A 60,948-nucleotide genomic window follows, 5' to 3' on the forward strand; every position below is an offset into this window, starting at 1 on the left:
CGTCTTCAGTGACGCCTCAGAGGTCGCATACGGATCAGTAGCCTACTTGCGGGCCCAAGAGAAGGGGGGAAAGATCTACACAGCATTTGTCCTCGCCCGCTCGAGAATAGCCCCACGCAAGCAACAATCTATCCCACGTCTAGAGCTCTGCGCAGCCCTAGCCGGAGCGCACCTAGCCACGCTCATCCAACGTGAGCTCACCATACCGGTGTCTAGAACAATCCTGTGGTCAGATTCCACGACGGTACTCGCCTGGATCAAATCGGACTCATGCAAGTACAAAGTCTTCGTGGGAGTCAGAGTCACCGAGATTCAAGACTTAACCGAAGAGTTAACCGGAGAAACAGAGTGGCGCTACGTTGATACAAAACAGAACCCAGCTGACGTCATCACCCGGGGGATGCCCCTGGATGACCTCACCCGTCGCAATGTCTACAGTGACGGCCCCGCATTCCTAAGACTCCCGGAAGGACAGTGGCCCATGCCTATCCCGAGGGAAGCAAGTCCAGAGGAGGTGGAAAATAAGAAGTCTGTGTTCTGTGGATTGAGCACCGTAGCCTCCACCGACCCTAACATAGACGATTGCACGTCCATAGAGAGTGCACAACAAAGAACATTCCTGCGGTACCACCCGGAGTGCAAGTCCCCCGCTGATATGTCAGCAGCTAACTACGAGGAAGCAGAATTGCTTCTACTGCAGCGAGCCCAGAGAGACAATTTGACAGAAGGAACAGTCGTCATGATTATTGATCAATCACTGCCCAGAGCTATGTGGCCGGCCGGCCGCGTAAGCAAAGTGATCACCGGTGCCGACGGCAAGGTCCGAGCAGCTGAAGTGCTCGTCCAGGGTCGCACTTACACCCGTCCCGTGGCGAGGCTCATAGAACTGCCTCGACTCCCAGACACAATCGATGATGACCATGACCCTATAACCCTATGACTTTGTGAAGTTGACTGACCCCTACAGCAAACCCTTATGTGTAAATAGACAACGCGATTAATCTGTCTCTGTTTAACTGATTAGGTCTGGGACCAATCAGGGGGTGGCTGTTGTGAAGGGCCAGATTAAACCGAATATATATATATTTATTTATATATATATATTTAATTGTATTTGTATATTCTCTAATATTCCCTGATATCCCTTGTATATTCCTTGTACAATATGCATTGAATATCCATTCTAGCCTACTGAACATCCCATAATAGTCTCCATTCTACTATTGGTCGAGACCTTGGTGCCAGGCTGCCATACCCCTTAGACCCAGTTCAAACGTACCGCTCCACATGTACGAACAAGTCCTAGTTCCGCGTAGGAATCTGACTACCGCACCCCTAATGGGACTATTTGTTCATAGTGCGTATATATACTGCGCTACTAAAGTAGGACTTTCTTTTCAGTCCAGTTTCTTACCCTCCAATAGAGTCACAGACGTAAAGCCTCCCCGCGACGCCACGTGTGGGAGTAAGGCCAAGTTCGCCTACCATCGGTATTGAGACATCGTGTATATTAATATTTGAATAGTCATATTTGGCACTATATCGTCGAGTTGGACGTAGTCTATTAAGCTAATAATAGTCTGTTAATATATAGTGCTTCGTGCGGTGAGAATACTACCGTAGTCAGTACCCCATCGTTTCGGGCAGAGAACTGGCTGCTTATCCAGGGTGGTTGACCCCACGTGAAGCTGCACCCGATGAGCCCCAGAGCCGACGAGCGAGTGGACCTGTATACCGGATTATTCTACCGACGACAGCCCGCCTTCCCAGGCACGGATTATGCTTTGTATACTTTGATTATTCCATGGATAAAGACCCCCGACACTGCCGTGTGTTGGAACCCCCCCCCTGGAGAGGACGCAAGGTGAGGAGACGCTCTGCAAGACGAGGTCGCTTCACGTCTCTCCCCCGTGGACCGGAGAGAGCCGGCCCACAAAGAGTCCACCTGCTTTCATCTGTGGTCCAAGGATCGCCGGCGCATTGAACGGCACTACAGTGGGTTCACCTGGGATACCCTTGGCCGGATGAGGCAGCCGGATTCTACCCCCCCCCCCTCCTACTCCTGTCGGCTTACAAGCGACTGGATTAACCCCCCCTAGTGTGTCCAGTATATAATCATTAAAGTATCATTGCTGTTATTCCTTAAACTATTCCAGGTCGTATATGTACCACCTGCGCCTTCAGAGATTGGACATTCTCTATTGATATACCGACGAATACTCTTGCCATAAAAGTGCATACTAATTCCATTCATAAATGTGATTGATTTGATTAAGTGCTTGCTCTACACACCATCGCTGTGTAGAAATAAAGACCTATTTCTAATTCGTACATTTGTGTTGGATCCGTTTCATCTACGTGACAGTGTTCATCATAATATATTTATGCCGTGTACTGGGTGGCCGAATATTAAGTACAAAGGTAGTGGTAGTAAGTATCATATCTAGTAATACAGTCAGGGAATTGTACCCCTCAGTTACAATCACGCAAGTGAGACTTGACCTTCGCGTGTGTTGCCGTCTGTTGAATGGAAGCACGATACATTAGCAGAGCCAAGTTATTCGTGCTGCCCCACGCTTTTAAGGTATGAGCAGGCTAAACACCTTTTTTGTTGGTAAATCTATTCCATCATTTCCGACCTACAACTCTTATATGTTGTGTAGACGTACTTGATGTGGTGGGCGCTAATGTTACATTTGAATCATGTGTTTGTTCCTAATGTGTGCTCAGTATATGTGATGAAGACACAAGGGTAATAATTATTTGTATTTTCAGGCTGTATAGGCGCCGATATTATGAATGTCTTAACAAATCATTTGTTGAACATGAACAAATAAATGGAGGTAGAGTATAGTCGTTTTTTCATATCCATTTTTCAAAGCATCTATACAAATGTGTTACTACACATTAAACAACATTATTTAATGATGAACAAATCAAGTACAAACAATGTTGATAATGAGTTAGAACTAATTTGTAAATGTTATACAAATATAGTTATACATGATTTACTAATAATTTACGAATGTATATAAATGATTTGTTCATGATTAGTTCATTATCTACAAATACCTTATAAAGGTCTTATAACTGAGTGTTATTATAAAGTGTTACCTTATCTTTTTATTTAGATTGAAATGTCATTCTTAAAATAGTGTACAAAGTAACTTATGTATTCCATCGTTACTATTTTAATTTGGACTGTGTTTCTATTCTCCCTCCTGGTACTGTGTTGTGCTTCCCACGTTCCTGTACTATCCTACCACTCTCTCCATCCGTCAGTGTGGATGCTTTGCCTGTCCGTGCGTGCATACTTTGTGAGGACCGCCATGTCACTATTGCGACTCACAGGATCGCTTATCTTCCAGCCATAAGTACCCTTGTCTCGCGATGTACGAGGGAGGAATATGGTTGAGGCTGGCGTAAGAGACATGCCCCTTGTCTGGCTGACTGCTGGCTTATTAAGGCACATTTTGGCCTTAAGATGAACTTACTCCAGATCCAAACCCAAGCCAGTGTTTACTCTTTCAATTAAAGCTGTCTGTCTCTTTCTATGACTGGGTCAGATTGTCCATACTATCACCTGTGTCCTCAAATTCCTCTCTTATCCAAATGGTCAACTTTAACTGTGTTAAAGACTTGGTTGATTTTCCATCTGACTCCCGGGCATTTTATTTATTTGACATTTTGGAACTTGGGATTCTTCATGGTATCACCGATTTCTACACAAGTCACCCAGCAAACACCATGATGTCCATTGGCCGCAACATCCAAAACAACGCTTCAAAAAGGTGTAAAAATCAAAGTAACTAACTTGCCATCAGCGTCACAGCAATTTGCCGTTCTGCCTGCTCCACAGAATGTGTTGTTTTGACCGAGGAAGAGGGGAGAACAGAGGGGAAGATAGCCCTGGAATGGCTGATATTCCATACATTGCATGTATTCCATATACAGCCGTAGATCAAGTCAATGCAAATCCTTGGGGGGATTCACCCCCACGTCATTCTAACTGGTGGCGCTCTGTGTGAACTCACAATAATTCACTGCTGCTCTTGTCATATAGAATCAAATTATTTTGAACGTTCTGGCAGGAAAACTTATATTTAGTAAGAATATTTTCCCGCAAGATTCACACCATATTCTGTGAACATAACAGGAACAGCAAACGAGGCAGCATGAAACACGTGAAAACATCTGTTAACTCATTGGACGCCAGTCACAAGTATAGTCGGGTTAACTCGCAGACGCTTGAGCGGCAATCACAAGTATAGTCTGGTTTTAATCGTTATTTCTTTTATTATCGATATTCATTTTCATCCATCCAACCTGATGTTATCGTTGGGAATGGGTCTGAGCTCGCAAAAGGGCAAATACCGCCGCCTATCGTCTCCCGGATGGTATTGCACATCATTGGATTGGCTGGGACTCAAAAATAAAGTCCGGTCCAGGTTTTCCTTATCGGGCATGCAGTATATTATACCACATTGACTGGGGACACTCTGAGCAGCGTGGATTATGTGTTTTGGATATATAACGTTTAAATAGTGTTTAAAATAGTACACTCATTTGAGTAGTGGAAAAGGGGTAGGATTAAATAAGTATACTTCCTACTCCTTTTCGAACATGCAGATTGAGTTGTTTTGCTTTTTGTTATTGTTTGTTTGTATTCATTGCATGTTCGAAATAAAGATTCAAATCAAATCAATAAACACGATCAATATTTGGAATGGCAATCAGGAATTGGATTAATCTTTTTGCAGGACATCAGATGTGAGGAAAGGACTCTATGTTACCAATCTTCAGTTAATCAGATGTTTCTTTCACAGCGATCACGTGTGTGTGCCGTTGGCGCCGACCAATGCACGGATAAGCGATTTTTCAGCCCGCTTCTGTACCGTGCATGAGGACACATACTATTGATAATCTAGCGTTTATTTGAAAACGATTAATAAATCAGCTGAAAAATGACAACGTGTTTTGTGTATTCCACTAAAGGGCTATTATTGCGTCTTTCTCTGGAATTACTAGAAATCACCAAAACTATATTCTTATTCAAAACGGTATAAAACGGAAATGTACCGATGAAAAAACAATCCGTTTTGTACATGTTGACTGCAAGCAACTCATTGATAAGCGACGGGTGTATTAGACCCATAGCCATAATTTAAGATATATTTTAAGCACTCACAAATCTCCCACTCCTCCCATTGATTAAAGTGATGGCGTTCTACCGCCCTCTGGCGCACTAAGCGGTGGCGTCCAATGAGTTAATCACAAATCTGTGAATCCTTTGGAAAAGTGGAGATATTTGACTAAATAGCCTATCGTTTTCTGTCAGAACTTTCATGGGAATTTTATTCTATATTGATTCTATATACACAGAGCGTGACAAATTAGAATGCCACAGGGGTGATTCCCCCCCCCCCCCCCCAAGGAATTGCATTGAGTGATCTATAGCTGTATATGGAATACATGCAATGTATGGACTATCAGCCAATCTAGGGCTATGAGTGGAAGAGTGACAGTGCATCTCAAATAGAAGTATTGAACAGTCACTCAGTAATCCACTGAACTGAAACAAGCTATAGTGCAGCCACGAATTACACCCAGATGGTGAAGTTACAATAATTACAGTATATTCTTTTTGTGGAGTATATGTCACTTTGAAAACAATTTACTGGCCTTTTTCAACGGAACATCGTGACCTCTGTGGATTTGAAATTCATTAAATGATTTTTCATGCGAGTCAATACACCATGAAACAATCTATATCAACATTAATTCTCTCTATTTCAATGTAATTAATGATGATGAACGAGTTTGGATGTGCCGCAATGCAGGCTGTGGAGCAGCGTTAATTGCTTTGAAAGGAAGCGTTCTCCTGATGGCTATAGTGGAGCTGGGCAGTAAGAATACAGTAAACACTGCTAACGGCGTCAAAGGTTTGAGGGAAAGCCTTCACAATTTATATTCGGGGTGAACCCGTGTTTGTTGGGCAGTGTCAGCTGTTAATTACAGTAAAATATATGTCTATATACATTTTTTAAATGCTAATTTAAGAGTTTGGAATTTGCAGATTTTGCAGGACACTGATGATATGCCCAGGTCAACGTGCAATAGATGGACAGGACAGATTATCATATTGTCATTATATTATTCAGTTTTATTGATGGGCGACATGTTATCATTATTGGATTATTATTTTATTGACTTATTTGTTCATCTTATTCTATGATATATTTCTTGATACGAGGTATAAAAAAAAATTATAATAATAAAATTAGTGATTTGTTTTTCCTTTATCGGCTTTAGCAGGATTTTCTCTGTTGTGTGATCATTTCTGAATAAAGCTGTAGTCTTGGTGAACACTTGTCCCTGTTGTGTCATTCTGGAGATTACATGAGAATCACCATAACCACCACCAAGTACAATTTTATGAGCCAGAGATGCATACACTTACTCTAAGAATATTTACATAGAGGAATTGCTAGATGATACATACATAACTTACATCTATAAAGTATTGTGTGTGTGTGTGTGTGTGTGTGTATATATATATATATATATATATATATATATATATTAGTGTGTGTGGTTAAGTGGACATTATATCTAAACAAATATATATATAAACATGAAACACATGTCTTAGCTTAACCATAAACCTCTTTCATTCTATTGCAGGAATGTCACTTTTCTTTACTCTCTCTACAGTCTCTTACAAGTCCAACCTAGTTGGTTTCACCACACATCTCCCAGACCTGGTTCTGGGAGTAGCTGGTGGTTCCAGGACCTCCTGCTCCGTAGGTTCTGCTGCACTCTGCTCCGGTGAGGGCTCCATGGGGACGAGATGGTGACGGTTTCGCCTTAATGTTCCATGGGGTCCATCTATGATGTACGAACGTGGAGTAGGGTGACTGCTGACCACAACTCCAGTTGCACTTTGATCTGTGACCCACACTTCCTTTCCTGGAGTGAGCCTGTATCGAGACTTCGTGCACGATGACGCCGGTTGTAGCTTTGTGCATCTCTCATTCTCTTCTCCTCTTCCTTCAGAACAACCGCCTTACTGTCGGGAAGAGTAGGGACCAGTAGAGCAGGAAGCGTTGGTACCGTTGTGCGGAGTCTCCTCCCCATAAGAAGCTGGGCTGGACCGTATCCGTTATGCAACGGGGTGGCTCTGTATGCCAGCAGAGCACGGTATGGGTCGGCTGCCTTCTTCAGGAGGCCTTTTACCGTCTTGACAGCACGTTCTGCCTCCCCATTATATCTCGGGCTGCTTGTGACATGGCGAAACCCATATGATGTCGCAAACACTGCAAAGGCCATTCCGGAGAATTGCGGCCCATTATCCGTCACCAGTTCCTCCGGGATACCGTGCCGTGCAAAGATTGACTTCAGGTGGTGGATGACGTCTGTTGATTTTGTGGGAGTCAGCAGAGCGATCTCCACGTACCTTGATGCATAATCCACGACCAGCAGGTAAGTCTTGCTCACCAGCATGAACAGGTCTGCTCCCAACTTCTGCCACGGTCGCCCCGGGTATTGAGATGGCATCAGGGGCATCTCTTAAGGACTAAAACATAAAAGTTAATAGTTGCCATAGTGTATCGTGAGAGGGTATTGGGACGCAGTGCAGGTAAACAATAGACACATCTTGACTATGCTCATGGACTGAAATGCATTTCATTCTAACATCTTGTGAAAAGATTGCTAGTGGAAATGGTGATTCATTTCGCTGGACTAGTCAATGGTCTAGATTGGCTAAACAGTACTGGCTACGATATTGTACTGAAATGTCGTCACGTCATATGTATAAGTGCTTTGCAAATATGGCTCTGTTCCACCACTTAAAATACACAGAAACCCAAGAGAAACATATGACGATGAAATCAATTTGGACGAAATATTATGTCCTATGACATGAAATGTGGTATGCGAGTAAACAAACGATAAACTAAAACATTGAAAACAACATAAACAGTGTTCCTATCTTTAACTATGGACACAGCGTGTCACATACAGAAGGGAACCAGCGCAGATAACTGATGGGTTGAACCCAGCTCAGCCATTCTGTCCAGGCCCATGTGAGAGCGGAACATTCATCCTTCTTTCCTCCACATTCTCCCAGCTTCTTCCACAGCAAGGTTAAGCTCCTCTCTCGCTGAAGTCATGCACACTGCTAGCAGGTGGCCTCTCTCCTCCCTGTGTTGGGGGACGAGGAGGATGGGGTCCGGGCAGCGGACCCTTCTGGACTGAGCCCCAGCCACTGGTCCTCAGCGTCTCCGTTGAGAACCGGTGGACACAGGTCGAGGTCGTCCAGCGGCGATGTCCCCCCGCCATCTTCACTGCATCTTCCCCTCCGGCGACTTGTTCTTCTCGTCTGCATCGCCGACGGCTACGGACTTCCAGTAGCGGTGGCAGGCCAGCTCCAGCACCTCCAGCCCCCCGACCTGCTTCTGCTGGCCGCACACAAACACCGCCACCATGGCCATGAAGTAGAGCCTGAGTGGCGTCCACAGCCAGAGGCCGACGAAGCACAGCGCGATGAAGCCGCTCCAGTAGAGCAGCGAGGCGGCCTTGATCAGAGCCACTCGCAGCTCCGTCTTGCAGGGCGGCACGCGGGACAGGCCCTCCCGGTCGAAGGCCCGGGGCTGGCTGGAGTAGAAGTCCCGCAGGCGGGTTTCCTTCTCGGCCCAGCGCTCCTGGCACCAGACCTGTAGGGCGGCCGAGGAGCCGGGCAGGGATGCGGCCGGGTAGCGGCGCACGTGGAAGTGGATCTCACGCGGGAACAGGCCCAGGATCAGGTGGCGTTCCGTCTGAGGGATGTTCTGGGGGTAGGCTACTGTGATGTCATGGACTGCGTCCAGGTTGTCTCCTGTTGGGTCAGAGGGGAGAAGTGAGCAAGGACTCGTACAAGCTGATGAAATAATGCAACAGGATGATGTCAGCAAGTAAGACAGAGGGGGAAACAACTTTTGAATTATTAAAACTCCAATATATGAAATGTACTAACTCACAGTACAGTATAGCCTGAGGTACAATGAGAGACGTTGAGACATCAGGTAGTCGTATCACTTTTCCATGACCCAAACGCAGCAATGGGGATTATCTCATGCGCCTGTTCAAAACCTCAACTCTCAACTCCATTACACATTTCATTTAACCAGGGGCTTTAGTGCTGCATGAATCATCCCTTCCCTCCCATCTGTACCACCCGGAGCCCCTACATCATCAACACCATCATCATCATTGTTGGCCCGCCTTACATAATCCTGGCCTCCATGTCCTTACGGAACACAATGGCAGCTGAGTGACATATCAAGCTGGCCGGATGGCTCTCCTGTACAACCCTACTGTGTATACTCAGGTATAAATAGAGAGAGAGAGAGAGAGAGAGAGAGAGAGAGAGAGAGAGAGAGAGAGAGAGAGAGAGAGAGAGAGAGAGAGAGAGAGAGATTTTTAGATTTTTAAACACAACTTTATTTTCTCACTCAGCAATCAACAATACATCAGAATGTATACTGCAAAACAGAGAACATCAAATCAAGAAAAATAAGACAAACTTCACATCAGAACAAAGCCAAAAACCAACTCCAACTCCTCCACAACTGTACACAACACCCACTTGTAACACCATATCATCTCAAACTCTGCTACATTGCTGGTCAACTTGTAAAAATGAAAATCCGTTCGTAACCTTGCCTTTACCATACCTCTAAACAAAATAGTGGTATCTACCAGCACTGAATCCTCAATCTTTTTCCTCCTACTTAGATAAATGGCCATTTTTGCCTGACCCAGCAGGAAGTTGAAGAGCTGACATTTTAACCTCTTCTTCCTGCTGTACCTGTACCCCAAAATAAACATCTCTGGAGTAAGATGTTCATCAAACATCACAAACATGCGGGTCAGGAACTGAAAAAAAACCAAGAGCCTGTCACACTTTAAAAAACAGTGAAAAACTGTTTCCCTCTCTGTGCAGAAAGGACAGGTGTCTTCAACATCAGAATTAATCACAGAGACAAAAGCGTTCACAGCAACTGCACCATGTAAAATTCTCCACTAAATCCTCAACTCTTTTAGTTAACGGTGGTTTGTACAGTGCTCTCCACTCAGGCCTCTGAGCCTCCTGTAGGCCCAGATGAGCTCTCCATGGAGTGTCAACCCTATCCTTCAGCCTGTTTTGGTTCAAAACTTTAACACACAGGTAATACATAGCTTTGCCCACCATGGGCAAATCAGCAATCAATCAGCACTGCTCACCTCTAACAGACAACCATCACATTTAAAAATAGGGATAAGTTTCACCTCAGGAAAATAATCATTTACAGCAGGCAATAACTGACCATTACAATAATCAACACACATTTCCAGTTCATTATCAGTCAGCTGCTGTTTCCAGCCTCCCAATAGGCGGCCCATCACCCTGACAGACCTTGTGTCCAGCTGTGAGGCCAGACCGGCAGCATTATCAAAAAGGGGACCGCACACCTCCAGCACATTGCCCAACGTGAACATCTTCGCCTCACACAGCCTTTGCCTCAGTGCTGGCTCGGCCCCACCCTGAAAACGAGTCCCATGAACCACCGGCTCCCTCAGAAGCCAGTACAAAGAGCCACCGTCCTTCAGTCTCTCTTTCGTAAACAAGCCCCACACTGTTAACAGTCCCTTGTAGAAACGAGGCAGGTTTTTCATTGTACATCCCTTTAAATCCATGAGGAACATTGGCTCAGCCAGACTTAGCCCACCACACCGCTCCAGTATGGCTCGGGCCACAGGTCTCCAGACCAGATCAGCCGGTCCTGTCAGGAGTCTCTGAATGAAACGGAGCCTGAACGCAGCTCCCCTACTTGCCAAGTTGACAAGCCCCTGTCCCCCTTCCTCCTTGGGCAGGAAAGGGACACTGCGGGACCCAGTGCAACCGGTCCCAGAAGAAGTCCACCATCAACCCCTGCACCTTAGACAGTAGGTTCAGCGGCGGGTCCGTACATGCTAGCCGATGCCACAGCATGGAGGACACAAGATTGTTAATAATAAGGACCCGACCTTTCAGCGACAGTTTTGGAAGAATCCATTTCCATCGCTTCAGCCGGCCCTCCACTTGCTCTACCACACCGTCCCAATTCTTAGAAGAAAATACCTCATCCCCAAGATAAATCCCCAAGTACTTTAGGCCTCCCCTCTTCCAAGTCAAGCCTCCAGGTAACACAAGTCCATCAATTGGCCCTTTACCCACTGCTAAGGCCTCACTCTTCTGCCAGTTCACCCTAGCAGAGGAGAGAGTACCAAAAGCCCTCACATTTGATTGTACAATGTTAATGTCGTGCTGGGACTTTACCATAATCATGACATCATCAGCATATGCAGACAGTTTGAATTTTATGTCACAACCCGGAAAAGAAAAACCCGACAAATGAGTCCTTAATCTGTGTAACAGCGGCTCTATGGCCAGACAGTACAACATTCCTGATAAAGAACAGCCCTGTCGGACTCCCCTCTGAACCTCAAAAGGCGCACTTAAACCACCGTTAATCTTAAGTACACTCTCAATGTCTCTGTACAAGACCTGGATCATAGCTATAAGCCCAGAGCTGAAACCAAAAGCCTGCATTGCTTTCCACAGGTACTGATGTTCAACTCGGTCAAAAGCCTTTTCTTGATCTAGAGAAATCAGACCAAGTTTCTCAAGTTTCAAGTTTCAAGTTTCTTTAATAGTTGTCATACAGAAGTACAGAATAAATACTTTCATACAAAATGCTTCTTACTGTTCACAACCCAAAACACCAGAGAGGTCCAAAATATCTCGAATCAACGTAATGTTGTCAGATATCAACCTGCTGGGCACACAGTAGGTTTGGTCCACATGGATGACCCGCTCCATCACCTTCCTCAGTCTCATTGCCAGTACCTTTGAGAGCACTTTATAATTGGAGCAGAGTCAACATCTGCCCAGTGTCTGACCTCAGAGAGTGTAGCAGCCTCTTTTGGCCATTCTTGCTCTCCAAACCAAAGAAAAAGTGAGACGGAACATCCATCTGGACCACGTTTTGAAAACGGGATCTAACCAGAGCGCCCCTAGCAGAGATACCCAGCAGGTCAGACAGAGCTGATTTTTTCCTCTTGAAAACTTCAATATGTTCTCTTTCTCCAGTGGAGCCTGCCAACTCCTGCATCTCCATCACTTCTCTCTCCAGAGCTCTCATAGATCTGGCCATGTCTCTTGTAACATTGAGAGTGTACTGTAGGCAAAGCTGTTTTATATGTATTTTACCTACATCCCACCACTGTTGCAGTGAACTAAAGTCACGTTTAGTTTGCCTATAGTCAGCCCAAAAAGAACCAAAAGCATCCTTAAAACCATTGTCAGACAACAGAGAGACATTAAAGTGCCAATATGCACTTTTACACTTTACATTTTTTATAAAAATGGAACACTGGACAAGGGAGTGGTCAGATAAACCCACCGGACTTATGGAACAGCTTGTGACCACACTCATGTGATGTTCAAAACAATACAAACGATCAAGCCTGGCTAATGATAAATAATTATCCCTGGAATGAGCCCAGGTATACTGCCGCTGATTAAAGTGGAGATATCTCCAAATATCACACAGTTCAATGGTTTCAACCAGTCGTATAAGACAGGCTTTAGAAGCCGCATGCAGCTCCTGATGATTCCTGTCTAACACAGGATCTTCAGTGCAGTTAAAATCACCACCCACAAACAGATACTCCTCACTACTACAAGCACTAAGAGTATTTTTTAATTTATCCAAAAACAATAACCTTTCCAACCCTACCGTTGGAGCGTATACATTTACAAAACACATCTTTACATTTTCAAATACAGCACAGAGTTTAAGCAACCTGCCTGGAATGATCTCATCAACAACACATGAAGCAGGTAGAAAATCCCTAGAAAAAAGAATGCCAACTCCCCCACTGCTACTACTCTTATGACTGAAGAAAGCTCCCCCACCCCACTCCCTCTTCCAGTCAGATTCATTTTCAACCGTGCTGTGAGTTTCCTGAAGAAAAGTAACATTTAGCTTCCTGCCCCTGATCAGGCTGTACAGGGAGCGTGTTGCTTATTGACAGCGGAAGAGTGCAAAAATGCTTCCGCATTCGTCACCGCACGCCAGTACGGTAATGCGCCTTTCCTTTCGCCCCGCTCAGACAAATGCATATGTACATTGCAACACAAATGCAGCATTTCCGCGTACATTGCAACGAATCACTTGGAGTTTGAAAGTGATATCAGAAGAAACTACTCAACCTCGGCTGTCTTTAACTATGAGTGAACACAACGCATTGTAACGTTAACGCAGCTGTCAACTGTACTTTACTATGGAATATACATGTATATTATCGCGACGCGTCGTCACAGACTAAACAGTGTTGTGAACACAACACATTGTAACGTTAACGCAGCTGTCAACTGTACTTTACTATGGAATATACATGTATATTATCGCGACGCGTCGTCACAGACTAAACAGTGTTGTGAACACAACACATTGTAACGTTAACGTCACTTGGAGTTTGAAAGTGATATCAGAAGAAACTACTCAACCTCGGCTGTCTTTAACTATGAATGAACACAACACTCTAACTCACCATGTTTAGATAATAAAGTACTCAACCTCTACTTGTCTACTGTCTGACTGAACACAACACTCTAACTTACCATGTTTAGATAATGAAGTACTCAACCTCTACTGTATTTAACTATGAGTGAACACAACACTCTAACTTACCATCTTTAGATAATGAAGTACTCAACCTCTACTGTATTTAACTATGAGTGAACACAACACTCTAACTTACCATCTTTAGATAATAAAGTACTCAACCTCTACTGTATTTAACTATGAGTGAACACAACACTCTAACTTACCATGTTTAGATAATGAAGTACTCAACCTCTACTGTATTTAACTATGAGTGAACACAACACTCTAACTTACCATGTTTAGATAATAAAGTACTCAACCTCTACTGTATTTAACTATGAGTGAACACAACACTCTAACTTACCATGTTTAGATAATAAAGTACTCAACCTCTACTGTCTTTAACTATGAGTGAACACAACACTAACTTACCATGTTTAGATAATAAAGTACTCAACCTCTACTTGTCTACTGATGTTAGCTCAGTAGTGCTCAATCAATCAATCAATCAATCAATCAATCAATCATGTACCTCGGCGCAGCTGAATAACAGTAGGAGTGATCGCCTGCTGCGTCCATCACGTGTGCGTGATTAATATGAACCAAAGCATATGTGATTAATATGAACCAAAGCGTGATTATGAACCAAAGCGTGTTAATATGTGTCGAACCAAGCGGGGCACGCCGGTGCACCTGGGCGAAGGAAAAGGAAAGGCGCATTACCGTACTGGCGTGCGGTGACGAATGCGGAAGCATTTTTGCACTCTTCCGCTGTCAATAAGCAACACGCCACCAGCCCGGTGTTGTAGGCTGATGTGCACACTTTCAGAGCCTCACGGACGGATTTATCTACCCAGGGCTTTTGATTTGGGTAAATTCTAATTGTGGTAGAGGGGATTGTTTCTTCGACCAGAGTACAGACAAAGTCAAGCACCGTTTCAGTGTATTCGTTAATATTGGCTGTGTTATCACGGAATACACTCCAGTCTGTGCATTCAAGCGCAGCTTGGAGTGTCTCCTCTGACGTGTCTGTTAATGTGCATCTTACCTAACCCTTTCCTTCCGGGTAATGTTTATTACAATTTAACCCTTTCCCCACCCCCTGCCTATAGTTCATTGTGAAAGGTCTCCACTCAACATTCGGGAAGGGTACTGCTTTGGGGAGCGAATATATCATCCATCTTTACTGTCACCGGGTGTGGGAGGGCCCAGGAAGTATTGGGGGAAGTGTGGGTGTGTGGGGAGCTGCTGTTGATCGCCCTGGAGGGCAAGAAGGACCAGCACACCATTCCTAGGTTAGTGAATCCTAGGCCCCATCCACTCCCGCTGCTCGACCTCCACTTCAACATTCCTGGCCTACAGTCGGGGACCCAGCTGGACCCAGCTCTGTTGTGTTCCCACCAGTGGCGGCCGCTGGGTACTTCGCCACTAGGGGCGCTATACCAAATATTTTTTACAGTACAGTACTGTACCACGCAAGACTCATGGCAAGACGTGAGCGATTCGACTCACGCTCACGGCAATGAATCGGCTCTTATGAACGAGTCGCTCAGCTGTTACTACAACAACACACAACCAGTCAAATAAAGTATAGTCTAGACTCTAATTCACAACTTGAAACACAATATAAATAGAAAAGTTAGAAACAAAACTTGCCCGTCTACAAACACAGGCAGATCTCTCCCTCTCTCCTTCTCTCTCTCACACACAGTGCGACGTGGAATCGATTCGTTACACAATCAGACCTATTATATACCAAGAATAACTTCAGTATGAGTACAGGGCTGTACACATATTTTGCATATTGTTAAACGAGCCAAGGCTAGCTATTAAACTATCGATATGAATCGAAAATCTGGGACCCTGATGTAAACAAGACAAACGTCTTTCTCTGGTCTGCATCCCCTTAACACTTTGGGTGCCGGCCAAAAATCCGGAAAATGACTGTGGGTTGCCAGGATTCCTGGACGATTCTAGCATATCTCATGATCTTAGCGGAGCTATTTCTATATTTTATATTATAACTATGGGGAAATGGTTGGGCTCATTTGAAGACGACAAGTTGATGTACACAATGCAAAAAACCGTTTGTTTCTGCATGTCTTCGTTCGTTCACAATTACAAGTTAAAAAACGTCAACAAAAGATAAAAGTGGAGGTAAATTATTTAGAACAGAAGTTACAGGCACTTTTATGAAAGGTGTGCCGGCGGGGTGATAATAGGTACTGAACGTGTTATAAAGCAATTTAGACTGGGATGGATGGATGGATGGTTTGATTGATTGATTGTTTGACAGATTGTTTTATTGGTTTGATTGATAGAATGTTTTATTGTTTTGTTGATAGTTTGATTCATAGATTGATTTGTTTGATTGATTGATTACTTTGTTGGTCATTTGATTGATAGAATGTTTGATTGTTTTGTTGATAGTTTGATTCATAGATTGATTTGTTTGATTGATTGATTACTTTGTTGGTCATTTGATTGATAGAATGTTTGATTGTTTTGTTGATAGTTTGATTCATAGATTGATTTGTTTGATTGATTGATTACTTTGTTGGTCATTTGATTGATAGAATGTTTGATTGTTTTGTTGATAGTTTGCTTGATAGAATGTTTGATTGTTTTGTTGATAGTTTGATTCATAGATTGATTTGTTTGATTGATTGATTACTTTGTTGGTAATTTGCTTGATAGAATGTTTGATTGTTTTGTTGATAGTTTGATTCATAGATTGATTGGTTTGATTGATTGATTACTTTGTTGGTCATTTGATTGATAGAATGTTTGATTGTTTTGTTGATAGTTTGATTCATAGATTGATTTGTTTGATTGATTGATTACTTTGTTGGTCATTTGATTGATAGAATGTTTGATTGTTTTGTTGATAGTTTGCTTGATAGAATGTTTGATTGTTTTGTTGATAGTTTGATTCATAGATTGATTGGTTTGATTGATTGATTACTTTGTTGGTCATTTGATTGATAGAATGTTTGATTGTTTTGTTGATAGTTTGATTCATAGATTGATTGGTTTGATTGATTGATTACTTTGTTGGTCATTTGATTGATAGAATGTTTGATTGTTTTGTTGATAGTTTGATTCATAGATTGATTTGTTTGATTGATTGATTACTTTGTTGGTCATTTGATTGATAGAATGTTTGATTGTTTTGTTGGTAATTTGCTTGATAGAATGTTTTATTGTTTTGTTGATAGTTTGATTCATAGATTGATTGGTTTGATTGATTGATTACTTTGTTGGTCATTTGATTGATAGAATGTTTGATTGTTTTGTTGATAGTTTGATTCATAGATTGATTTGTTTGATTGATTACTTTGTTGGTCATTTGCTTGATAGAATGTTTGATTGTTTTGTTGATAGTTTGATTCATAGATTGATTTGTTTGATTGATTGATTACTTTGTTGGTCATTTGATTGATATGCCTGGCGCTAATGAACAAGTAAGTTTTATAACTACTGGTGTAGGTCCAGACAACATTATTATAAAATACAGAATACTTTACAATGCAAAAAACTTGAAACTTTGATGCCATGAACATTTTTATTGTAAAATATGTTCAATAAACTGGGTGACAAGTCATCAGTACCAACCATTGTTGCTGTGCATTATATGCTGGTAACATTCACAGTATAGGATTATGGTAATTTACCAAGACAATACCTTATAAAAAGTGAACACTGGAGGATAATCAACCATTGTTTCAGTGCATTTAGGAGTTTGTTGGTAACATTCACAGTATAGGATTATGGTAATTTACCAATACAATACCTTATAAAAAGTGAACACTGGAGGATAATCAACCATTGTTTCAGTGCATTTAGGAGTTTGTTGGTAACATTCACAGTATAGGATTATGGTAATTTACCAAGACAATACCTTATAAAAAGTGAACACTGTGATGATAACCAACCATTGTTTCAGTGCATTTAGGAGTTTGTTGGTAACATTCACAGTATAGGATTATGGTAATTTACCAAGACAATACCTTATAAAAAGTGAACACTGGAGGATAATCAACCATTGTTTCAGTGCATTTAGGAGTTTGTTGGTAACATTCACAGTATAGGATTATGGTAATTTACCAAGACAATACCTTATAAAAAGTGAACACTGGAGGATAATCAACCATTGTTTCAGTGCATTTAGGAGTTTGTTGGTAACATTCACAGTATAGGATTATGGTAATTTACCAATACAATACCTTATAAAAAGTGAACACTGGAGGATAATCAACCATTGTTTCAGTGCATTTAGGAGTTTGTTGGTAACATTCACAGTATAGGATTATGGTAATTTACCAAGACAATACCTTATAAAAAGTGAACACTGGCTGATGATAACCAACCATTGTGTCAGTGCATTTAGGAGTTTGTTGGTAACATTCACAGTATAGGATTATGGTAATTTACAAAGACAATACCTTATAAAAAGTGAACACTGGAGGATAACCAACCATTGTTTCAGTGCATTTAGGAGTTTGTTGGTAACATTCACAGTATAGGATTATGGTAATTTACCAAGACAATACCTTATAAAAAGTGAACACTGGAGGATAATCAACCATTGTTTCAGTGCATTTAGGAGTTTGTTGGTAACATTCACAGTATAGGATTATGGTAATTTACCAAGACAATACCTTATAAAAAGTGAACACTGGAGGATAATCAACCATTGTTTCAGTGCATTTAGGAGTTTGTTGGTAACATTCACAGTATAGGATTATGGTAATTTACCAAGACAATACCTTATAAAAAGTGAACACTGTGATGATAACCAACCATTGTTTCAGTGCATTTAGGAGTTTGTTGGTAACATTCACAGTATAGGATTATGGTAATTTACCAAGACAATACCTTATAAAAAGTGAACACTGTGATGATAACCAACCATTGTTTCAGTGCATTTAGGAGTTTGTTGGTAACATTCACAGTATAGGATTATGGTAATTTACCAAGACAATACCTTATAAAAAGTGAACACTGTGATGATAACCAACCATTGTTTCAGTGCATTTAGGAGTTTGTTGGTAACATTCACAGTATAGGATTATGGTAATTTACCAAGACAATACCTTATAAAAAGTGAACACTGGCTGATGATAACCAACCATTGTGTCAGTGCATTTAGGAGTTTGTTGGTAACATTCACAGTATAGGATTATGGTAATTTACAAAGACAATACCTTATAAAAAGTGAACACTGGAGGATAACCAACCATTGTTTCAGTGCATTTAGAAGTTTGCTGGTAACATTCACGTCACATGAACTACAGGGCATATCTTACTTGGTCTCTCGCATCGATGACTGCATTGTCCATTGATAAATGGATGAAGCGCCAGATGATCTGTGGACCAAAAAATATCCAATACATGCTTCCAAAGTATATAAATAATAGGCCAATGGACTGCATTAGAAAAGTGTGGTATGTTACCTACAGTATATACTTTTTTAAACTGGGTGACTGTCAGCAACCATTGGTTCTGTGCAAACGGTAAAAATGAGGGGGGAAAAAGATAAATAAAAAAAAACTATATACACACACAATGCAAATTATGAATGGAGTCGATACAGCTAGATCGCTAACATAACGTCTCATCTGCAAGTGGTCCAAACATGCCTATGCAATATCGACAACCGTGGCCCAAATACATGTGTTCAACGCATTTGTCTTGTACAGAAAACAGTGCAACTACCCATACACTATACTATACTATACTATACTACAATATACTATACTATACTATACTACACTATACTATACTACACTCAGCTAGCTATACTATGTACCGGTACACATGGTTCTGTCTGTATCACACAATGATGGATTATTTAGAAGTAATCTGTACTTCTGTGTGCCGGATTATTTAGAAGTAGTCTGTACTTCTGTATGACAACTAATAAAGAAACTATTTAGAGAAATCCCTCTTTGTGTGGTACAGAGCGAAGCATTTGTCACGATGCAGGGGGACTTTGCACGATGTGCAAAAATATCTGGTCTCACTCCTGATGCCACGCCTACTGCAGACACGACATTTCCTACACGGTAGCTTTCTCTTCGGGGTGGCTTTGTATGCAACCATTACATGCTTCACAAAGCCACCCACTAATCTGCTCTGCGGGTCCCCCAGTGGGGCCCTAGGGTCGACACGCCCCACCTGCTCAGCCCCTGCCTCCTCCTCATCCCCACCCCCTGCCTCCTCCCCTGCCTCCTCCCCTGCCTCCGCCTCCGCCTCCATCTCCGCTGTCACCCCAGGAATCTTCTTCTCCTTACCGTCTGTGTAGGTCCGCGCCACAGCCCTGGTGAACCGGAAGAGGTTGGAGTAATGCCCTTGTGGGTGCTTTTTTTTGTACAAGACAAACGCGTTGAAGATACATATTTGGATCAGATACATCACAAACTTTTTGGTCCACTTTCCAGTCTTACGTGTAACCGGATAGTACGATATATTTTGATCCAGCTGATCGACGCCGTTCATGAATTTATTGTACTCCAGGATTGATGTTGGCTTGAGCATCTCCACCCTCAGCGCTTTGCCCTTCTTCTGCTTCTTCCACACCATCGCCTTTTCCATAGTGTCCTCGTGGAAGCTGCTGATGGTCTTCACGATTCTCTTATCGCGCCATGCCACGATCAGGACCTCCTTGTTGTTGACCGCAATGCGCTCCCCCACACCGATGTCACGTTTGGTAATGTTCTTGATGATGGCTGGCTCGCCCCGGTGCTTCCTGAGGGTACCACAGACGTCGGTCCTCAACTGTCGGAGCCTGGCTGACATACGTACCGAGTTGTAGAAGTTGTCCATGTAGAGCGTATAGCCGGCCCCAGACAGACGTCCAAGCAGACCGACGACCGTGTCCCCCAGGAGCGAGCCTTCCCGACAATATGGCTTAAATGAAAAGCAATATCCTGTGCGTGATTCGCACAGGAAGTAGGACTTGATGCCATAGCGGGTGGGCTTGTTGGGGTTGTAGACCCGGAAGGTCAGGCGGCCTCGCCATGCCATCACCCCCTCGTCAATGGCGAGCTCGCGTTCAGGCTGGTACAGCTCCTTGCACCTCGTGTTTACATGGTCGACTACAGGGCGTACTTTGCACAATTTGTCTCTAACCTCCAGGGAAGTATTGTCCGCAAAGTGGAGGAATCGCCAGATCAATTGGAACCTGTTGCGTGGCATGGTATCAGAGTAGTACGGTGTGTACATCATGTCGTCAGTGGTCCACATCTGGTCCACGCGAGGCTTCCGCAGGACACTGCTAAGGAAATGGAGTCCGAGGAACTTCTTCAGCTCCTTCAATGTGAGGGGCTTCCAAAGCAGTGCCCTGCTACTGGTTAGCGTGGGGTCCAGCCGGGCAATGGACTGCTCAGCGTAGAGGTTGGACTGGGCAACAATAGAGTTCAGAAAAGCATCTGTCAGGAACAGATCCATCCATTTCGCAGGCCGGTAAGATCTGAGTGCCTTGGCGTCCTGGAGCAACCCCGGTTGGGCTGTGAAGGGGATCCTTTGAGGCACCCAGCCCTCACGAGACCAGGCATTCTCCTCTTCCTGACGGATCGCAGCCCTGCTCTTCGCTCCTCCACGACCTGTCAATTATACAAATATACTATAACACCCCTACTGTAGACATTCATATGCCACGTAGTTACAAACTGTGTGAGTGAATGAGTGAGTGTGTGTGGGGTTCAGATGTCAGAGCTGGACGTGGTGTGGGGGTCAGAGGTCAGAGCTGGAAGTGGTGTGCAGAGTGAGGCCAACTTACCGCTCTTAGATGTGCGTTTCCGCCCTGCAACAGGTTCCGGCATGTCCAGACTAGCATCCAGTTCTAGAATCACATGATGTAATACATTACACTAGGGCAACGCATTGTCATTGTATTTACCACCATCACCACCAGACCAGGCCCTGCAGCAGCCAGTCACCACCAGGCCCAGGCCCTGCAGCAGCCAGTCACCACCAGGCCCAGGCCCTGCAGCAGCCAGTCACCACCAGGCCCAGGCTCTAGCAGCAGCCAGTCACCACCAGGCCCAGGCTCTAGCAGCAGCCAGCTACCACCAGGCCCAGGCTCTAGCAGCAGCCAGTCACCACCATGTACAATTACCTGCAGGAGTAGAATGTGATCCTATGTCGTTGCCAGTCTCAGCGTCACTATCTGCAGGGTCTGCGCCAGAATCTGAATTGGATTAAATTCATTCAGTAAGTAAGTCTCACAAAACACAATAGTAATACATTTACACATACATAAATGTAGTTAGTACATACCCAAGCATGTTGGTGTATTGGCCCCGGATTCGGTTTCGGAGTGTTCTGCTGTGTGAACACAAAATAAATCAGCGGCCATCAAAGCATGTACATGTGTGTGTGTTGTAATCAATGGAATTTTACATATGCTACACAACCATGCATTTAAATATAGGCCTCGCCATGTGTCCATGCCATTGTGTATGTGTGTGCTGTAATCAATGGAATTTGCATATAGAGGCCTCACCATGTACTGCGAAGTTCAAAGGTGTTGGAGAGGATGCATGTCTTTTGATCTTGTGTGTGTGTGTGTGTACACACACTGCACACACACACACACACATACACACACACATCAAATGGCATGGGGTGAGGCATCTACACACACACACACACACACATCCATGTAACTAAATGTAGTGGCCTGTACATGCCTACTATATCCTATATCATTCAACTATCGATTTGAACATGCACAAAACAATATTCACATTGCAACATACCAATTACCACGTCGACCACCACCACCACGTCGTATCATGCCCAGCATGCAACTATTATCACTTACATGATAGCTACACACTTCAAAGAGCCACTTCAAAGGGCGTGCACATGCACACACACACACACACACGCACACAAGACAACCTAACTGTAGCACATGGTAGCGTGGCCTGTACTGCATGCCTACTATATCCTATATCATTCAACTATCGATTTGAACATGCACAAAACAATATTCACATTGCAACATACCAATTACCACGTCGACCACCACCACCACGTCGTATCATGCCCAGCATGCAACTATTATCACTTACATGATAGCTACACACTTCAAAGAGCCACTTCAAAGGGCGTGCACATGCACACACACACACACACACGCACACAAGACAACCTAACTGTAGCACATGGTAGCGTGGCCTGTACTGCATGCCTACTATATCCTATATCATTCAACTATTGATTTGAACATGCACAAAACAATATTCACATTGCAACATACCAATTACCACGTCGACCACCACCACCACGTCGTATCATGCCCAGCATGCAACTATTATCACTTACATGATAGCTACACACTTCAAAGAGCCACTTCAAAGGGCGTGCACATGCACACACACACACACACACACGCACACAAGACAACCTAACTGTAGCACATGGTCGCGTGGCCTGTACTCTACATCCCTACTATATCCTATATCATTCAACTATCGATTTGAACATGCACAAAACAATATTCACATTGCATTAGTAAACATGACGTACCGTTGCCCCGTCGACCACCACCGTGTCCGACTCCCACGTCTGAATCGTGCGATGAATCAGACTCATACCTCCGACCCAAGCCGAGATCATCGTCAGATGATTCCGGAGCTAGAATATAATAAATGCATATCAGCGTTAGGTTTGGCAAACTAACGTTACATAGTCACAGAATAAGCGGTAGGTAAATCATCAAATACACGTTTCACACACACACAATCACATGCATATCGCCGGCGTTGGTTTGTCGAACTAACGTTACATAGACAGTCACAGTATGTAAATCATCAAATACACGTTTCACACACACACACAATCACATGCATATCGCCGTTGGTTTGTCGAACTAACGTTACATAGTCACAGTATGTAAATCATCAAATACACGTTTCACACACACACATATATATATATATATATATAAGACCGTGTAATTACCTGGTGGTTCCCAATCGGCGCTCCCATCAGATTCGTGGGCGGTCGAATCGCTGTCCCCTGACTCGCATGAAGAAGCTATGACCACAGCGGCAGCCTTCCTCTTCCTCGAACTGCGTCGGGTAGAGCCGCTCCCGGTCCCGGGGAGAGACGCGTTACTGGGCCCAGCAACGGTCTCACGGCTCTCTCCGATCGGAGCTACCAAAGACGTTGGTGCTGTTGGTGCTGCTGCTGCTTGAACAACCGCGGGTCCAAACGCCAGCTTCGTCTGAACAAAGCGACCCGCCGCCGGATTGTCCCCTCGCTTTCCTACACTACGTCTCTTCATACTGATCTAAATGAAACTACTAACTGATCAAACTACTATTACTACTACTGAAATATACTACCTAGACTACACACTAATCCCTCGAATAGTACTACTACTTAGCACGACTAAGTACTTTCTAAAGCACAGCTGAAACCTTACAATTAGTCTGATACTACCACTATACTGTATAACACTATAAATATAGACTATAGGCTGATCTCAATTCAAATCTCTCTCTCAATCTCTCTCTCTCTCTCTCTATCGCTCTATCTATCTCTCTCTCTCTCTCTCCTCCAAAACCTCGTAGATTCTGGGATCGCGCTAACGTTTTATACCTGTGGTTACATTGGCCAGGTATGCTGGCCAATCAAATGCCAGATTCATTGTGGGGTACAATATTCCCCCTATTGTGATAGTGTTAGAAAATAGGGGGACACTGCCACCTAGTGAAATTTGAGAGGAAATGCAGTTTCCGGTTAAAATTTTCTTCCAAAAGCTCGGCGGTGAAGTTCAGACGGGGAAAATCGAAAAAAGATGTAAACAGATCAAAGACGCTGTACAGCGTCCTCGGCACCTTGAGCATGGCCGGGAAAGACGCTGTAAAGCGTTTCCCGGCACCCAAAGTGTTAACAATTGTGTGTATTGAGCCGTACTGTATTGTACCCATTCTGCAATCTGTTAATAAAGTTCTCATTCATTCATTCATTCAAACATAGACGATATTGTACAAGCCATAATCCACGTATTTTCAATCCGAGAGAGCTGCAGTAGTTAAATCAATGAGCCATCGACATAGTCAGTGTGGTAAGTAACGTTATTATTGCATCCAAGATTGATACACGGCTGGCTAGGCAGTTGGTAGTCATAGTCTTGTGTTATAAAATAAATAAACAATCAGCAATGTCTCGCTTCATGAATGGCCAGCACAGCAGTAGCCTAACAGTACTGCTCCTAAATAAAACTATTTACAAACGTTACCGTTAAGCACAGAGAGAGAGAGAGAGAGAGAGAGAGAGAGAGAGAGAGAGAGAGAGAGAGAGAGAGAGAGAGAGAGAGAGACTCACTGTTTAGTTGAAACGTCCAGGGCAGGAGAGCTTGATAAACGTGTATAATCCGCCATATAGCTTGTTAGCCAAGTGTTAGCTCAGCTGAGCTCGTCGACGTTAGCACAACACTCAACAAGTACATTCCTTTGTCCATTTCCGCTCGAACAGACTGCAAACTACCTGGCGTTCTATCGCCATGCTCTAAGACAAACTCTAACCTTAACCAACTTTGAAAGAGTGCCTAAGCTTAACAGTCTAAAGAACTTGCAGTCACGGCACGGCACGCTCTAAGACAAACAGCTGCATGCATCTCACAACAACACAACTATCTCCACCGACCAACCTAGGACCAACCTAGGAACCAAGCTAGAAGCTAGAATTGGAACATTAGAAATTGGATTCGGCCAATCAGAGATCGTCTCTGTGAAATTCTGCCATGGAAAAAAATACTGGCGTCGGCCAATCAGAGAGCGTCTCCGCGAAATGCGGCTATGGAAATTCTTCACGGAAGTTCACACTGCTGGCTAGACCGCTTCAAATCGCGCTCGGATTCCAACATAATAGTCATATTTCAACGCACAACGCCGTATGCACTGATTGGCTGTGACGGAGACAGCGATCAAACTGTGACGCGCACTCAGAGCGCTATCGCGTATAGCCCCCGAGAAATACAAAAAAAAAAAAAAAAAAAAAAAAAACGTGATGTCACTTCCTGCTCTGGAAAACGATGTTTTTTTAATTTAGATAATAACGTTATATTGTGCATTGGAAATACAAACATACTTAAAATGAGTAAATATTATTAATTTTAAACATGTTTATATTATTTATAGGGCTATAAAACACAAAAACGAAAAAGTTTTATTGTCTTCTTCTCTGATTTAACAGCAGCTGGCCAGCAGGTGGGTCGGCGCCCTAGCGCCCCTAGTGGTAGAGCCGCCACTGGTTCCCACTACCAGGTGGCTGTGTACATCCACTCCCATAAAGCAGGGATCATTCACCCTGCTACACACACTTTATTCATTGTTTTAAATTATTATTTTCTTTTAAATTATTTTGTGCATCACTCTGTTTTAAATTTGATGCAAATTTGCAATGCACGAGGGTCATCCTTTTGTGTTAAATGGCTGCATAAAGCAAGCATTTGTTGACTCTCATGTTGATGAGAGTATTAAAACTTGAAAAAGATCAGTTTAAGGTAGATACAATTTTTTTTTAAACAATGCGATTAATTTGTGATTAATCGCGAGTTAACTATGGACAATCGTGCGATTGATCAGATTAAATATTGTAATTGATTGACAGCACTAGCAACATTATGATTGTATGGCTCACAGGGGAACCAGTCAAGTACACTACGTTCATTACACCTTCCGGGCCGTTCCGCTTGAGCTGTCTTCCGTCTGGCATCGTCCCGGCACACCTGAACACCGTCTAGTTTTTTACCAACCCATTTCCAGTTCCGCGTTCGCGTTCTGCGATCTGATTGGCCACTGACGTTTCTGGTCGTGTGACATGTGCGGCCAATCGTGTGATGCCTGTTTCTTTCACCGGTTAAGCTTAGGCACTCTTTCGAAGTTGGTTAAGGTCAGAGTTTGTCTTAGACTAGAGCAGTGGTCACCAACCTTTTTAAGCCCAAGATCACTTTTTTTTTTTTTTGGTGAAGGCAAGATCTACCTATTGAAGCGTTGAAAGAAAAAGACAGCCAAGATTGTACTTTAAACTAAATTACTTTTATTTGCCTGTATTCTAATTACATGCAATGCTTTGGTCCAACATTAAAACGTCAAAGTAGAACTATTATGTACTTTCTCAGTCAGTGCTAAGTGCAGTTATCTTATGCAGCATCACTTTTCACATCAAAACAAAAGTAGAACTGTAATGTGGACTTTCTCATATTATTAACATTGACAAACATATTTACAATTAGCATTTTATAAAGTAGAACTGTAATGTGTACTTTCTCAGTCAGTGCTAAGTGCAGTCAGTGCTAAGTGCAGCATCAGTTTTCACATCAGAACAAAAGTAGAACTGTAATGTGGACTTTCTCATATTATTAACATTGACAAACATATTTACAATTAGCATTTTATAAAGTAGAACTGTAATGTGTACTTTCTCAGTCAGTGCTAAGTGCAGCATCACTTTTCACATAAAAACAAAAGTAGAACTGTAATGTTTACTTTCTCAGTCAGTGCTAAGTGCAGTCAGTGCTAAGTGCAGTCAGTGCTAAGTGAAGCATCATTTTCACATCAAAACAAAAGTAGAACTGTATGTGTACTTTCTCAGTCAGTGCTAAGTGCAGCATCACTTTTCACATCAACAAAACATTTTTTTTTTTTTTTAATTTTTAATTTTTAATTTTCATGGAAAGATCTACAGGGACAGTCTCAAAGATCGACCAGTCGATCAAGATCGACGGGTTGGTGACCACTGGACTAGAGCATGGCGATAGAACGCCTGCCCTGATTCCAAACTCTAACCAACTTCGAAAGAGTTGCCTAAGCTTAACCAGTGATAAACTAGGTGTTAGGTAGTTTGCAGGCTGTTTGAGGCGGAAATGGGCAAAGACACAGGCGTCACGCGATTGGGCGCACATGTCACATGACCAGAAACGTCAGTGGCCAATCAGATCGCACCAGAAACGTCAGTGGCCAATCAGATCGCAGAACGCGGAACTGGGTTGGTAAAAAACGAGACGCTACCTGAACACCTGCTGTGCCTGTTGGCTGAGGTCACAGACCAAAACAATGTGTGGGTTTTCTTAATCTGTATGTCTGTCCCTCCATTTGTCCCATCTGTCCCTGTCCCGTGCCATATCCCTCCGTGCCGTCGTCCGTCCAAACGCTTTTTCATCCAGAATGTCCCTATAGTCTCCGCAAACAATGTGGGCACAGTTTGGTCTCGGACAGTGGTGCAGTCGTAATATGGGAACTGGTTACACGCCACGTGCACGCGCGCTCCCGCGCACGCGCATACATGTTCCCTCAGTTGCGCACAGAACAGATGATTATTATGCATAACAATGGAGATCAAGCAGCCCCCCACCTTCTCGTAGGTTCCTATTATTATGCAAAGTCTAGGTGAGAAGTGCCGGCCGCCGGCCGGGTAGCTTTCTACAACGGCCGGGTACTTATCATTGCGCGCACTTCTGCCCAGAGTGACTACTAATAACACGTGTAACCGCGTGTGTGCACGACTGCACCCCTGGTCTCGGAAGCAGGGTTTTGCCCACAAGATGACATTGATGAAGGCCAAAAAGAGTCTATAGCCTCTATTTAATTTGGTTTATTCATTGTTGCTAATAAATAGTAGCTTATCTTTATTGTAGCTCATGGAGAAATGACAACTTTCATTTAAAATTATCAATCAAGCTTTATTTATACAGCACATTTCATGGAGTTGCAATGTAATGCACTTTATGAATATCAAAAGATGATATTTAAAATAAATAAGTAAGATCAGTGATAATAATACATAACATGTAGGATATCCATCACATTAAAACAGGGTCATAAAAAGATCAAATAAAGGGGGAAACAGAGAAAGCGAAAAAGGCTTCTTATATAAAAGCAAGGCTTGTTAAAGGTAGAATCTGTAATGTAAGATAAGATAAGATAAGATATTCCTTTATTGATCCCCTTGGGGAAATGCAGGCATCATAGCAGCATGGGGAAGGGGGGGGGGGGGGTGGTACAGGTAGTAAAAACAACACAGGCAGTGTAAACAATTAGGTCAATATAATTTATTATCTAACTAGCTGAAAAAAAATATTCACATTATTCACAGTGTCACATAAGGTGCAGTATGCATAAGGTAGTGTTATAATTTACTATCTACTGAGTATACATTATTCACAGTATCACAGTATCCACTGAAATATACATTATTCACAGTATCACAGTATCCACATATGTTGACAAACAGCCACTTCTAGGTAAAGGTATCTATCTATCTATCTATCTATCTATCTATCTATCTATCTATCTATCTATCTATCTATCTATCTATCTATCTATCTATCTATCTATCTATCTATCTATCTATCTATCTATCTATCTATCCACAGATGCAGGTCAACTTTAACATTAGCCTTGCACTAGCTTAATTGTGATTAGCATAATGTCACATTGCCATGTTATTACTATAATCTTTATTTTGTAACCTTTATTTACCCAGGGTAGGTTCTCTAAACACGGATACTCTTTTTCAGCTACGCCCTGCTTCACATTCACACAGTTCCATTCACACCTGGGAGCTGCCCGTACAACCACAGTCTGACACCGTTGGCCACTGAGCAACTCCACTGGAGCAGTTGGGGGTTAAGTGCCTTGCTCAAGGGCACTTCAGTGGTTGGTGTTAAGGGTATGGGAGAGAGTTGTTCATTTACTATCCCAGCCCAGAATTTTCCTGCCGGGGGATCGAACCGGCGACCTTCCGGTCACAAACCCGCTTCTCTAACCTTTAGGCCACTGCTTTCTCACCTCAGATCAGACTTTCATCTTTATTTTTTATCTTTAATCTTTTTTTTTATTATCTATTATACTTTTTATTCTTATATGTGTATTTCTATTACCCCAACATTTTCGAATAAATAAATAATAATAATAATAATATTTGAAAAAATTAAAATAAAAAGAATAACTGACCAGATCTTAAATAAAAATGTAACTCTTTAGAACCCTTTGGATCAGGCCAAAAATAATGTCATGGGGGGGCTTTACGGGGGAAACTATTTTATTTTCCTTCATTTTGACAGCAGTGTTATCATGCTGTTGAGCTCTCATGAGAAGAGGTACACGGAAAAGAGCAGAGGTATAAAGGAGAGTAGGAGGGAGATGGAGCGAGACAAGAGGTTAGCGGAACCAGCAACGCCGCCTGGCTGCTCGCTGTCCATCTGTGTGGGGTTAGGGGAATCAGCAACGCCGCCTGGCTGCTCGCTGTCCATCTGTGTTTTGAGCCAGCTCTGGTACCGGGACACGCGGGCGTAGACTCCTGGGAACCCGACCTGGGCACAACCCTCGCCAAAACTCACTACTCCAGCCTGGACCCAAACCTGGTTCTGTTTTACCACCAGTGGGCCTCCCGAATCTCCCTGCATAAGAAGGATGGTGTTATGCATGTTAAGGGTTGTGTCGTCTGCAAAATAACTAGATATACTTCAAAACCTGACAGTCTTTCTTCCTGTTTGATACCCACACATTTAAAAACCTGACAGTCTTTCTCCCTGTTTGATACCCACACAGTTTAAAACCTGACAGTCTTTCTTCCTGTTTGATACCCACACAGTTTAAAACCTGACAGTCTTTCTTCCTGTTTGATACCCACACATTTAAAAACCTGACAGTCTTTCTTCCTGTTTGATACCCACACAGTTTAAAACCTGACAGTCTTTCTTCCTGTTTGATATCCACACAGTTTAAAACCTGACAGTCTTTCTTCCTGTTTGATACCCACACAGTTTAAAACCTGACAGTCTTTCTTCCTGCTTGATACCCACACAGTTTAAAACCTGACAGTCTTTCTTCTGTTTGATACCCACACAGTTTAAAACCTGACAGTCTTTCCTCCTGTTTGATACCCACACAGTTTAAAACCTGACAGTCTTTCTTCCTGTTTGATATCCACACAGTTTAAAACCTGACAGTCTTTCTTCCTGTTTGATACCCACTGAGTTTAAAACCTGACAGTCTTTCCTCCTGTTTGATACCCACACAGTTTAAAACCTGACAGTCTTTCTTCCTGTTTGATATCCACACAGTTTAAAACCTGACAGTCTTTCTTCCTGTTTGATACCCACACAGTTTAAAACCTGACAGTGTTTCTTCTGTTTGATACCCACACAGTTTAAAACCTGACAGTCTTTCTTCCTGTTTGATACCCACACAGTTTAAAACCTGACAGTCTTTCTTCCTGTTTGATACCCACACAGTTTAAAACCTGACAGTCTTTCTTCCTGCTTGATACCCACACAGTTTAAAACCTGACAGTCTTTCTTCCTGCTTGATACCCACACAGTTTAAAACCTGACAGTCTTTCTTCCTGTTTGATATCCACACATTTAAAAACCTGACAGTCTTTCTTCCTGTTTGATACCCACACAGTTTAAAACCTGACAGTCTTTCCTCCTGTTTGATACCCACACAGTTTAAAACCTGACAGTCTTTCTTCCTGTTTGATACCCACACAGTTTAAAACCTGACAGTTTTTCTTCCTGTTTGGTACCCACACAGTTTAAAACCTGACTGTCTTTCTCCCTGTTTGATACCCACACAGTTTAAAACCTGACAGTCTTTCTTCCTGTTTGATACCCACACAGTTTAAAACCTGACAGTCTTTCTTCCTGTTTGATACCCACACATTTAAAAACCTGACAGTCTTTCTTCCTGTTTGATACCCACACAGTTTAAAACCTGACAGTCTTTCTTCCTGTTTGATATCCACACAGTTTAAAACCTGACAGTCTTTCTTCCTGTTTGATACCCACACAGTTTAAAACCTGACAGTCTTTCTTCCTGCTTGATACCCACACAGTTTAAAACCTGACAGTCTTTCTTCTGTTTGATACCCACACAGTTTAAAACCTGACAGTCTTTCCTCCTGTTTGATACCCACACAGTTTAAAACCTGACAGTCTTTCCTCCTGTTTGATACCCACACAGTTTAAAACCTGACAGTCTTTTCCTCCTGTTTGATACCCACACAGTCTCTCTTCCTGGCAGGTACGGCAGGTATAATATTATTCAATATGTTTCCCCTCTGGCCGCTGCAGGCTCACCTGACAGGAGTCCTTTCCGCCCTCGGGGACGCCTGCACAGAGCATGTTGTCTGTGATGATTCCTCCATAGTTGGAGTCGCACTGGGTGTTGGATATTATGAGCACATCCACCTCCTGCAGCCTCTGTGGGAAGGGGAGGGACACTGGAGAAGAAGAAGAAGAAGAAGAAGATGAAGAAGATGAAGAAGATTGACTTTAATGCCTGTCAATTGCATACCCAAAGTTATTTGAAAGCTATCCTTGAACCAGTTATAGCACAATGCATGAGCCTGGCCTCTTTTGAAAGGAAACATTCTGAATCTTCTTCCACAACAGAAAGAATCACTCCGAATGCTACTGTAATAGAGTTACAGAGGTTTGATCACACTGAAATAAACTTTTTTCTTTTTTAACTTCAGTCTGAATTATTCTCCGAACAGATGCCCCTTACAGGGGTTAAAAAGTACTTCCTGCCTCCTGAACTCTGTGTTCCGCTCTATATCATGTAGTTGGCGTTCCCGTTACTTATATATTTTATATATATATCACTGAGGCTGCAGTGGGTTTACAAACCAGAGACTCCCACTAAGTGGTACGACTATATATATATATATATATATATATATATATATATATATATATATATATATATATATATGACTGTATATACCAATATCTGTCTGTACATACCTGCATGTAATTCTTTTTGCATATCTGTAGATACTATATCTATATCTGTACATATCCCTTACCTACTCTTACTAGTTACGCAGCTGGCCAGTATGACAATTACTACCATAGTGTCTTTATACCTGTATCATTCACTGTACATATTAATGCTACAACTCACATGATTAACACTATTATTAGCTCATTTATATATTTTATACCCAGTTTAATCACCCAGTACATTGTATATTACTATTGCACTTTACTGTTACATCTTCACTCTGGATGGATGCCACGCCTCTTTTCGTTGTACTGTACTTGTGCTGTATGACGACAATACATTTGAATCTAATCTAATTGATTCACCTCATCATTCAATGCAGCATTTTGCAACACAGAGTTGAATAAAAGTACCAGTATTACAGACCTAATAATACTCGGGTAAAGTACAAATCCCCCAAAAACAGTACTTAACCCTTTCACTGCCACACGACAGAAGGTTAACCCTTTACTATCACACAACCGACGGCGATGCTCCATCATTAGCATCATTAGCTCCGCATCCGCAGAGCTAATGATGCTAATGATGGAGCATCCCCGTCGGTTGTGTGATAGTAAAGGGCTAACCTTCTGTATTGTCACAGTGAAAGGGTTAACCGGCTGTCGTGTGGCAGTGAAAGGGTTAAGTATTGTAACAAAGTACAATTACTCAAGTACTTTCCACCCCTGGTGATCTCCCTCCGTGAACTGGTCATGTGACTCACCGTCGCTGTTGATGGTTCCCCAGCCGGTCACCCAGCTCGTGGTCCCGGCGCTGAAGTCACTGCCGCTCCCCGCCAGACACACCGGCCCGATGTAGTCGCTGAAGTCGACGGGCTCCGAGAGTTGGAGCAGACACACGTCGTTGTCCTTCTCCGGGGTGTTGTAGTCGGCATGCTTGACGATCCGCAGCACCGCCCTGGACACCTCGTTCACGTTGAAGCCCTGCTGGGTGTCTCGGCCCAGGTACACCACGAGATCCGACGTGCTGGCGCTGAGAGTAAGAGACGATGAATAATATCATAACAGCTTTTACCCAAAGTGCTTTACAATGTCATGCCTCACGTTCAGCGACCAGGCAAAGTGGCAACCCGCTCATCGGGAGCAGTTAGGGGTTAAGTGTCTTTGCTCAAGGACACTTCGACGCGCTGCCGGGAGGAGATGGAATTGAACCGGGAACCTTCTAATGACCAGAAGGCCGCTCTATTTCCTGAGCCACTGTACCCAATACAGTATCTAAGGAAGAAGAAGGCACAATAGAGCAAAGTGGGAAAAGTAAATTACTTGAATGACTTGGAACCCACGTGTGAAAAAGACTGGTATGGACCTTTAATAATTTTTTTTTTTTATCCACTTTTTCTCCCATTTTTCTATATTTTCTCCCATCCCAATTTCGTATCATCCAATTCAACCCTCCCCTGTCACGAACGCTGTTTCTTGCCTCCCACAAGCCGGCTGCAATGTGGACTAAGTCATACATAGCACAAGTCCCCTCCGGTACTTGAGGTAACAGCAGTCGCATCTTTTCACCTGCGCAGCTCGATCTCTCAGTGGCGAGGAGTAACGCGTGGGAGGCTCACGCTGCCCCCGACACTTCCTGATTCTACTGCGCAGGCGCACCAACCGACCTGTAGGAGTCGCTGTCCACAACGCCCGATCCCCACCCATCAGTTTCCCACCCCCTAATACGGCCAATGTGTATTAGTATGAACGACCAGCTAAACTGAAAGCAATGTGGAGCGCTGGGCTCGAACAGTCAAGCCCAGCGTCTCCGTCATTCGTGGCGAGCGCCTTGCCCACTACGCCACGTAGCCGCCAGGACCTTTAATACGGTTAAAGGTACCCAACAGAGTTTTCCTGAAAACAGCTTGCTTTTGTTTAATGCTAGTGCAGTCACAGTGTCTGTTTGGAGCATGGCCGTTCGGAGCGTGTGCTCAGTTGGAGCGTGGGCTCTTTCGGAACGCATGCCCGATTGCTTGGCCCCCGGAAATGCAGCCCAAAATGTAGCTTGTCGTCATAGCTGGCATCTGGCCAAATGGCACCAAATTCGACACTGCACAGCAATACACCTGACAAGTGTGAAGTTGATCGAAATGACCAGTTCTCGAGATATGCGTGAAGTTAGTTGTTATAGCGCCACCATCAGGCCAAATGGCACCAAATTCTACACTCTACTCCCCTCGGTCCTCCAGAATACAACGGCAGAGTGTGAAGTCGATCGGATGAATGCTTCTCGAGATATGCAAAGGACAGTCAGAGAGACACATAGACAGAGATTCCTTCCTTTATACGTTAGATTTACATTTCCATCCAAATAGACAGTTTTCTGTTGTTGTTCTATAGCAGGGGTCAGCAACCTTAGGCGCGAGTGCCACCATTGGCATGCGGTATCTAAACCAATGGCATGCTAGCAAGTGCGTAAGAGAGAAACCTTTTTGGAAATGTTGAAGTGTCCTCTCATCCCCATGCTGAGTTACCTCTTTCACCGCCTTTGGTAGTTTGACTGATATACCAGGGATATTTCAGGGTCAGAGCCAATCAGAAGGGTCAGTCTGTTGTTGTTTGCCGAACATTAAGGGTTAAAACACCATTTTGAGACCAAACATGAGAAAAACGTAACGGATGATGCAGACAAGGCTGAATGTGTTCAGGTATGGCAAGCAAGCATCTCAGAAAGACCACAGCATTCCTGTATAGCACTTTTATATAATTATAAGAGGAGGATGGTTATTAAAACTATTGCTATGCATGTTGCCTATATGGATGGAATGGAATTACAGATCTGTTGCAGATTTACATTTTGATATGGCAACACTGATTAACAAGAACATTTTACAATGGCACTTCATATCTAAAAGGTTGCTCTATATCAGCGGTTCCCAAACTTTTTTGGCCGTGCACCCCCTGTCACCTCCCGACCTAGCTCGCGCACCACCCAATGGGTTTCTGTTAGAAAAAATTGTTGCTGGTCTCCGTGCACAGATTTAATTTTTTATTTTATCTCTTCCCACGGCGACTATAGATAGGGAATTTCTTTATTTAATTAAAATGTTCACGACAATACTCTGCCAGCATGTTTAATATCCATAATACTAAAGGTTTGACTAAGATTTGTATGAAATTTTATTGTAGGATTTTTTTTTTTTTTTTTTACCACCATTAGCCTTTTCATGTCACGCACCCCCTAGAGGGCGCTCGCGCACCACAAGGGGTGCGCGCACCACAGTTTGGGAACCACTGCTCTATATAGTCTACAGGCTGAATAAATCCTACCCGATAAAACCTTTGCAAAGTCCATTTTTGCTTTCGTAATGTTTACATCCCATCCGTGTTAAAGGAACACGCCAACATTATGGGAAATGCGCTTACTGTTTTCTCTCAGAGTCAGACAAGAAGATAGATACCAATTTCTAGCTTTGCTTAGCAGAAACGAATGGAAGCGGTTACCGACCGCTAGCCTTGCTTAAAACTTCGGAAGAGTTTGGATGAATCAGTCAAATGCACAGATCCCTCGTGTGCTGCAGTGCTAGTCGAAATTCTAGGTTCTGAAATCCTACCTACAGAACCGATAGTGGACAAACGCTACAGAATAGGCACCGTAAACTACAACAACAACAAAGAAAGAGTGATCATTGCTAGCCTACGTGAAACTGAAACAAGAGACACGATCATCAGGGAAGCACGCAAGAAATGGGGAAAACTGATTTATAAAGGGAAAAAAGTGTCGTTCTATGAGGACATGTGCAAGGAAGCTATAACTCTACGTGCCCGCTACAAGGATGTGGTGCATCAGCTCTATGAGAAAGGTCTCCATCCCATCCTACGTTATCCAGCTAATCTTTCCATTGTGGAGGGAGATGGAAAAAGATTCGTGCTACGTTCGCTTGAGGCGGCAGAAGATTACATGAAGAATACAAAAAGTGGATGACAAGATTCATCTTTTTTGGATAACTTTGCAATCACACAGACATCAAAAACGGCATCATACAAGCTTTTGATAACATTGAGGTATAAATAATTTAATATAAAACGCTAAACACTATATATATAGATTCATGGTAATATTATGCAGGTCATGATTTGATACCGACTTTTTTGGATCATTCTAGAATTTTCTATTTTCTTTTTTTACTTGAAGGCTATGTGTCATAATGGAATATACTGGAATACACTGGATTGATATTGTTTTTTGCTTGAAGAAGACCGGAAGGGTCGAAACGTTGCATCTGCCTTTTTGTCAAATAAACACCTTGGAACTACTAATGAGTTGCGAGCCCTGCTTTATCTTATGTATTACTGTTTTTAAAGTTTGGCTCAGCACCAACAAACGGAGGATGTGCGTTATTTATTTTTTCTTGATATTGTTCTATGACACGAGGAATGTACTGGAACAACAACAACAATCTGCAAGTCATGATCGGCTGACAGCATTCTGGAATACAATGCCTTTTTCAATGATGGCCCTGGAAAATAACAACGATATGAGACTTGGACATGAAATAGATGTGAAGAACAGCGACCACCATAACAGATTAATGACCACTCTTGACGGGGGACGATCTGCATACAAGTATTTAAAAACCTCCTTGTTATTCTAGATGTGTAAACATGCAAAGTTATTTAAAAAAATAAAAAATGTAAGTAGTTATTCCCTGATTTTATGGATTTCGATAATCTAATTCTAAACATAGTTTTTTCTTTTTCTTTATTTCTTTATTTCTGAAATGTTCTAACCAATACATGTTAGTAGAAGGTTAAAAAAAAAAAAAAAAAAAAGTTTAAATGAGTATACTAATTGAGGTATATTTTTCATTTTGTTTAATTACATTAACGGGAGAGTGGCTTGGCCACAGGTGACATTCTATTAAATTAGAATTAAAAGTTTAGATTCTATGGTAATTTACATAGGAAAGTTTGGGATAAATTGCTCATTCTGGGCTGACCGGAGGTGCAAGATAGGATGGAGTTGTACGCAAAGGAGGTATCAAATAGGTACCTTGTACGGCTCTTTAAGGGAGGGGGGGATCAGGGGATTATATATATATGTATGTTTTTAAGCTCGGCGCTCAACAGGACCTCAATGATTGGATATATATCCATAGTGAATTCGTACTCCAGACGAATTACAAACAAATACACAACAACTTGTATAGATTATGGCTAGTTTGAATATAATGATTTGGAACACTGGGGGTATAAACAACCGAAATAAACGCAAAAGCGTGCTCACACTGATGAAAAACAAACAGGTGGATGTCCGTAGCTGGTCCGTAACTGGCTACCGCCTGGACTGACAGTGACACGCTGTCCGTTGTATATAACCTGGATGGAGGGAAGCACGCATCCACTCTGTGCTGTCCGTACGACTCTCTGCAGCGCTTTGCGGTTGAGGGCAGAGCGGGTTCTATACCAGGCGGTGATGCGTCCAGTCAGAATGCTCTCAGTTGTGCCTCTGTAGAAGGCCGTAGGATCTGGTCGCTCCATATACCCGTTCAAAATCCCAACGTGGAACCACAAAAATACACGGCCGCCAATTTGAATATGAGCTCGTTTTTCTTCACTGCCGAAAGACGGACCCTTGTATGGACATACAAGGGGTTTTCTTTTATTTAACCCTTTCACTGCCGCACTACCAAGCGGTTAACCCTTTCACTGCGACAATACACGGAAGGTTAACCCTTGCACTGCCACACAACAGCAGGTTAACCCTTTCACTGCCACACTACAGAAGGTTAACCCTTTACTAACCGTCGGTAGTGTGATAGTTAAAGGTGTTAACCATCTGTAGTGTGGCAGTGAAAGGGTTATAGGTGGGAGAGGAATGTTCATGTGCACCAGAACTGGGTCTCACCTCGGGAAGCAGTGAGCAGCGGTCAGAACCCACTGGCTGTTAATGAGGGACCCTCCGCAGAAGTGGCTGCCGGACCTGTGGAGGCTGGCCTGCCATGGCCAGGTGCCTGCGGGAGCGTCCTCCCCGCCCACGATCTTACTGTTGAGGGGCGCCGTGCCACAGGCTGCAGACAGACAGGGGAGAGCTCGGGTTTCAGTGAGAGCTCTAGTTTCAGCTCCGGTTTCAGTGAGAGCTCTGGTTTCAGCTCCGGTTTCAGTGAGAGCTCTAGTTTCAGCTCCGGTTTCAGTGAGAGCTCTGGTTTCAGCTCGGGTTTCAGTGAGAGCTCTAGTTTCAGCTCTAGTTTCAGATCCAGTTTCAGCTCTAGTTTTACTAATAGCTCTAGTTTCAGCTCTAGCTCTAGTTTTACTAATAGATCTAGTTTCAGCTCTAGTTTTACTAATAGCTCTAGTTTCAGCTCTAGTTTTACTAATAGCTCTAGTTTCAGCTCTAGTTTTACTAATAGCTCTAGTTTCAGCTCTAGTTTTACTAATAGCTCTAGTTTCAGCTCTAGCTCTAGTTTTACTAATAGCTCTAGTTTCAGCTCTAGTTTTACTAATAGCTCTAGTTTCAGCTCTAGTTTTACTAATAGCTCTAGTTTCAGCTCTAGTTTTACTAATAGCTCTAGTTTCAGCTCTAGCTCTAGTTTTACTAATAGCTCTAGTTTCAGCTCTAGTTTTACTAATAGCTCTAGTTTCAGTGATATCTCTAGTTCCAGCTCTAGTTTCAGTGATTTCTAGTTTCGAAAGCTACACCTTTAGTGTGTTCAATAATGAATGAATGAATACATCATAATGGTTACTTTGAGCAGGGGAAAATGAATGAATGAATGCATGGAGTAGATTTGAAAGAACGAATGAATTGAATCGAAAGAAATAATGAAAGCAGAACTCACCGTCCAGCTGTGCCCTGCCCTGCCCATGGCCATGTGCTATGCCTCCTGGAAAGAAGCAGAGAGGGGTTTTAGTCAAAGATGTTGTTGTTGTTGTTGTTGTTGTTGTTGTTGTTGTTGTTGTTGTTGTTGTTGTTGTTGTTGTTGTAACCAGACCAACCAGATAACCAGACCCAGCAGATAACCAGACCCAGCAGATAACCAGACCAACCGGATAACCAGACCAACCGGATAACCAGACCAACCGGATAACCAGACCCAGCAGATAACCAGACCAAGCAGATAACCAGACCAACCGGATAACCAGACCCAGCAGATAACCAGACCAAGCAGATAACCAGACCAACCGGATAACCAGACCCAGCAGATAACCAGACCAAGCAGATAACCAGACCAACCGGATAACCAGACCCAGCAGATAACCAGACCAAGCAGATAACCAGACCAACCGGATAACCAGACCAACCGGATAACCAGACCAACCAGATAACCAGAGGATAGTTTTCTTGTTCTTATGCAACTCGGAAATGTTGTTGACACACCAGGGAATGTGCTCATAATATTCCTTGAGCACGTCGTCTCTGCGGAATCAGAGTGTCGTTGGAGTGTTTACAAAGAGGAGTGGCCTGCACTTCAGCTAAGCTGACCAAGAGAACCCTCCAATCGTGAAGTCACTGGGATGTGAAACCTGCCCCATAGTCCGTGTTTGGGGCTCTGAATTGGGATTTGAAACCTGGGGCTGCCCCATAGAATAGAATAGAATAGAATAGAAATACTTTAATCATCCCGAGGGAAATTTGACACTACAAATCGCTCACAGTAAACATTTAGACATTTAGACGGAACAAAGTCACGAATAAGAATAACAAAACAAATTGCCTAAGAATAAGAATAGAATAGGCCTAAGAATAAGATAATAATAATAGAGTACGGAAAGGATTCACATTTCGTACGTTATGTATATACATTCTAGTATAAAATATACAGTAAAAAGTCTACAGTAAGTGTAATATTGAACAGTGTTGTTTTAAAAGTAAAAGTCCGAAGATAAGAGCAATATTTAGGTATTTACCTAGTTGCCTTAATGTTCAAAGGCTTAACCTGTTACAGTATATTTATGTAGCTAATATATGTAAATATATATATATATATATATATATATATATATATATATATATATATATATATATATATATATATATATATATATATATATATATATATATATATATATATATATATATAAATGTGCGAATTGGCTAAGGTAATTTATACGCCTCCTATTCTATAATAATATTTCGAATGGCATTGGTCCGGATGGGAGAATTCAGTACTGTACAGAACCTTCGGTTTAATCATCTTCCCTTTATTAATTTCCGTAGATTTTTTTGTACACATGATCTCAAGAAGGTACTGAACGAGATCAGTGGCAGTTTTTAATGTTTGGTCATTATTAGCATGGTGTTATTCACTGTCAAAGATGCAAAGAAAAATCTTAATTCATATTCTCCTTGTTTCATCACAATTTAAGCAAGCCTAGTAATACACACAATATTTCTGACACTGTGATTACGTTCCCTGAGGTCCATAGATGTCCCTAGATACCAAGAATATGCAAATGGCCTTGTAGAAGTGGAGCAATATTTTATTTACCTAGGTATTTACCTAGTTGCCTTAATGTTCAAAGGCTTAACCTGTTACAGTATATTTATGTAGCTAATATATGTAAATATATATATATAAATGTGCGAATTGGCTATAATAAGGTAATTTATACGCCTCCTATTCTATAATAATATTTCTAATGCATTGGTCCGGATGGGAGAATTCAGTACTGTATCTACAGAACCTTCGGTTTAATCATCTTCCCTTAATTAATTTCCTTCGATTTTTTTGTACACATGATCTCAGAGGCAGAGCTGTCTGTGTGCAGCGCGCTTCAGCACGGGGACAGCACTTTCATTAAGGAGTACCTGTATGTATAAGAAGTACCCGTATGTGTAGCGACTCGCGAGGAGTGTGTAATAATGACTCGCTGCGGCTCGCTTCTCGTGCAGAGACAGAGAGGAGAGATCGTTCACAACTTTTAAATAATAATAATAATTTCTCTAGAGTATCGATAGCAGTACCGATGACATCGGAGCTTATAAATACTCCGGTATTTTCGAATATAGTACCGGTTCCCGTTTAGAACCGGGGTCCGGGGGTCATCCCTACTGCTGCCTACTAATGCTTACCACTTGTATCTATTGCTATGTCCGCCCATCACAATCACGTGAGCTGTATTAACGCCTGTCCCGTCTCCCTGTCTCCCTGTGAGTGGCTGTCCAGGAGTGTTGGACGTCCCGTGCTGAAGACCGGGAGGATGCGACCCCCTCTGCGCCTCTCCGGCTGTCTCGAAGTGCCGAAGACCGGGAGGATGCAACCCTCTCCGGCTGTCTCGAAGTGCTGAAGACTGGGAGGATGCGACCCTCTCTGCGCCGCCCCTTAGCTCAATCCGCTATCAGCTCTATCTTTAATCTTTCAAAATGTTCAGTTGCTATGTATGTGTGTGTTGGGCCGGCCTTTAGTATTTTAAAATAAAAAAAATTATAAAAACGGCAAACTTTTGACTATTCCATGTTATTGATGTGTTAATGTTTAAACAATGCATTTTCAACGCTCATGCTTTAATGTAAAGTTTGGTAGACGTCTATGTCATGACGTTGAAACAACGTCTAAGCTTAGACGTTCAAAACACGTCTAAGCTTAGACGTTCAAAACACGTCTAGAATAGACGTCTACCAAACTTTCACTTTTCACCCCATTCTAGACTGATTTTAGACGTCTATGTCATGACGTTGAAACAACGTCTAAACATAGACGTTCAAAACACGTCTAAGCTTAGACGTTCAAAACACGTCTAGAATAGACGTCTACCAAACTTTCACTTTTCACCCCATTCTAGACTGATTTTAGACGTCTATGTCATGACGTTGAAACAACGTCTAAACATAGACGTTCAAAACACGTCTAAGCTTAGACGTTCAAAACACGTCTAGAATAGACGTCTACCAAACTTTCACTTTTCACCCCATTCTAGACTGATTTTAGACGTCTATGTCATGACGTTGAAACAACGTCTAAACATAGACGTTCAAAACACGTCTAAGCTTAGACGTTCAAAACACGTCTAGAATAGACGTCTACCAAACTTTCACTTTTCACCCCATTCTAGACTGATTTTAGACGTCTATGTCATGACCTTGAAACAACGTCTAAACATAGACGTTCAAAAAACGTCTAAGCTTAGACGTTCAAAACACGTCTAGAATAGACGTCTACCAAACTTTCACTTTTCACCCCATTCTAGACTGATTTTAGACGTCTATGTCATGACGTTGAAACAACGTCTAAACATAGACGTTCAAAACACGTCTAAGCTTAGACGTTCAAAACACGTCTAGAATAGACGTCTACCAAACTTTCACGTTTCACCCCATTCTAGACTGATTTTAGACGTCTATGTCATGACGTTGAAACAACGTCTAAACATAGACGTTCAAAAAACGTCTAAGCTTAGACATTCAAAACACGTCTAGAATAGACGTCTACCAAACTTTCACTTTTCACCCCATTCTAGACTGATTTTAGACGTCTATGTCATGACGTTGAAACAACGTCTAAACATAGACGTTCAAAACACGTCTAAGCTTAGACGTTGAAAACACGTCTAGAATAGACGTCTACCAAACTTTCACTTTTCACCCCATTCTAGACTGATTTTAGACATCTTAACAACGTCTAAGCTTAGACGTTCAAAACACGTCTAAGCTTAGACGTTGAAAACACGTCTAGAATAGACGTCTACCAAACTTTCACTTTTCACCCCATTCTAGACCGAATTTAGCCTAGACGTCTATGGGCCATTTAGACGTCTTTTAAACATCTATTCAAATTGCTCAGAGGGATATGTTTGGGGCTCTGAATTTATGAGGCCATAACATGTTTACGTGAGCTCTAATGTGTGCATAATAGTAAAGACATATTAGTACAGTAGGTACTAGGTAGTAATATAGGCAAGGAAGATTCATTAGTGGAAGAGTGCATGATAGTGCACTGTAAAAAATGTGCATCATCTCGTCACTTTTAAACTATCAGCTAATTTTATTAAACTAAAACTGTGTAAAATGCAAATCATAAATGCTTCAAATTCATTGAATTCAGCTCAATTAGATTTCAAACGGCACATCAATTCCTCTATATCTATCCACTTGTTTATAGTTAACGGGTACATTAAATTAGACTAATACGTCATTCGTTTGTGTTGCCAAGCTGGTTGATATTTGAAATTCCATCGCAACGATACATCTTTAGGAACTATTTTTCTACACCAAGTTCACTGAAATCGATATAAAGACCCTAGAATTGTCTGCATTCATCCTAGATTTTTCCTGACGGTGCAACTTGCTGTATAAAAGCAATAATACACTCAAACCAGTGGGATATCATGAATATTGCCACTCTGTGATGATGCCTACGCTGCCTGTGGGAGCATCACAGCCGTGGTAATATTCATGATATTCCACTGGGTTTTGTGTATTATTGCTTAATTAGTCTTTTGATCTACTCTACTAATTCCTGCTGTGCTGTACAGTACAGAGGACATCCAGGGCTTTCCATTGATGTATTGCATGATAGAGTGGCATGCTGGGAAGTGCCTCTTTTTTTCATCCAAAATGGCAGGAATAGGAACCAGCACATTTGGAAAGAGGAGAGGTAAGTCAAATACTGTTTATTATGTTTTTTTTTTTACTATGAAAATCATATATATTCTTGTTTATTAACATGTTAGGAATGATGATCGCTACCTGTTGAGTACATGGTGCAGATGCAATGCCGAACCTTTGAAGCTGTTTTGCACACGGCACATTTTGCCACTGTTGTGTTCATATAGATATAGACCACCGCAACATTTCCGGTATTCTGAAATCGTGGGAGAGAGCGGGGGGACGACGCTCCCGAACTCCGCACGCGCAGAGTCTGCGCATGCGGAGTTGGGGAGTAGGTGCGAAAAAGTGACTATAGCTCGGCCGAGAAAGTGCCGGAGATAAGAGCAATATTTAGGTATTTACCTAGTTGCCTTAATGTTCAAAGGCTTAACCTGTTACAGTATATTTATGTAGCTAATATATGTAAATATATATATATATATATATATATATATATATATATATATATATATATATATATATATATATATATAAATGTGCGAATTGGCTAAGGTAATTTATACGCCTCCTATTCTATAATAATATTTCGAATGGCATTGGTCCGGATGGGAGAATTCAGTACTGTACAGAACCTTCGGTTTAATCATCTTCCCTTTATTAATTTCCGTAGATTTTTTTGTACACATGATCTCAAGAAGGTACTGAACGAGATCAGTGGCAGTTTTTAATGTTTGGTCATTATTAGCATGGTGTTATTCACTGTCAAAGATGCAAAGAAAAATCTTAATTCATATTCTCCTTGTTTCATCACAATTTAAGCAAGCCTAGTAATACACACAATATTTCTGACACTGTGATTACGTTCCCTGAGGTCCATAGATGTCCCTAGATACCAAGAATATGCAAATGGCCTTGTAGAAGTGGAGCAATATTTTATTTACCTAGGTATTTACCTAGTTGCCTTAATGTTCAAAGGCTTAACCTGTTACAGTATATTTATGTAGCTAATATATGTAAATATATATATATAAATGTGCGAATTGGCTATAATAAGGTAATTTATACGCCTCCTATTCTATAATAATATTTCTAATGCATTGGTCCGGATGGGAGAATTCAGTACTGTATCTACAGAACCTTCGGTGTAATCATCTTCCCTTAATTAATTTCCTTCGATTTTTTTGTACACATGATCTCAGAGGCAGAGCTGTCTGTGTGCAGCGCGCTTCAGCACGGGGACAGCACTTTCATTAAGGAGTACCTGTATGTATAAGAAGTACCCGTATGTGTAGCGACTCGCGAGGAGTGTGTAATAATGACTCGCTGCGGCTCGCTTCTCGTGCAGAGACAGAGAGGAGAGATCGTTCACAACTTTTAAATAATAATAATAATTTCTCTAGAGTATCGATAGCAGTACCGATGACATCGGAGCTTATAAATACTCCGGTATTTTCGAATATAGTACCGGTTCCCGTTTAGAACCGGGGTCCGGGGGTCATCCCTACTGCTGCCTACTAATGCTTACCACTTGTATCTATTGCTATGTCCGCCCATCACAATCACGTGAGCTGTATTAACGCCTGTCCCGTCTCCCTGTCTCCCTGTGAGTGGCTGTCCAGGAGTGTTGGACGTCCCGTGCTGAAGACCGTTGAAAACACGTCTAGAATAGACGTCTACCAAACTTTCACTTTTCACCCCATTCTAGACTGATTTTAGACATCTTAACAACGTCTAAGCTTAGACGTTCAAAACACGTCTAAGCTTAGACGTTGAAAACACGTCTAGAATAGACGTCTACCAAACTTTCACTTTTCATCCCATTCTAGACCGAATTTAGCCTAGACGTCTATGGGCCATTTAGACGTCTTTTAAACATCTATTCAAATTGCTCAGAGGGATATGTTTGGGGCTCTGAATTTATGAGGCCATAACATGTTTACGTGAGCTCTAATGTGTGCATAATAGTAAAGACATATTAGTACAGTAGGTACTAGGTAGTAATATAGGCAAGGAAGATTCATTAGTGGAAGAGTGCATGACTGTAAAAAATGTGCATCATCTCGTCACTTTTAAACTATCAGCTAATTTTATTAAACTAAAACTGTGTAAAATGCAAATCATAAATGCTTCAAATTCATTGAATTCAGCTCAATTAGATTTCAAACGGCACATCAATTCCTCTATATCTATCCACTTGTTTATAGTTAACGGGTACATTAAATTAGACTAATACGTCATTCGTTTGTGTTGCCAAGCTGGTTGATATTTGAAATTCCATCGCAACGATACATCTTTAGGAACTATTTTTCTACACCAAGTTCACTGAAATCGATATAAAGACCCTAGAATTGTCTGCATTCATCCTAGATTTTTCCTGACGGTGCAACTTGCTGTATAAAAGCAATAATACACTCAAACCAGTGGGATATCATGAATATTGCCACTCTGTGATGATGCCTACGCTGCCTGTGGGAGCATCACAGCCGTGGTAATATTCATGATATTCCACTGGGTTTTGTGTATTATTGCTTAATTAGTCTTTTGATCTACTCTACTAATTCCTGCTGTGCTGTACAGTACAGAGGACATCCAGGGCTTTCCATTGATGTATTGCATGATAGAGTGGCATGCTGGGAAGTGCCTCTTTTTTTCATCCAAAATGGCAGGAATAGGAACCAGCACATTTGGAAAGAGGAGAGGTAAGTCAAATACTGTTTATTATGTTTTTTTTTTTACTATGAAAATCATATATATTCTTGTTTATTAACATGTTAGGAATGATGATCGCTACCTGTTGAGTACATGGTGCAGATGCAATGCCGAACCTTTGAAGCTGTTTTGCACACGGCACATTTTGCCACTGTTGTGTTCATATAGATATAGACCACCGCAACATTTCCGGTATTCTGAAATCGTGGGAGAGAGCGGGGGGACGACGCTCCCGAACTCCGCACGCGCAGAGTCTGCGCATGCGGAGTTGGGGAGTAGGTGCGAAAAAGTGACTATAGCTCGGCCGAGAAAGTGCCGGGATTGGTCTCTCCGTGTTCAGGAGACTCGTATAAAAGTATATTGGATCATGTCTCCAGCACCTCCACATCCGTATCTACAACCACTTAATGTCAAGGCTCTCATCCACATAACATTCATCCATTTTCTCCTCCCGCTCTCTCCTCCATGAGCTCAATGTAACGTGGAAGTGCAGTGGTTATGGCCCACCTCTCCGAGGACAGACTTTTTGGCTCATCCATCGAGGAGGTGACGGTGGCCTGTAAGGAGATGGAGGAGCAGCGGCTGATCTTGGGTCGTCACTTCTCCCGGAGGGAGAGCAGAGAATGACCCAACGCGAAGCGTCGCAAGGCCATGGCCTGCAGCGCTTCACAGAGCAACGCTCCCTGCCCTGTTGTCGCTTGGGGGGGATACAGCTCTGCCAGAAGAGGCAACTGCTGTACGACCACCCGACCCCCTAAACGGGATGAAGTGTGTTGAAGTCAGAGGTTCTATGTAGGATTGTTAGTAACTGTCTAACTGCATATATAACTGTTTCCACTAGAGGACGCTCTAGGCGGAGCCACTCAAGACGCCACCAGGTGGCGAGTATAAATAGAGATGTCTCCTCCTACTCTACCTCTTTCCCCCCAGCCTCTCAGTGAGAGGAGACCTCATGTGCCGCTGCTCATACCATGTGAATGAATAAACCACGCCGCTTAAAGGAAAACTCCAACATTTTGGGAAATTAGCTTATTTAACATCTTCCCTGGAGTTAGACAAGAAGATGCATAGTTTAGGTTCGTGTTAACGTTAGATAATGTACAAAATAAACGTATTCCGCTGCTATAGACGTCGCTCTTTTATTTTGAAACCCCCCAGAAAGGAAGTCATTGCTCTCGTTATCTGCTTGAGTGTCCGGTTAGCTCCGTTAGCGTGCAGTAGTTAGTAGTATATCAATACCAGCCATTGGATTACTGTTTTCTAAATTTTAAGTCATGGTATCCATAAACTTCAATCGGTTCGGATCCTTTGAATGAATGAGAATGTAAACAAACACGGCTTCACGTAGAAATCACTGACTGCGCTCAGAGAGGAGTCGTTCGGCAAAAAATAGTTCAGAGTATATCTGCTTAGAAAACATAATTGTCGAATTCAATTATTTTTAATTTCTCCACGTGGTAAATACATAGGTCACAACATGTTTACAGGAACGTTTTGGAGTTGTATTTGGAGTGTATTTCGTGACTGTAGGGCACTGTAGGGAACGTCAGGCTCAAACCCCCCCCCACTTCCAGTGATGAAGCTAAGCTACGCTAACAGAGCGACTGTTCCCTAAGCTAAATGCACGCACAGAGACAAAAAAGGTATGCATCTTCTTGTCTAACTCCAGGGAAGATGTTAAATAAGCTAATTTCCCAAAATGTTGGAGTTTTCCTTTAAAGGCTAAAGATAGAAACCATGCCTCTTGACCACATTATTGTTGCCCTATAGCCGGATTCTGTCAACAAAGTGAGGGGTCGGGCCAATACAGTAGGGAGTAGTTGGCCTGTTCTGCCTCCCTACAATCAACATATTGGAAGGCGGTGCATTTGGTTCCAGGTGTTACAACACTGCCATAAGTGACCAGCACGTCCTAGTCTGTCGGACAGCATAACGGCGGAAGGACAGGAAGGAATGCGTCTCCTCCAGGCAGGCAGTCGAGCTATGCTCTTACTAAGGAATTTGCCAGCCTGAAGGCCTCTGAAGGCTCTATATGCGGCTGGATGTAGCCCAGAGACTCCAATGAGAAAATAACTAGGCAGAGACCTGTCGTCACAGTGGGTTTCCCACCCAGAAAAGTGTCCCTCTCTAGTGGTGGCGGGCTGAGGATTTGGACCTGAGGTCATGTCCTCTAGATTCGGTTCTGTCCCTCCGTAAGGAAACAGTCTATCTTGGATAGGCCCTCGGCTCCGATAGTGGGGTCGAATGCTGCTGCTATATCCCCATATCATAAGCTTCGAGGGCGCAACCTCTATTCCACCACCCTCTGGGAGATGTTTTTTAGCTGGGCGCACAAAAGATAGCGTCTCAAACGTGATTTGTCCCCTGACCGGGACCTCCAATTAGCCCTGGTTAGGCCATTGGGTGTCTTTTAAACCTCTCGAGTGTAAGCCATTGGAGAAGCTGTCTTTCAAAGACTGCATGTCTCCTGGCCATTTCCCCCGCTAGACGAGTGGGTGGGTTATACGCTCGTTCGGGTCGACCAGAGTACCTGTTTATATACAGGGGATATTACTCTGTAGACCCGGCCTTGCCTTTGTGCCAAAAATGCCCGGAGCTCTTATAAGTGAGACTCCGGGGCTGTGGTGCGAGGGCCATTCCACCTTCCCCCTCACGCAAGTGAGGTGGAAGACAGCCTCCACCTATTTTTCCTATTCTGTGCGATATGTCTTAGGCTGCACTTGGGACCTCAGGGCTGCCAGTTAACTGTTCATGAGAACATCACAGTGGCCCTGGTAGAGGTAGGGCGCTGTCAAAAACAACACCTGTGGAGGACACGTATGCTGCAGCTTCGTGGTCCTCATCAGAACCTTTGGTTGGGTTCCATCTTGTGTACCTGGCGGAGAGCCCCGTCTCGTGCGGTCTTTAGAGCTGGAACCCCTTCTGCATTCCGTTGCTAGGCAACTGGCGGGATGCACAGTGAGGTAGACAGCGGATTTTTTTCGCAGGATCTACTCACCCTGTGCGTTTTGGATAACTGCGCCCTATTACGCATGGTCGGAGTACTACCCTCCGCTCCTCGTTAGGACGAGTGTGGGGGCTTGGACCCTACCCGGTTCCGATGGTCGTAAAGGGGACCTCAGGGAGTACATGTGAAGATCTTTTCAGTTGGCGCGAGTGTAGTCCAATAGGCGAAGCAAGGCGATTTTCCAGTAATAATAATAATAATGCATGGACTTAACTCAGAAGTCTTTATTCTGCATCCAACGACATGCAGCGATGGGCACACACACTGTTTTTAGGGTCACCGATGCGATTGAGCTCTGCGCTTGACCCATCCCGTCATCCTTCCCCCCAAGGGCAGCCGGGAGCAGACATGGGTTGCAGCGTGAAGCCGCGTCCGGGGACCAATCCAAGTGCTCCTGCCCGTCTTCGTCAGGGACACGACAGCGTCAGCGATCTGTTGTGCATGTTTTTCCATTGGGTTTCTCTTATCGGGTGAGAACCCTTGCGAGCATGGGGAGAACATACAAACTCCACACAGAAAGGCCTGGGAGATACCCCACCTGGGTACCTGGCATCGCAGAAAACCTGGACCTTCTTGCTATGAGGCGACAGTGTTAACCACTACACCACCGTGCCGCCTAATCATATAACTAGGGTTATAGGATAACCACCGTTCAGTCACAGACTCATACCCCCCCCCGACACTCAACTAACCGCCTCGGCCAGTCCTTCATACCAGCGGCCATCTGGCTCCACAACAGTGGGCAGGGACTCCTGCCAGACATCCAACTACTAGGAACCTAGTAGTTAAGGATGTTCGATATTGGCTTTTTTACCGATATCCGATATACCAATATTGTCCAACTCTTAATTTCCGATACCGATATCAACCGATACCGATATATGCGGGGTTCCCCCCCCCCAAAAAACACAACATTATGCATACTTTTCACAATAAATAAAATAAGAATTTGTTCTTACTTGATTGCCTGGGTAAATAAAGGTTAAATAAATGTAAAAAATTTAAAAAATTTAATAAATGTATCTTTTTTTGAAAACCGATACCTACCGATAATTTTCGATATTACATTTTAATGCCAATATCGGCCGATAATATCGGTAGGCCGATAATATCGGACATCCCTAAACAATATACTAGCTTATGCATACCGCACCTTATGTGAATACTGTATACTTCATCAGATCATATATTTAGCATTTTAGCATTTATCATTTTTAGATTATATATTAGATTAGATGGGCGGCTACGTGGCGTAGTGGGCAAGGCACTCGCCACGAAATCTGGAGACGCTGGGCTCGCCTGTTCGAGCCCAGCGCTCCACATTTGCTTTCAGTTTAGCTGGTCGTCCACAGTAATACACATTGGCCGTATTACGGGGAGGGAAACTGAAGGGTGGGGATCGGGCGTTGTGGACAGCGACTCCTACAGGTCGGTTGGTGCGCCTGCGCAGTAGAATCAGGAAGTGTCGGGGGCAGCGTGAGCCTCCCACGCGTTACTCCTCGCCACTGAGAGATCGAGCTGCGCAGGTGAAAAGATGCGACTGCTGTTACCTCAAGTACCGGAGGGGACTTGTGCTATGTATGACTTAGTCCACATTGAAGCCGGCTTGTGGGAGGCAAGAAACAGCGTTTGTGACAGGGGAGGGTTGAATTGGATGATACGAAATTGGGATGGGAGAAAAATATAGAAAAGTGGGAGAAAAAGTGGATACAAAAAAAAGATTAGATTTTAGAGTATTGGATTATTAGATTATATATTGTAACTATTTATTGTAGGGCAAATATAACTGAGAAGGCATACATACCTTCATCTCGCATCTTGTTGCCCGCATATGCACATGTCCAGGGTTAATTTATTTATTTATTTTTCACTTTTTCTCTATTTTTCTGTATTTTTCCTCCCATCCCAATTGAGTCGTTATGCCAATTCGCCCCTCCCCTTCCTGGTCGTTGCACACATGTGCCCCCCACTGGTCAGTCTAGGGAGCCCTGAGGTCTATCACATGCTTCCTCCGATACATAGGAGACAGCCAGCAGCCTCTTTTCACCTGGCAGCGAGGACTCTCATTGGTGAAGTGTAACGCGTGGGAGGTCACACTACCTTCACCATTTCCCTCCCTCGCTGTGCAGGCGCCCTGACCGACCTGTAGGAGTCGCTGTTTACAATGACCAGATTACCACCCACCGGCTTCCCTCCCGCTGACACTGCCAATTGTGTCAGTATGACGACCGGCCAAGCCGGAGGCACCGCTGACAGCCGGATTCGATACCAGTGTCTCCGCGGTGGTAGACAGATGCTTAGTCCGCTGTGCTACCCGGCCGCCCCAGAGTTAATTTTATTGATTTGTTATTATTGTTTACGCTGCTTTTTTACCGCCTGTAATTCCCAAACACACACACATACCAGAATAATGCAAAGGGTGAAACTAGAACAAACTGGCATTTCTGGAATTACAGGTTTAGGTAAGGTGTGAATAGTTTGAGTGTAAGTATGTGTAGTGGAATGTTTTTTCATCCTTGACGTCACTGACATGTGTCTAAGACCAGTTTGAACTCTACTTACTCAAACTATCAATATGCTTTTATTGTTTTCTAATGTTAAGGCGAGACAGCACCCCCAAAATCGCCTTTTTGCAATTTTTTTTGACGATATTGAGATTTTGTTATATTTTGTCTTCTATGTGAAACTAGTGACAATAAAACGTCAATAACACACATTTAGTTGTTTATTTGACTTCATTTTGCCTGATTGCATCCATAAATGTGCACATATTTAATGGGGAAGTGCCTCATTTGCATATATAAACATAAAATTCAGAAAACTTGCAATATACTTTTTCTTAGTTTATATGTACATAACAAACTGGGAACGTTTCATAGTGATATCTATTCAAATATTTGTTTTGCCTATTAGAGGGTACTACACTGTTACTACACTGTTTGTTTGTGTGTGTAGTTCTGTTCAGTTCAATAACATCATTATTATTATGTTATTATGTTATTCAGTTATCAGGCATGTGTTTAGGTTGTCTATTACTAATGGTTTGATTGGGTGTTGTGTTTGTAAATAGCTGTTTCAAAAAAATTATTATGGCATTTTACAATACAAAACTTTGAGGTCGTTTTCTGAAAAACTAGTTTGTATGCATTTTACTTACACATAAAGAGTTGGAACTCCATTTCCCTAGTACCTACACACACCAAACTTTCCACATTTCTTCCCATCCATATTATGCTTCTTTCTATAGAAGGGTTTGTTGATATATATCATTCATAGCCAGGTTTATAGTACATTTTATACCAAAACTAGGCGAAAAATAGTTTTTTTTATGACAGAAGACAGTATTTCCTGATGTATGGGCTGATAAGAGGACATAGCCACAAAGTGTCTCTATACAAAGTTTCGTTTTGAATGTATCAACAAAATAAAACCAAGTTTTTTAATCTGGCATTATCCATGTTGGTGATGCGAGTCTTGGCGATACATGCAAATGTGTGCATATTTAATGGGGGAAGTGCCTCATTTGCATATATAAACATAAAATGTTTGCAATATATTTTTTCTTAGTTTATATGTACATAACAAACTGGGAAAGCTATTCAAATATTTTTTCCCTATTAACACTTTAATCGCCAAGGACGCCATAACTCGTCATTCCCCGCCATGCTTAATCTGCCAATGCGTAACACGTCATTGAGATCAATATTTCAAAAATCTGTGATCGCAATCATATTTCTCCCGCGGAGACTTGTGATCTACTGTTGATCCCCTCTCAACTCTCCAACGGTTCAAGAGCGCCATCTGGTGGCCGATCGGCGGATCGCCCAAACCGGAAGCCGGAAACGGAAACTGGTGCTCATCCAAATTCGGTCCCGGGACTCGAGCTCGACACAATGGATAGCGATCCGTTACCAATAACTCGATAAACAACATGATTTGGACGTATATACTATTATACAACCTGGAGATGGATGGCATATTTCAACATCCCATAATAGGAATCTTTTTGCTCCACGCTCATCGCCCAACGGCCCGAGGAGACTGGGGTAAGTTTCAGCATTTATTTTTACCGTGTTCGATACAAACTGCTCTAATGATCATATCACCCACACTACATGAATCATCTAACGTTGGCCACGGAATTATAAACGACCCCCCCCCCATCCGGTCAACATCAGATGATAAGTAGTAACTTCTAGAAGCACGTCCATTTGAAATTTTTTATCTGGCGCCAATCGCTATCAAACTGTATTTGATCATCAATATAATGCATTTAGGGCTATAAATCACGTTCTGCAGAATGCTGCAGAAAACAATAAAAACATATTTATACTTTAGACCGTATTTTAGTATGAATATGTGAATGAAAAAGTATAACGTTCCTACATCCTGAACGATAGATAATTGACGTTGAATGGGCCATAGTAATGTCAATTTAGCAATACAATTTAAAAAGTTATAGCCCTGCAAAGAAGGGGAACTTCTCCATAGACAAATAGAGCTGGCAGAGGATGGTATAAGGATGTACATAAGCGTGGCAGAGAAAGTGTTAAGGGGTGCTGTCTCGCCTTAACCCTTTCACTACCACACTACCAAATGGTTAACCCTTTCACTGCGACAATACAGAAGGTTAACCCTTTCACTAGTGTGGTAGTGAAAGGTTAACCTTCTGTAGGGTGGTAGTGAAAGGGTTAATCATTTAAATGTGTATGTTTTTTATCCATATGTTCACTGTTGACTATTCCACGACTGTTACGTTCCAGCATGTGGCTGTTGTTTGTACTTTTGTGCCCCCCCCCTCTCTCTCTCTCTCTCTCTCTCTCTCTCTCTCTCTCTCTCTCTCTCTCTCTCTCTCTCTCTCTCTCTCTCTCTCTCTCTCTCTCTCTCTCTCTCTCTCTCTCTCTCTCTCTCTCTCTCTCTCTCTCTCTCTCTCTCTCTCTCTCCCACTCCCTCCACCTGCTATACTCTGATCCAGGTTCCTGTCCTTCATCAAGACACTAATTGGAAACCAGCCAGTCATCCCAGCCATCAAGCAAATCACCAGTTGACCAATCGGAAGCTCTCCTCTTGTTTTAAAACCCATGTAGCACTTCCTGTTTCCCCCCCTTCTTTTTGTCTATATGCTGTTGGTCAAATGTTTGATTCTGATATATTTAGCCAACTTGGTACAAGTGTATGTGTGTGTGTGTGGGTTGGGAATTGGAGCAGGTAAGGGCCCAATACACTTGGTGCTACACGTAGTGGTATTATTGTCTAGACACACTAGGTAAGGAGTGATGCCACTCATTGTAGGTTTTGGACATAACGTTTGGTTAGTCAGTGTAGGTAGTGAGTAGTAGGTCTTATTTGACCTTTGTGTTTGTATATAGGTAGACAAGATATTCCTTACTGAGTTAGTTGTGTTTTGTTTTACTTAGTTTATTCCTTTGGCATCATTCAAGCTCCTCTTCCCTTCTTCCCTTTCCCCTTTGGTTGTGTGTATCAAATCCACCATTGTCATTGTCTATTAGTCTGTTTTGTTTGTATATATAAAAGGCACAATATATTACTTTCTTTAAACTAAACTTGTTGTGGGCATTGAATTATTTATCCTTTGGTTCATTTATCACTAATTACAACACCATCATCTTTTATGTTATTCACCCCTTCCCCTAGACATACTGGGGTTGTAACAACGACGTATAGCGCAACTTCCATGACCAAGACCTGTGTTAATAATATCCATGTTACATTTGTGGTTGGATAGCTGCTTTGAAGGTCCCGGGTTGTGTTTTGAAAAAAGATACAACGATCACCATAGCCTTATGTAAATCCTTATGAATGCCTGTGTTGTGTTTGTCGTCCTGTCAAAGTAAAGCAGTCAAACCTCACATTACAGACTTCACAGACTGGTGAAAACTAAAAGAAAATATTTGAACAAATTTCCCATTTCCCTCTATCATCTCCCAGACCATAGGGAAGTCCACTGGACTATCCCCGTACTAAAAACAAATCCGGGGGCGCCCGAGTGGCGAACCACGTAATGCGCTGCGTCGCAACACGGCCAACCGGGGGTTCGATTCCCGGACCCGGCTTCCTTTGCCGAATGTCTTCCCCTGCTCTGTCTCCCATTCCTCCTCTCTCTCTCTCTACCGGACTGCCTGGTAGTAAAAAACCCAATAAAAATCTACAAAAACATAACTTGTCCGAAAGGACAAGTAACATTATAAAAGGAAAACATTAAAAACAAATCCAAAGTATTTACATACAAACACTGTAGCCTACTGAATACAAAGGTGGATATCCTTCAAGAAACTCTGAATTTCATTTAGAAGTGAAATGTGTAATAAGTTCCACTTACCCTTAAGCATTAAGGCCAAACAGAATGCTACAACACAAGCTACCTGCCTTGACTCCATCCTCTGTGGTGTTGATAGTATATTGTGTACTGTGTAATCTGTGGAGCTGGCCTTTTAACAACAACTCGGCACATACCTGTCTTCCTCTCAGATGCACCGGTCATCCTATTGGCCGTTTCTTTCGGTCTGTCTCCTTGTTTAACCCGTACATCATGTCTGCATCTCCACCCTCCCTGTACCAACCCGAGGCTCTACTCTCATTGTCACGGACACAACCCAAACATTTGTATTTGCTCTTTCCTAACCAAATTCACCATGCAAGGTTCACACCGACAGGTTTTACTACCCATGGCAGACCGGCCGGCGTTGACAGTTGTGACTCTTTCGAGTGTACATTTGCACTTTGAACTGCAACCTCTGTATGAAAAGTGCATTGGTAGCCTGAAGGGAGGGCAGTCCGTGGGCAGGGATAGTGACCCCACCCACCCTGCCCACGGACTGCCCTCCCTTCAGGCTACCAATGCACTCACCCTTTTGTTTTCACATTGTTTGTTTGGAGAATTTCTCACTCGCCGTCCAAATGAATGAGCCATTGTAAAACACTAATTTCCCATGGGATTGTTATACATGTTGGACCTGTACTATAGATAAGACTTCAGTATTTCGAAATAACTAGTAGGGGAGAACGGGGGACGTTGTCACACTTTTTACTCTAGTGTGAATTGCTCATCATCAAAACATCTTTCAATAGTCATTCCTACATTAATATTGAAGCTTAAGATGTTGGCTTGAAATGTGTATCCCTCTTATTTTCCAACGTATTGTAACAAAGAGTTAATCACCTATCAAAGACACTCTGACACATTGTGACAACCAACCCCATCATGGGGATGGTTGTCACACACTATGGGGTTGGTTGTCACCATGTGTTTTAATGGGGAAAATCTTAAAAAGCAGAACTAAATTTGAAAGTTTAATTGCATTGACAAGTTGACAAATGCATAACTTAATGCATCTTAACATGAACATAAACAGGAAACACATCTTTAGGCCATCCTATATAACAAAATAAGAACACAATAAATCGGCCTAACAATAATAGCCTACACAACATGAATGAATGAATGAATGAATGAATGAATGAGAACTTTATTTAACAGATTTCAGAATGGGTACAATACAGTACGGCTCAATACACACAATTGTTAAGGGGATGCAGACCAGAGAAAGACGTTTGTCTTGTTTACATCAGGGTCCCCCATTTTCAATTCAGTTGTAACATGTGACAACCAACCCCAAATAAAATGTGATGACCAACCCCAACTGGAATGTCTTGATAGCATCAAGGCTAACAGCCATCTAACAACTAGTTAGCTAGCAAACAACAATCTAAACTATAGCTATCCCTTCACACTTTTTAAGGGTAATAATTGTTTCATTATAAACCAATTGTGTAAAAGCCTAGAAGAAAAATACTGAGGAGCGGAATATTTACAAATGGACATGAAAAACACAAAAAGTCCTCACCTCAAATTCAGCTGTTTCACTCCAAATATGACAATGTAGGTGAACTCTGACCCCAATTCTGGACATTTAAATACCAAAGTATGGGAGACAGGATCCTCTGGTGGTGAAATATAATGAATGTGACAACCTACCCGTGTGACAACGTCCCCCGTTCTCCCCTAGTATTAGTAAAAAATCATTAAAACTATTAAAAATAAAAAGAATTTAAAGATGTTGTTGCCCAACGTTCGACTAGCGTCACGCAACCCGGACCATCAACAGATTAATCTTAATTATATTCATAGGATTTACCTGACACCTATAAGATTGAACCGAATGGGGCTTAAACAAGACTCTTTATGCTCCTTGTGTCTAAGAGGTGATATAGGTACATTTATGCATATATATTGGTAATGCCCCCCTGTTAAGATATTCTGGGAAGTCACTACGCAATTTTCAGAATTTTTATTTCTGAACATACCTGTAATGCCTTCTGTATTGTTTTTTTAAACAATATGTTTATTGGTATTTTCTTTTTTTTTCAGTTTTACAGCATCAGTTCAACAGTTCAACAACCATACAAAAGGAAATGCTGCCAACTGCCCCCCCCCCCCCTCCCTGAGTTACAGAAAAATAGATGCAAATTACCCCCCCCCCCCCCCCCCCCCCACTGAAAGAAAATTAAAAATTCAATATAAGCAAAAAAAAAAGCAAAAAAAAACTCGGCCAGACCCCCCCCTCCCCTCCCCCAGACTAGGACCTCAACAAATTCATTTTTTTCTTTTTTTACACATTTTGAGAGTTTTGTAAACCCAGTTACACCCGTCTAACAGGTGCCCATACCTCTACACCAAACAAATAAATATCTACAGTTACATCTTTTCTCTTCAAAGAGCACCTAATAACATTTACAGTATCACGGTGGTGTAGTGGTTAACACTGTCGCCTCACAGCAAGAAGGTCCAGGGTTCGATTCCCACTTGGGGACCAGGTTTCCATGATGCCAGTTACTCAGGTGGGGTATCTCCCAGGCCTTTCTGTGTGGAGTTTGCATGTTCTCCCCGTGCTCGCAAGGGTTTCCCCCCCGATAAGATAAACCCAATGGAAAAACATGCACAACAACAGATCGCTAACGCTGTGGCGTCCTTGACGAAGACGGACAGGAGCACTTGGATTGGTCCCCTGGCGCGGCTCACGTTGACGCCTGTCTGCTCCCGGCTGCCCTTGGGGGGGAAGGACGACGGGATGGGTTAATCGCAGAGACGAATCGATCCTACAGACAATGCATGCGTGTGTGTTCCGGTGTGTGTTGAGGATAATTGCCAATGCCAATTAAAGACCTCTGAGCAGGTCCTGCATTATTATTATTGCAATATATACCCTTCAGAAAGACAAAAGGGAGCTTCAATAATAGCCTACATCGTCAACCTACTATGTAATCTGTTCTAAGTATTGCCTAAACCCAGCCCAGCATTTATCAAAGAGACGTGGTTTTTTTCTTAAGATTGAACATTATTTTCTCTGATGCCATGTACAAAGAGATTTCACTAAGCCACATAGACATGGGGGGGGATTCAGCACTTTTCCACAGCATGGCAATACACTTGTTCCCTGCAATCATGGCCAATTTAATGATCCGCACCTTGCCTCTCTTATCTGGAGAAATGTCAGACATGTCTCCTAATAATGCTAATTTAGGTGTACATGGGATCTCAAACCCTGTGACCTCTTCGAGAATCTCCCAAATTGAGCCCCAGTAAGGTCTCAGTTTGTTACATTCCCAGAACATGTGGAGCAGGCTACCTGTTTCCGTTGAGCACCTAGGGCAAAGGTCAGAGATAGCCTCATTCATCCTGTGAAGTCTTTCCGGCGTAAAATAGTGTCATGGGGCTACCCCATGCCCTATGCTGGTTGCCTCACAGTCTTAATTGGTTTAGCCCTGGTCCCCACATGTGGTCATGCGGCCAAACATTTAGTTTAGGCCTTCGGCCTAGTTTGTTTTGTTATGTTGTTTTGTAATACAGACACATTGGTTTAAAGCATAACATGTTATGTAGAATTAAAGTACATGCATTTGTTGATAAATACCATTTGTCTGTGCTCCCACTTGGTTCCTTGTAGGATCTCTGGCTGCCCAACCAGAACTGGGAGAGGCCAGGGCCTTTTCTGGAGGGGAGATTTGGAAGGAACCAAGTGTGGTAGAGTACAGGGGGGGGGATTTTCATAACGAGAGGGGAATAGGTTTATGAAGCGCCCTAAACACTGTTTAGTGTTTGGTTATGATAGATCATGATGGAGTAATGTATCCATGTTGTCCAGAGTTATTGGATGTGTAAATTGATGTCTGTATTGATTAATTGATTGTCTGTTTTTGTTTTGTCCCTGTAGGAGGAGCTTCCAGCATAAAGCCAGGGATGGAGGCTCCTCTCAGGGAGAAGTAATGACAGGCTTGGAAGCGAGACACAGCCGTACTAAGACCTAGGTCCCTTAGCCAAGGGCCTAGTTGTTTATATTTGTTAAAAGAAAGTTTAATCATTTTGTATTATTTTTGTATTTATGTTAAAATATGTTTTTTCCCGTTTTTTCCCACTGGGGAGCAAAAGAACAAATAGAATAAAAACCCAACCACTGGGTGATGGCAACCTGACTGACTGCATTTTTCCTTCGCATTGGCCGCCTCCTCACAAATAGGTTCTATGGAGAATGTTAAATTGCATAAGTTTATGTCGAGTGTTATATGAAAAAGATAGTGCAGACTCACATAGTGATTCCCATTTCATCTTCATCAAAGGTACAGTCCAGGTCCCGCTCCCATTTGTTCTTGGCATTTAGGGGTATAATTTCTGTACTGGTCAGAATTCTATCATATGTTAATGATAGGATGCCTCTAGTGTGAATAACTCCTTTTAGAATATCATCTATGAGGAGGTGTTTTGGAAGATTGGAGTTTCCTCCCTGACCTGTACCTATGAAGTGTCTGACCTGTAGGTATTTAAAGAAATTAGTAGTTGGAAGGTGGAAGGCGGCACGTAACTGTTCAAAGGGCATAAGTATGTTATTATCATATAGGTCCCCAAAAGTTTTAATTCCCTGAGTGTACCACTTCTTGGTGATGCCATCTCTAAGTGATTCTGGCAAAGCTGGATTGTTGTGGAAGGGAGGTCTTCCTGTGAAATGCAATAAAGCTACCAAGATGTGTCTGAATCTCAAACCATGTTCTTGCTGTGTGTTTAATAAATGGGTTATCTGAACTATTCTTCAGGGTGTGGTACTTCCTGATAAAAGGAATTCCGGCCAGCGGTATGTCCATCGTATGGCATTGTTCTATTTGTCTCCAGGCAGGGGAATTAATCGACTCATTCTGCCAATTCCACAGAGCCCTTGTCTGTGCAGCCCAGTAATAGCGTTGGAAGTCCGGGAGTTTCAGT

General features: G+C 42.6%; 1 protein-coding gene across 1 annotated transcript; it reads right to left on the minus strand.

Moving 5' to 3' along the window:
• Window positions 1–29,787: 29,787 nt before the first annotated feature.
• On the minus strand, window positions 29,788–46,764 carry LOC311237616 (chymotrypsinogen A-like; the record flags this gene model as incomplete). Its single annotated transcript, XM_084325555.1, has 6 exons — window positions 29,788–30,099; window positions 31,783–31,925; window positions 33,195–33,463; window positions 38,321–38,483; window positions 39,252–39,296; window positions 46,752–46,764. 6 exons carry the CDS (start codon window positions 46,762–46,764, stop codon window positions 29,788–29,790), a joined length of 945 nt encoding a protein of 314 aa, XP_084181681.1.
• Window positions 46,765–60,948: the final 14,184 nt, after the last annotated feature.

The sequence above is a fragment of the Notolepis coatsorum genome (assembly GCF_963971535.1).
Source record: "Notolepis coatsorum genome assembly, chromosome: 12".
Taxonomy (NCBI): domain Eukaryota; kingdom Metazoa; phylum Chordata; class Actinopteri; order Aulopiformes; family Paralepididae; genus Notolepis; species Notolepis coatsorum.